We start from the raw sequence: 72089 nt of genomic DNA, 5'->3' as shown, positions 1-72089 counted from the left end.
CATTTTTTGATATCTGAGGACATGGAATTCCAAGCCGCGTTTTGATAACAATTTGATTCCTTTGGGTGTCTGTGCTGTGATGCACAGGCCACTAAACATACAGTGATAGCTCATCCTCTTCCTAAATTTCAAGGCTTTTATTCCTGCCATCCCTCTGAAGGTTAATACGTATTTTTCCTTTTGTTGGAGTAATCAACCTCCTAAGTTACTCAGGTTTTTTTTTTTTATTATTATTATACACTTTCTTGATTTCTCATGGGAAACATTTTCTTTGTAAAACTCTCAGGAGTGCATTTTTCACATCTTTGTTCCTCAGACTGTAGATCAGTGGATTTAGCATCGGAATGACAATGGTATAGAATACAGATGCCACCTGTGCCTCGGTCAGGGATGATGTGTTATCTGGCTGCAGGTACGTGTAGATCAGAGACCCGTAGAATATAGTCACACCTATGAGGTGGGATGCACAGGTGGAGAAGGCTTTCTGCCTGCCTGCTGCCGAATGCATCTTCAGGATGGCTGAGATGATGGCCACATATGTGACTGTGATAATGAGGAGAGAGCTAAGAAGTGTGAAACCTGCTAAAACAAAGATCACCAATTCAGTGTTGAATGCATCTACACAGGACAGGGCCAAAAGAGCTGTGGTGTCACAGAAAAAATGATTGATGTGAGAGTCACAGAATCTCAAATGGCTGATCACACAGATAGACACCAGAGAGTTTGTAAAGCCTATCAGATAGGGCATTGCTCCCAGCCAGCTGCACACTTTTGGTGACATAACTACTGAATATAATAAGGGATTGCAAATTGCAACATATCGATCATAAGCCATTGATCCCAAAAGAAAGCACTCACTACACACCAGACCAACAAAGAAGTACATTTGAACAAAGCAGTATATAAAGGAGATGGAATTCTGATTGGGCTGGAAATTGACCAGTGCCTTGGGTGTTACAGTAGAGGAATAACATATGTCAATGAAGGCCAAGTTGCTAAGGAAAAAGTACATAGGTGTGTGAAGCTGCACGTCAATTCTGATTAACAGGATTAGTCCCAGATTTCCCAATATTGTGAATAGATAAATGAAGAGAAACATCAGGAAAAGACTGACTTGTAATTCAGGGTGATTTGTAAATGCAGAGAGGATGAAGTGGGTCACCTCAGTCAGATTATTCACAGCCATGGACACCAACAGAGGCCTTGGAACAGCTGAACAAACAACACAAATGTAAGGAAGGGACTCAAGTCCAAAGGGCTGATAAACCAATCAACTAGACACAAATAATGCGACAACACCAGATGGAGAGCAGATTTATATTGACTTCAAGTTAGTTGGCAATCTATGCATGGTATTTCTGAAGACCTGAGATGTACTAATAAGATACCAGGTTCGTGTTTGTAGAGTTAGTAGCACTATAAAGAATATTCTTCAGTGATTTGAAGAAATTACTCCCAAGATCATTAACTATTACAGTCTATCACTGGACTCAAATTCAAGAAACTATCCATTTATGTTACAGAATGGATTACATCATCATTTGAAAAAATAGCATTTGTTTTGAAGAGCTATTTAGTTTCTCAAAGCCTATTTTCATAGAGCAAAGACATAGGGTTTAGTCTTCCATTTGCTGGTTCACAAATGGGTACAGTGATCACAGCTGACTCAATCTGAAGCCAGAAGACAAGATTTTCTGCATCTCCCACGTGGGTTCAGGGAGCCAAGGCCACTTCTGCTTTTCCAGTCCGTTAGCAGATAGCTGGATCAGAAATAGAGAACAAGGAGATGAACAGGTGCCCATACATGATGCAGACACTGTGGGCAAAGGATTCACTTGCTAGGCTACTGCTTTATCATTGACCCAGTCCCAGAAAAAGAAACTTTAATGATACTTTTGTGTAACAGTCCAGTTTTTGTAATATGTAATAGCCAGTTCCAGGGTTGTTTTAGGATTCTAGTAAAACTCAGAAGAATATAGTATTTCCTTGCACTTAATAAAACTTTGCTAGATTCTAATATGAAATTTTAAAATTAAAAGCTTATATTACATATTAATTATAGAATTTCACATACTTTTTTTTCCTGTCACTAACTCTGTACTGCTGGGCTTGAGTAACTTAATCAACAAGTTATTTTAATTTTTTTCATGCTTATTATTAGAAAATGGGATTGTTGCCAATGAAAAGTAAGTATGACGTTAGAAATTACAGGTTCATTTGTGAACTGATTTTGCTTAAATCAAAGAAACGAAGCTAAATAAACATTTAAAAAAAGAATAAAATTATAAAATGACCTCAGAGAAATGATAAGATTTGTTCTTTAATTGACATGAAGGAAAAGGAGACTGATTTGCACAGTTAAATCAAGCTTGTTTCAGACATTTCATATGGTAACTAAAGAGAAATTTCATATTACATTGTGGATACTTATTAATTTAATTTGGTACATGTTCACAAATATGTCTGTTAATGCATTTAACAAACATTGGTTCAATGAAATGATTATGTCTCACTTATCACCAAAGAATACTTTTCTCAAAGTCAATGCAACACATAAAAAGTTATTCAGTGCAAGATGCATAGAAATCCACAAGAGTGATAGACAAGGATGAAGAACGAGGCTTACCTTGGATTCAGAAATCTGCATGCGTTTTCACTACAGACCATTAGCTTTTGTTACTAACAACAAAAAATTAGACTGGTTATTATGGCCTCCTCTGAACCCCACGAATCATGGCAATGATGGCTTGCCTCTTTTAGTATTATTGTCACCGCTGCCACTGCCACTACTATTTTTTGTACATAGCATTAAAGCTAAATTTCCTATATAAGGTGGCCTTTCAAACCTTGTGATGTTGATGAAGAAAATCTGATTTTGTTCAGAGAGTTGATCTTACATTTACAGGATTGAAATAAGAGTCAAAATTGTTAAGATGTATTTCATGTGACTTAGTGATAATCAAAAATCTTTATATTCTTAGTGAATTTCTAATGCAGCCCTATTAGAAAAGGGTTTTCTTTTGAAAATGAGTACATGAAAAATTCTGCTTATTAAAGCATCATGTCCTTAAACCTTTGCGTTTGTCTCATTTAGGAATTGACCAATTAGCGTATTTGATCTCCTGAGTTGTGATTAATTGTTCCCAAAAGTCTATTTCTGATTTTCCTGGGGTTGATTTGTAACAAAGAGTTGGAAATGTATATTCTTCATTAATGCTTATTGTAATAGCTACAGATGGATGAAAAATTCAACTACCGTATTTTGTGAGACATTTCTGTATTACTAGTAGACTTGTATATGATACTCTGAAACTTGACAATATTATGAAAATATGGGATTTGTGACCTACACGATCTAAGAAACCTCTGTTTTCAGATTTAGCACCCATTAAGAAGATTAGAACCTTCCTCATTGATTTCTTGCTGTCATTTTGTGTGAAATTATTTTACTAAATTTTGCATAATATTTGATACATGGAATCCATGATTTCTTTGATTGTGCTGAATGGTATGTGCACAAAATCATTAGCTAAGAATAAGACAGCCTTCTGAGAAAAGAACAACACACTTGAAGTGAACATTGAACTGCAGAGTTCAGCACCTTGGCTGCCTGGGCTAATCCTCTGACCTGTGGTGCCAGCATCCTATATGGATTCTGGTTCATGTCCCAGCGGCTTCACTTCCAATCCAGCTCCCTGTTGATGGCCTGGGAAAGCAACAGAGGCTGGCCCAAGTGCTTGAGACCCTGTATCCCCACGGGAGACCTGGAACCCAATTTCAGATCAGGTCAGCTCTGGCTGTTGCGGCCATTTGGGGAGTGAACCACTGGATGGAAGACATTCTCTGTTCATTTCTGCTCTCTGTTAATATGCCTCTTAAACAAAAATACATATTTTTTTTTTAAAATCAAATCACTTTAATAATTTTTATTGTAATTATTTAAAATGTGTTTAATTATTAAAAACAGCTTCCTGGTATATACTGCTATAAATACTCTCATTTAATAGTTCTGAAATTGGTTCATGAAAATGAAATTTCCTAAATGTCCCAGACCTATGGACTATCCTTTGACAAACACCTGCTTACAGATCTGCACAATTTTTAATTCTATTGTGTTGCATTCTTTTTCTTTATTTTATCTAAGGACGTGTTTTATTTTACTCCAATATTTGCAAAGTGGTATCATTTCTTTTTTATTATTTTTATTATTATTAATTACATTGTATTATTTGACGCCGTTTTATAGGTACTGGGATTCCCCTCACCCCTCCCCTAACGCCCCCCCCCCCATGGTGGATTCCTCCACCTTATTGTATAACCACAGTTCAAGATCAGTTGAGATTTTTCATTGCCAGCCTATACCAAGCATAGAGTCCAGCATCTTATAGTCCAGATAAGTTTAATGGCTTCTTGGGGAGACCTTCTCTGGTCCTCATTCAGCTGATGCTTGCAATTGCTGGTTTGGTTCAAGCTCCAACACTTGAGGTAATTTAGGAAGTGAGACAGAAGTTAGATTTTCCTCTTTCTTTGTCTTGCTCCATTCTCTGTATGCACGTCTCTGTTTCATAAGTTGAATGTATAATTTTAAAATGCAAAAATAAAGGAGAAAGAAACACCTGTCTTTATAGGGCTACCCTAGTAGCACAGTAAGGGACCAGCATGGTGGTGTAGCATGATAATCCTGCAATGTGACATCCCATAGAGAACCATTCCAATCCCAACTGTTACACTTCCAGCTCCCTGCCTATGATGTAGGAAAGCAACAGAAGATCAATCCTTGGGATCCTGTACCCACATGAGAGAAATGGAAGAATTTCTAAGTTCATGACTTTGGATCAGCTCAATTCTAGCCACTGCAGCCATTTGGGGAGTTAGCCAGCAGATGAAATCAATCTCTCTCTCTGTCTCTCTCTCTCTCTCTCTCTGTCTCCCTCTCTCTCTCTGGCTGTGTTTCTATGTGTGTCTGCCTGTCTGTCTTTCCTTCTCTGTGTAAATCAACCTCTCAAACAGAAATCAATAAATCTTTAAAAAATGAAATTTTAAAAAAATTGAATTATATAGTTGTTCCTGCATTCTTTTTTTTTTTTTAAGATTTATTTTATTTGTATTGGAAAGGCAGATATACAGAGAGCAGAGACAGAGAGGAAGATCTTCCCTCTGATAATTCACTCCCCAGGTGGCCACAACAGCTGGAGCTAAGCCAATTCGAAGCCAGGAGCCTCTTCTGGGTCTCCCATTGGGTGCAGGGTTCCAAAGCTTTGGGCCTTCCTGGATTACTTTCCCAGGCCACAGATAGGGAGCTGGATGGGAAACAGGGCTGCCGGGATTAGAACCGGTGCCCATATGGGATCCTGGGCGTGCAAGGGGAGGACTTTAACCACTGCGCCATCGTGCCAGGCCCTGTTCCTGCATTCTTTCAGTCATCATTGCATATTTGTCAAATAATAATTAGGCAACAGGCACTAAATTTCATACGGGACCACAATGATAAAAATAAAACTAAATTTTAATCTTCAAAATGCTTAGAATTGACTATTTTTTTAAATTTAGAATTCATTTCAGTTATTTTATATTCTGATATTTGTTAAAAATGTATACAATGATTATGAATATGTAAATATTATAAGCATGAAGACCCACCATAAACATTCAATAACTGTTTTCACAAATAAATTTATGATTTTTTAAATGCCCATTTTAAATTTGCTAATCGGCTATTTTAAGTTTTCACTTAGATATTTTCAGAATTTTTCAATGAAATTTATACAAAAACAAGAGTATCAAGGTGACACCATCAATAGGGCAGCCAGATTTATTCATGTGCAAAGTGATATCACACTTAGGACACAGCAGGGAGCCACTGTGGAGAGAATTCTTTCTACAAGGTTTGGTTACATTTTTTATAAAAACTGGAGGCATGGGTGATTTCTGAGGCCTTTTCATTGACTATTTAAAGAAGGCAGAGCATGAGGTGGAGTTGTAACCTACAGTCATGTCATCATATTCATGAAGGGAGAAGATGTGTCTCTAGAAATTTTATTATTATTATTTTTAATGCGCTCACGGTCATTGCAGAGAAATAGTTGGCTGCTGGTTTTGTACTACATGGAGGAGGTAGCGGGGGAAAGGGGAGCCTATGACACTCAAGAAGCTTCATGGAAGAGCCGGTGACCCCAGTTCCCCCTTGCTATCCACCTACCTGCTTAGATCAATCAGGTCCTCAAATCGCCCTCACTAACAAGTATTTGTTGTTGAAAATCCACTTGCAACCATAACAGGGATCACTTGTGTTTTGGAAAACTGATGTGTTGTTATTTGACCATCAGATCATCCTAAAGGAAACTCTGAACTGTCAAGAAAAAAATGAAATCCATTTTGTTTTAACAGTTTTGTGAATGTATGTTTAAATCCAGCTGCCAAGCAGAAAGGAAAAAGACAAGACTCTAGACTTCCATAGGTCTTCAATTATGATTATTATGATTTATTGCTATAAAATAACAACTATATTTGATAAACATAATCCTTTTCTTCACAATCTCAAAACAATACTTTCTGTACACTGTAATCATGCCAGGTGGCAAAGGTTGTGCTTACTAATTCTGGGGCTGCTACTGTGCTGAATCCTTTTTAATATCTGTCTCCATGAGTTGCCAAGTAATGAAACACTTTTGTACTTATGGGATTCTTTTTCAATCACATCTTGAAATTCCTAATTCTAGGCAGTGATGTACATCCTAGGCCTACAGGAAATTGTATTTATTCTTGTAAAATGACAAGTATAAATATATGAGTAGATATGATTTTTAATTCCAGCTCTTCAAAATTAATGCCTCATTTTGGGTGAGAATTTAGTTTCATATTTTAAATCATTAATTTACAGAGAGGGAGGGAAGAAGAGAAATGGAGGGAGAAAAAAGAGAAGAGAGAGAAAGACATCAATACTCTAGTTGACTCTCCAAATCTGCTACTGGGCAAGGTCAAACTCCTGTGCCAGGGACAACATGGAAGGTTCTCTTAGGTAGGAGGTCCCCAAATATGTGTAACTTCACTGAATGCCTCTCAGATGTTTACATTTGAAGCTGGGCCATAACCTCACAGTGGCCAGAAGTTCCAAAAGGCTCTTCAGTATGGGATCCAGCTAAGTGATGGTTTAACCTGCTATGTCATGACACCTGCCCATGAACTCTACTGAATTTTTTTTCAACATCATAATCGTGATAACTGAAGAGAACAAAATCACCCCATGACATCATAAAAACTGGATTTCATTGAAAACCTTTGATATTCAACCAAGAAAGATGCTTTCCCCCCCCCCTCGCATCTGTCTGAAGAAATGAACTTTTGAGAGAAAGCTACTGTGAATAACCTCTTGGGGCAGGTTTCCTATCAGAAAGAAGAAAGAGAAAGCCACCAGAACTTCACAAAACAAACAGGACCAGAAACTCCTTCCCCACAACATTTTCCCTTATGAGTTTGTGTTTTATATATTTGTATGAGCTTTTATAGCCCTCTTCCCCACTCCTTCTTCAGTTTCACTCTGGGCAGATAGGCCTAAATCCCTCACTGTCCGACTATTCCATCCTAAATATCAGAGTAAATGTAAGTCTTTAGCCCTCGTGCTCTGTCTTTGGTAATTTGCAGCTTTCTCTCTGCAGCTACTCAACCTGCTTTGAAGGATATGCTTTCTCTGTATGAATCTGAGCAGATGTTTCTGTAACTGCATGTGCCTGGACACTCACACCTGTGTGTTCACAACAGTCAGTGATGGATACACACATAAACTGCTTTCAAAACACCCCGCACACATATCCATCCTCCCCAGCGATATAGTGTATTGAAGAATGAAGTACTCTCAGCATCAGTATATATCCCCTAACTGTTTCTACCCTTAAATCCATGAACCCTGAGCAAGTACTTTCCTCTTAATAATTCTTCTCATGGCTCCTTTGATTTCTCTGTTTCTCATGCTGTCTATCAGAAGATTTTGCATTGGAAGGAAAAGAGTATAAAACATGGTTGGGATTCTGGCTCTATCCTGTGGGTAACCAGAGTTGGTTCCCAGATAAATAAATGTCATGGTTCCATAGAAGAGGGCCACTACTGTGAGGTGCAAGGCACATGCGGATAAGGCCCCTAGTGGAATGCATCTTCAGAATAGTGAGAGGGATTCCCAGGTAAGAAGTGACCACTATGGAGAAGGCAGACACTGATGCTGCTCCCAAGAGGACAATGGATAAAAGATGAGCATGCTGAGTGTCTGAACAAGAGAGTGGAAAAAGCAATGAAATGTCACAGAAATGGTGATTAATGACATTGGACCTACAAAAGACAGGCTGAGCAAGCTGCTCAGGTGGATGAGTGCACTGACACAGCCAAGCAGAGAGGGGGCAGTCACCAAGTAAATGCTGAGCATGGCAGTTATAAAATCATGGCAGAGAAGGGGATGGCATATGGCAAGGTACCAATCCTATGCCATGGCAGCCAGAAGAAAACACTCAGTGGTCAGGAACAGGCTGACAAATGAATACTGAAGCAGACCACCGTAATAGGAGATGGCATTCCCTCCTGTGATGCAGTTCACCAGCATTTTAGGAATAAAAACCAATGAGCAACAGAAATCTAAGAAAGCCAACTGGGGAAGAAAAAAGTCCTGAGGAGAACAGAGCTTGTCACTCACCAGAATTACTAAGATAGGCCAAACATTACCTCTCACAGTAATGAGATAAAGTAGAAAATATAACAAGTACCACTCAGGGTTTTCAGTCAACCCCAGGAAAATAAAGTCAGTCACAAATGCTGTCATTTCTGTCAGTCACATATGTAGTTTTCTTTTGAGGAATAGGCAAGCTACAAGTGAAAAATTAATACAGAGCAAAACTTTGAATGTATACATTTGGTATGTTGGCAACTTTAGAAAACTTGTGTGTTTTTGAATGATCAGAAGCAACAATGTAAACCCAAGTCATGCACACATGTAGTTAACTAAATGCATGAGTTCAGTGCTGTCTCTGTCCCACACACATCAATTGGCATTACCACGTAGAGATTGGTAGAGGAGGGAGAATCCCCTTTCTGAGTTCTAAAAGCAGTGACCCTTTGTACAACAGAGTACTGGTGAGATAGAAATCTGGGAAGTTTATACCCAGATACCGAACATATGGTAAAGACCTCATCTGTGCGAGAACATTCTTTAACAAATAACTAAATGAACCAAACAAGTTCTCATTATGAAACAGTAATGTTTGAGACATTGGAAAAATCATTCTTAAGGATAATCAGAAAATTGGTCAGATGACACCCATCTTAAACTGTAAAGAAACATAAGATGCATATATGTTCCATATATAGTCATAAATGTGTATCCCTATTGATATGTTGTCAACTAATAAAGTTGATAAAACATATCTAAAAATGGGAATGAGGTGCTGAGATGTTAAATGAAAATAAGTCAAACACAACAAAATTATTCTTCAGAACTTACATATTATTGAAAGTTCTTTTGAACTTCAGTTGATATTTGTAATTTTATCTCCAATTTTTGTACTTTTTACAGAATGGCTTGGACTCGATTAAATTAGATGTTTCCACAGTGTTTGACATTGTCATTATACTTGATACAGCAGGGCTTTTCAGTAGCTTTAACAACCGCAGTTGAAGTTCCAAATCCAATTGGAGAGAAAATGGGTGTTCTCACTGCATACTAGGTTACCTTCTCATGTTTTTTTTTTTTTTTTTGATCCAGCAAAATTTAGATTATTCAACTTTGCTTTAGCATAGATGCTGAAATGAAAAGGGTAAGATATAGTATTTTTGGAAGCTTCTCATTAAATATATTTAAAAGAGTTCATTCATGACTTTCAATGACATATATTTTCACTGAGTTTATGAAGATTGCATTTCACAATCAACTATCCCAAACTGTTTAGGAATGATGACTCCCTGATATTAAAGTGTGGTAATAGGAATGGTAGAGAAACTGAGGTTAGCTAACCCCTCGCTGTTAATATGATGTAAAGTCAGTTTGACAATTCAAAGGCTGCAAAACAATGCTACAAGAGAGTTTCAATTGTTCAAGTTCCTGGATCTACAAGGGGCTTAGAAATTATAACTGGGTGTTTGTTTGTTTTTTTTTTAATTGGAAAGGCAATGACTTATTAGATTCATCTGTGAACTTCCTCCAACAGGGAGTTTTGAGAACTTTTGCTTTTTTTAAAATCTTGGAAGCTAAACTGCCTGGTAAGCCACAGGGTTCTCTAACATAGACTGAGAGTTTGTTCACAGAGTTTACATTCTTCAGTTTTTGAACAAATTAGTAGACTTTCTTTTATGTCCATTCTTTTATTTTGGTGTTTCCATAGGATTAGAAGGTTGATTAATATTTCTTAAACAAACCAAATCTGTTACTTTGACTCAAGACATTTTTGCTTGTTTGTCTTATCTCATAGTTATCCCTTCAATTTTATCTAATATGATAAAGAATAATTTTCATCTGGACTATCTCACATGTCATGCTTCTCTACCACTGTTAGGTTAGTTATAATAACTGAATGTTTGAGTTTGTGACTTATGCCTGCTGAGGCAGTTCGAAGAAATTGCTGCTTTTTCTTGAGACTTGATGGAATTCTGTATTTTACAATAATTAACCTTAGATTCCAAAAATTTAAGAAAAGATTTTCTTTTACAATTAATCAAAATCAAAGAGGTGATTTCAAACAGAACAATGGCATTTGGCCCTGGTCTCATTCTATTTAAGTTCTGTCACTAATTGCAATGAACCTGAGGAAGACAGTTTTTCTTCATGTTCTGTTCACATGAAACATTTAGAGTTTCTCTTTTGGGAGTCACGAGAGGCATTTATAATCTTGAGTCAGAACATAGAAGCATGGTGCCTACCTGGTGACGAGAGAAAGCTTGAGTCTTTTTACTTAATTTCCTGACTGCTGGGTTTATATTTGACCTAGGGTCTTTGGAGGATGGAATCCCACAGCCTTCATTCAAACAGCTGAAAATGGACCTGAAAAACTTAAAGCTGCAGCCTGCTTGCCAATGCACAACATTCCTTTGTTTGTCCTCTTGTAGTTATGGAGAGACGCTGTCATAGATGCTTTTGTTACAGTTACATAAGGGTATGAAAGGAAGAAGTAACTGATAAAATGTAACTGCACTGATGTTTATGCCATTCATTATTCACTGGCAGGCATGTCTTAGAGACTTTTTCTTATAGTTCTAAATTTACTTTGCCGGGTCATTTTATTGTTATATGTTATATTTGAAAATAATACGTAAGTATGAGAGGCAGGCATCGTGGCACAGCAAGGCTAATCCCCTGCCTGAAGTACCGGCACCCCACATGACCACTGGTTCATGTCCGCAGCTCCACTTCTGATCCAGCTATCTGTGTATAGCTTGGAGAGCAGGAGAAGATGGCTCAACTCCTTGGGGATCCTGCATCCACCTGGGAACTAAGAGGAAGCTCCTGGCTGTTAGCTACAGATGAGCTCAGCTCCGGCCATTATGGCTACTTGGAGAGTCAAGCAGAGACGAAAGACCTCTGTGTTTCTCGCTTTCTTGCTCTATAAAATCAGCCTCTGAAACAAAAATGAGTAAAAATTTTTAAAAATGAGTTCAGAACATTTTTCAAAAGTTAGTATTTTATTTAAAAACTCCATGGATTTTAGAAAAATGTGTATATATATTTTTAAAAATTGCTACAACATAAACTTAGGCTTCTATATTTTTTGTTTTGGAGTCAAAACCAGAGAAAAAGAAAAAAAAGAAAAGAGAGAGGGAGAGAAAGAAAGAAAGCTGACAGAAAGAAAAGAGAGAGAGAGAGAGAGAGAGCAGACAGATAAAGCACTGACTAGGCCACTCCCCAAATGTCCACATCAGCACATGTTTGAGAGATTGTCAGCTTGCTGGATGTGGTATCCCAGTGGCTAAAGTCCTCATCTTGAAAGAAGTTGGATCCTATGTGGGTACCAGGTCATGTCCCAGCTGCCCCACATCCCACCCAGCTCCCTGCTTGTGGCCTGGGAAAGCAGTTGAGGACGGCCCAAAGCCTTGGGGTTCTGCACCTGTGTCAAAGACCCTGAAGTTCTTGGATCTTAGCTTCAGATCAGCGCTGCTCTGATCATTGCAGCCACTTGGGGAGTGAATTAGTGGATGGCAGATATGCTACTCTGTCTCTCCTTTCCTCTGACTTTAAACAAACAAACAAAAAATAAATAAATAAACCTTTACAAAGAGTAAAGATAGGACATACATAAAATGTCTGTGTCCCTACTCCTCCCTCTTGGGTTACCACTCCCACAGAAGGGCACAAAAACTGAAATAGGGGCTGGAGTGGCTAGACAGAGAGGTGGTCAATAGCATCCGTGAGGGCTGGATAGTTGAGCTGGTTATATGGAACTAAGCTTCAATACCCATTGACATATACGAGAGCCAAATGGGATGTGGGACAGACTGGACTAGTCTGCTACACATACTGGCAAACCAGGGTAGGAGGTGGGCCTGGTGGGTGTTATTGTGGGTCTCTCCAACTAGGCTGCAGCTCCCGCTGGTTTATGCGAGGGCTGAGTATGTGCTGGGCAGAATCAGGCTGGAGTGCAATACCCATTGGTTCCAGTGGAAGTCGGGTCTGAAAACAGAATCAACCCAGCAATTGCAACCACCACCTGATTGGGGCCATGGACTGTACTGGGCTCTGTTCTTGCTAGTACATACAAGAATGTGGTCTGGGAACACCTCAAACAAACTTTCTTTGGAGATCTCCCCAATCAAACTGCTGGACTCAGAACCCTAACCAAGAAAAGACAGAAGACAGAACAAGTCAATCAACCACCTTGGCTATATGTTGGCAGCGAAATACTGGGCAAATGGAGACTCTATGATGGATTAGGTCAATCAGTGGTTTTTTCAATGACCTCACCATGCTCAACGTGGCGAGATTGGCAGTGATTCATAACTGTTAACTATCAACACTACTTGAGCTAGTATCTTAGAGCATACCCCACATCTGGGAGCTGGAGTGGGTGGGAAACTAGGTGGGGCTTCTCCCTTAATATCCCCCTTTACCTCAGATACATGAAGGAAACAATATGGGAATCCTTTTTACCCTAATTAACTATGTAAAGATTGTCAAAAATATAATAAAAAAATGAAAAAAGTCTGTGTCCATAGGACAAAGTTATGTAATATAAACATCTGCTGATAGTTTATGATTATTTATGCTGTTTTTGAACAGGTAACAGTTTCAAAGAAGGCCATTGTGTCACAGTGCCAATGATTGCGATGTTGACATACCACATGTGAGAGCCAACTGAAGTCCTGCCTCTCTGATTCCCATCTCACTCTCGCCTAATGCATCTGGGAAAGTAGTAGAAGCCTGCCCATAACTTTGGTCCTGGTTAGTCATGTGTTACTAGGATGACATTCTAGAATCTTGGCTTCAGATTTGCAAAGGCCCTGCTATTGTGGCTATTGTGACAATTGTGGGGGTAAGCCAGTTGAAAGAAAATACACTTTTCCCAACCCTCTCTCCCCAGTTCTTCTGTCATGATCAAAAGATTGGGCCTAGAAGAGTCCATTCTCACATCTTATATCCTTCCTGCTATTTTATGTATCAACGGAGAAGGAGCAACTCTTTCATTGATGGAGTCATATTTTTTTTACAGACTCAATATATCAGCCATTTATGAAATTTGAAATATGTTTAATTGAGTTTTATCTTGTTTCCGAACAAACTATAGGCTTTTAATTTCATTTTTACTAGCTTTAATTATCTTACTGCTCTCTTGCGTTGTGTACTGTAGGTTGTAATTCACTTAATTCTGTTAAATATTGTGATAGATTATAAAAACTTTTCATTTAATGCCATTATATTGGTGTTTTCATTCTAAAAGGCAAAACCTTCACTGCTTTTATTCACACAGATGTCATATATATGTGGCATTAGGGACTCGATTTTAACAGAGTTGAATGGATGAAAAATCATGAATGGTTATAAAAGTGTTTAGGAAGAAGCTTCAAGGGCTAGACATGGTAGCCTAGTGAAAAAGTCCTTGCCTTGTATGCACCATGACCCCATATCAATGCCAGTTCTAATCCCAGTGGCACCACTTCCCATCCAGTCCTGTGCTTGTGGCCTGGGAAATCAGTTGAGGATACCCCATAGCCTCGGACTCTGCAGCCATGTCGGAGACCCAGAAGAAGCTCCTGGCTTCCAATCAGCTCAGTTCCAGTCATTGTGTCCACTTAGCAAGTGAGAGTGAATCAACTTATGGAAGATATTTCTGTTTCTCTTCCTCTCTGTGTATCTGGCTTTCCTATAGAAATAAATTTTAAGGTCAGGCACGATAACATAGTGGTTAAAGTCCTTGCCTTCAACACACCTGGATCCCATATGGACACCGATTCTAATCCTGGTGGCTTCACTTCCCATCTAGCTCCTTGCTTGTGGACAGAGAAGGCAGTTGAGGACAGCCCAAAATTTTGGGACCCTGCACCTGCGTCGGGGGCTGGGAAGAAGCTCCTGGCTCCTGGTTTTGGATTGGCTCATCTCCAGCTGTTGCAGCTGCTTGGGAAGTGAACTCTGAGATGGAAGATCTTCCTGTCTGTATATCTGACTTTCCAATAAAAATAAGTAAATCTGTAAAAAATAAACATATAGGTAAATCTTTTTAAAAGAAGAAAAAGCTTCAAAAAGTTCTTGTTAAATTTCTTGTCTCTCAAATAAATAATAAATAGCATTTTGAAATGTTCATGGAAATGCATATTTTAAAAAAGATTGAACAGGGCCCGGCGCGGTGGCGCAAGAGGTTAAGGTCCTCGCCTTGCACGCCCGGGATCCCATATGGGCACCGGTTCTAATCCCGGCAGCCCTGTTTCCCTTCCAGCTCGCTGCCTGTGGCCTGGGAAAGCAGTCGAGGACGGCCCAAAGCTTTGGAACCCTGCACCCGTGCGGGAGACCCGGAAGAGGCTCCTGGCTTCGGATTGGCATAGTATCGGCCCGTTGCGCTCACTTGGGGAGTGAATCATCGGACGGAAGATCTTCCTCTCTGTCTCTCCTCTCTGTATATCCGCCTTTCCAATAAAAAAAAAAAAAAAGATTGAACATATTTTCCAAATATTTTTTTAATCAAAATAGCCATTTTATTTTGTTTTGTGTACCTTTTAATTACACTAATATGTTGCTGTTTGTTTTATTATTTCATTTTGAAAATGAAGCTTTTATGCTTTTTTTTTTTTACACAGTAACTAGTGGTACATTAACCATTTATTTACTTATCTGGGGATGCAACAGGAAAAAATGTGGAAGCAAATTTAGGTTGACATGATCAATTTTAAGTCTAAAAATGATGTCGTTGTATGTTATGTTGTGCTATTTGACCTGATTGCCTTTAGTTACATAAATATTGAAAATAAATTCCAAAAATCTGATAGTATTTAATTTTAAGTGAAGATACTTTTTAGAATATTATTTCCCCCTCCTGAATCGGAGTAGTTGGCATGCATGGACATGATTTTATGACCATATGCAATAGGTATGACATTAACTGAGCCGAGAACATTCCCCTCGTACATTTTGCCTCCTAGAATGTCTCCCTGTGTATCTATTAAAAAACAAAAATGCCACAGCATCCTCAAGGAAACTGGAGAAGAAATCTGATTATCAGGGACTTCCTAGGAAACTTAGAGTCACTCTAAGCACACCGGCGTGTTCTTCCGAACAGGCTCTCACTGATGTTTGTGATCAATCCCCAGTGGTCAGAAAGCTATGGCATTTGTCCTGTTTGATCTTACACGCAGTAAAGTGAAGTGAAAGCACTGTGAGAGTTAGACTAGTCACCAGTGTAGGGGAGTCTAGGAAAAAGGGAAGGAGGTTGGGGATGAAGGGGAGAAAAGTAAGGAGAATGGCAGGGAGAAGACGAGTGAGAGGAAAGGAGACCAAGAGAGACCTCTTATCCACTGCCACCTTCTCCAATGCCTGAAAAACCTACGATTCGATCTCGACAGAAGCCGGGGTCGCAGACATCATTCAGATCTGCTGACTGGGGAGCAGGAACCCAAAGGTCTGAGCTATCACTTCAGTGTTTCAGGATGTACACTGGCAGGAAGCTGGAATGTGCAATCTCATTCTGCCCACCACCTTGGGACACAGAGATGACATCTATAATAAACACTGGCTACCATTTATTCTCTGAGCATTATTTTTAAGGATATATGTTTATGTTAGGGAAAATCAGGCTGAAAATAATCTAATTTCTAGGAGATGCATGTATTTACTTTATAACTACTACAAGTGAACTTTGTTTTAAAGGTTGCTTATTTCTGTGCTCCATAGAGAAAATAAGCTATTAGAAATATGACATTTGGTTACTTACAAATTGTGTGTTTATATGTGTTCATTCCTACCCATATATAATTGAGAATAAAGTAATCCATTTTCCATATGTAGCTACTGCATTCCTTGGCCTGCTTACCATCTAAATAATAAAAATAGTCAACCACATGTCTGATGGTGTCTTAGTCTTCTGGGGTCTCTTTGTCTTGCTGAGAAACACAAGAGTCTAATTAAACAAAGATTAAGGTTCCAACGGGATCACAACTTCACCAAACATTCACAGCGGTTATTGCACACAGCACTGGTTTGAATTCAGTGAATTTCGCACATGTGACATGAAATCAGCAAGGGCAATGTTTCATTTCTACAATCCTTTTCATAGCATCCTTCACTTCCTTGTTTCGCAGGCTGTAAATCAACGGGTTTAGCATAGGAATCACCAGCGTGTAAAATACAGACACCACCTTCTCTTGTTCTAAGGAATATTGGGAGCTTGGCTGAATATAGCTAAAGCTTATGGAGCCGTAGAACAAGGTCACCGCAGTCAGATGTGAGGCGCACGTAGAGAAGGCTTTGTGTCTCCCTGCTGCTGAGCGCATCTTCAGGACAGCAGCAACAATGAAGACGTAGGAGATCATTACAGTCAGAAAAGTGATCAAAGCAATTACCCCAGAGAAGATTAGTAGCAACAATTCATTCAGGGATGTGTCAGAACATGACAGCTTCAGCAAAGGGGGGAGGTCACAGAAAAAGTGACTGATAACATTTGGCCCACAGAAGGACAGTTTCATTAAGCCGATTGTATGTGTCAGTGAGTTAATTAAACCTCCCATGCATGATCCCAATACAAGTGCAACACAGACCATCTTAGTCATAGCCACTGTATAAAGCAAGGGGTTTACAATAGCCACATAGCGGTCATAAGCCATGGCTGCCAGCAAGAAACCCTCAGTGGTAAGTAGCGCCACAAATAGAAAATATTGTGCGATGCAAGCAGAAAATGAGATGGTTTCCCGTTGAACAAAGAAATTCATGAGCATTTTGGGTGCAAAGACTGTTGAATAGCAAGCATCTAAAACTGACAGACAACTAAGAAACTGATACATGGGTGTGTGGAGTTTGGGAGTTACTTGTATCAGGAAAAGCATCCCAAGATTTCCCACCAAGGAAATGGTGTAAATCAGCAGGAACAGCACAAAGAGAAAGACCTTCAGTTCAGCACGATCAGTCAGTCCTAGAAGGATGAATTCAGTTACCAGTGTAAGGTTCACTTCTGCCATGTACTTCTGTTTCTTAGTACCTGGCAATGAAAAGAAGATAGCAATAGATTGGAACATTACTGTATTGTTAATGCAACACCTCTTTGGAACTCTCGAATAGTTGTATGACTTGAGTTAGTGACCTCTCTAAAAAAGAGAACTGTAACTGGGAAGCTTCTACTCTTTTCAATAGCATCATTTTCCCACTCCGTCAAAGCCCCAAAAGTGAAGAAAGAAAATTTTGGAATCTTGGCATCAGAATGCATTCACAATGCTGATCTTATTTTGAGCATCAGACTAACGTACATTTCTCTTAAAAGCATGTAAAAAAGTCAAGTTTACAAAAGCAGAAGAAGCTATAGAAGTTTGATCTCTGCTTCTGGTAAAACTTTTTGGACTGAGTACTACTAGCATTGAATATAATATTAGCTGTAAGACTAAACTACAGTAAAATATTTAAATTTGAGATCTTTTATTTCCATCTTCACTTCTAGTAATTATGTTATGCTTCTTAAAGCAGAATGTGACAAAATATCAAAATCTAAGGTCTGAAATATCAGAAGTCATCCTAACAAACTAACTAGCGACATCTATGAAGAACAACCATCCAGTGTGAAGAGAGCTTTCGCAACTAAGCTCTGGTCATCCTGGTTCAGTTCCAGTTGCTTTGATGTCTAATAACAGTACTTGAGAGACACTGGGGAAGGTGAAATATTCCCTTGTAGCATGAAAAAAAAAAGAAAAAGAAAATTTAAAAAATTAAATAAGCCTACAAAGCACAAAATTACTTTGTACCGCTCCGTCGTTCGTTACCAGTGCACAGCAACCTGTTGCTTAATGTGATATTAATGGCGCAGATGGTGCATATGACACTAGGTACACGGGGACTTGGTGAAAACACATTTGAAGACTTCAGACAAATCAGGGGATTGGTCTCTTCATCTTCAGAAAACAGGGTATCAGTAGTGGTGGCATCATACTTTCACTGGATTGTCTTTATAATGGTTAGAATTCAGAAACTCCTTGGGGGCCTCCTGAGGCTGCAGCACATAAAGGCATTTCTGTGCTGAGTCAAGACTCTCTTAATGCCCATGAAATACATACTTTAGCTCTAGATTATAATGCTACTTTTACCAGATTTGTGGAGTGTATCTATATAAAATATACAAAGGAGTGAATTTAACATGCCGATGGAAGGTACCACGTTCAACATCGCAGCTCATTTGGTGACCTCAGAGTGCTTGTTTGCACCTTTTACTTCTCTGTGTTCTACCAAAACGACCTCAGGCAAAGCAAAATTCTTTGTGGACTGGTTGAATACATCTTACTTTTAAAATAATCCACGAATGGAGTGAAAGATACTACTAAAGAAGATGAAGGCTAAAATGTAAGCTTCCTTAACACGTGAGAATCAAAGGTACAACATTGTTGATCTGAACGAAATTGAGGTGCTCAAAAATAACTAGTCCTAAAGAAAAGTTTGTATGAAAAGTTCAGTCATGTATTTACCTTAGTTCAGCAGGAATAGAGTCCCTGGAATTAATCTTCTGATTAAAAGATACAATGCTTCCATTATTTAAAGTCCCTTCCTGCTTCCTGAGGGATTTGGGGAATTCTAAAGAACGTAATGGTTCCCCAGGGCATTTCATTTTGTGAATACTATAAAGAATAGATACAGATGTGGAAACAGAGCAGGGGAAAAGGAGTATGATGTGAACTCTTAATAAACAAATGCATATAGAACAGTAACTTATTGTCCAGATAGGTTCAATGTCTTCTTGGGGAGACCATCTCTGGTCTGAAGGTAAAGCCAGTCTATATGCTTGGTAAAGCTAGTCTATATGCTTGGTATATGCTCGCAATGAAAGAATCTCAACTGAACTTGAACGGTGGCAATGCAGCAAGGTGGAGGAACCCTCCAGGGGGTAGGGCTTGGGGAGGGGTCGGGGGAATCCCAATACCTATGGAACTGTGTCACATAGTGCAATGTAATTAATAAAACAAAACGAAACAAAACAAAAACAAATGCAACAGCACTGATGGTGATGCATCAATGGAAATTAGCAAAGATATTTTGAAAGAACACATTAATTGGGTCATTGCACACACAAAAAAATAAACATTAAAAAATAAGATGGTAGACAAAGACCTAATCAAAGCCAGTTTTACTTCTTAACTCACATGGATCACAGGATTGTTATCATAGCAAATATAATCCACCATTTCTTTTAAAATGAATCCAAAGATGTATCTTCTGAACGTTTGTTCACTGTCTAGCTAGCGCCTCCTGGTGGCCACTTCTGTAGTTTTTGTCATCAGATTAAACTGCATCACAAAAGTGTTTAACAGCAATGTTTTAAATCATACTTATGTTCTATATATAGGTAAATAAGAGTTAGATTTAATGTGTTCTAAAAATCAAATTCTTACATACAAATTTGTAAACTTCCAAGCTGATTGAATTAGAAGACAATCCATTATTTTTAAAGTTCTAGAAGAATATTAGTGCCTCATCCAGTATTGTAAAATATGATTTACTCTTTAGCAATATGTGATGAATAAATAAAGAAAAGTGGTTACTCAGATCAATAATTTTTGCTCTTTTAGGAAACTGTACATTAGGGACCAAAATTTCCAGGTGCAAAGCATAAAATCTTTATGCTTGCAAGTATTCAGCAGACAAGAACTGAAAGACTGAAATCAAAATAAATTCATGCAGAGTCCAAGCTGAGGTGGTCTTGCTGTGCATGGCTAAGCAACCCCTCATGACTTCTGCATTTGATATAAAAATGCCAGGGGTGAAGTTTTACTTCCACTTCTGATCCAGATTCTTGCAAATACACAGAAGCAACAGATGGAGTCTCTGTATTTGGATTCCTGCCACATGGAAAGCCTGAACCAACTTCCTCGTTCACAGATTCACAGCTTCAGCCTGGTGCAGCTACAGCCACAGCTGCTGGGGGCACTGAGAAAGTCAGTCTGTCTCTCCTTCTCCCTCCCTCAGACACACACACACACACACACACACACACACACACACACACACACAGACACACCCCTATCTACAACCTAGTCTACCTACCCCCTGATATTATAGGTAACACCATCATGAAAAGCACACATTTCTGGAAAAGCGATCTTATACACCAGACCTTCAGATGAATTTCCTCAAAAATGCTTAATGGCTTCATTAACAATGAAAAGTGATATCCAAGTTAAGTATGGTAATTTTTCATCATTTTTTGGTTTATAAACATATTACACTTAAAGCATATTCAGATTACTTTCCTATTTTGTCATGAGAGAAATATTTGTGCAGAAATGTTATTAATGAGTATATGTGTATGTAAGTGTATGTAGGTCCCATGTTCTCTTGTGGTGTATGCTCTGTTCTGTTCTCTGATCATTGAGATCACCATTTTAAAGTGTTACAATTCAAATAATTCTTTTTGTGATTTATTTATTTTTATTTGGACTACAGCTTTTAAAGAGAGAGAAGAGCAAAAGAGAAAGAGAGAGACTTTTTCCATTGTTGGTTCACTCCCCAAATGGCCACAGCAGCAGCGGCTGAGTCAATCCAAAGCTGGGAGCCAGGAATCTCCTATGGGTGTCCACTGTAGATGCAGGGGTCCAAGGTTTTGAGTCATCTGCTGCTTTCTCAGGCTACAAGCAGGTAGCTGGATCAACTCAAAGTGGGTAGGGATAGAACTGAAACTCATCTGGTATGCAGGATTTTTGGGGGACTCATTTTTGCTAGGTTTTCTAAGATTTATTTATCTTTATTTGAAGGGCAGAGAGAGAGAGAGAGAATCTTTTATCCATTCATTCACTAACCAAATGATTGCAATAGTTTGAGTTGGGTCAATTCAAAGCTAGCAGCCTGGAGTTTTCTCTGGGTCCTCTTTGTGGGTGGGGTTCTCAAGGACCTGGGCCATCTTGGCCTACTCTCCCAGGCACATTAGCAGGGAGTTGCATTGGAAGTACAGCAGCTGGGACTCCAACTTGTTCCCAGATGTGATGCGAGCACCAAAGGTGGAGTTTTACATTACTGTGCTATGGAAATGGTCCCAGATTTTGAATTTTTAAATGCATCTCATCAAAATAATATCTTGAGGGTTACCTATGTGCTCATGAATCACTGTTTGTGTTTTTCTTAATGCTCAGTAATATTCTAATGAATGTATTCTGCAGCTAATATCCGATAGTCTTTACATTTGGGTTGTTGGTAAAAAAATATTAGAGAGAAAGCTTTGTCTGAATGTAAGTGCTCATTGGTTTTGGTTTTTTGGTTGAGATGTAGTATTAATAGACCTTGCTTAGTTCTGCCCAATAGACACCTGGCCATTGAGTCTTCCAGGCTCTGGAGTTGATGCTTCTCTAATTTCCACAAGCAGTGATTTAAAGTTTGTGGATCTGAGTTATTTTTTCACTTCATTTATTCAACTGAACATATTTTATTACTATATAGCATTTTGAATATTATTCAGTGTGGTTCCATAGGCTTTGGAGTTCCCTCTCCTCCTTTCCTGAAGCCCCTCCCTTCATTAATTTCCCTCATATTATTACAGTAGTATAATCATTTAAAAAGTCACAGGTTCATCATTCAGAGTCCAGCATCCTATTGTCAATACATATACAACAGTTTCTTGAGAGTTCCTCTTTGGTTTGGAAGTAGAGATACATACTGCATTGCATCTTCACAACTGATTGTGATAGTTTGTTTTACACAGTTGCTATACTTCCCCTTACATGAAAAGTCACAGCCAAAATCACCAGCAGGAAGAGTAATAAAAACCAGAACACAAGCTGGCACCTATATGGGATGTTTGCGCATGCAAGGCATGGACTTAGCCACCAGATTATCATGCTGGGCTCAGAAACAGTCTTAATGTTACTTTGTGATGTAATGGTTTATTGGCCATAAGAGGAAATGCAGTTCATTTTTGTATATATTGAATTTTCATTTTTTACATTTATTTATTTTATAATTGGAAAGGTATATATATGTGTGTGTATATATATATATATATGTATGTATATACATGTGTATATATACACATACACACATATACACATATGTATATATATGTGTGTATATATATGTATATATATATATGTATATATATATATATACAGAGAGAGAGAGAGAGAGAGAGAAGAGACAAAGAGAAAGATCTTCTGTCTGTTGATTCACTTCCCATGCAGCCTCAACACTTAGAGCTGAGCCAATCCGAAGCCAGGAGCCAGGATCCCTCCTCCAAGTCTCCAACGGGGATGTAGGGTCCCAAGGCTTCATGAGATTTGTTTTACTTGACGATTTCATTTGTTTGGATTTTATTTTTTTAAATATTTTAAAATTTCTAACATATTAATATTTTTGATATCCTCTTCTAATTCTAACATGAAAATCTGGTACAAGTCAACTTTCGCTTGGCCTGTCTTATGGTTGAAGTATATGTTTTGGTTATATGTATATAAATAAATGAATCACAAAAAAATGAAGATGACATTAGTTTCAACAGAATATCTTTCATATAAGCACTTTTCTGTAAGCAGAAAAGGTGAACCGCTGACTATGTTAATTTAGTTATCTGGTGAATTGATGCTCCACTGGTTTGGAATTTCACCCTATTCTCTTCTGCCTGTAAGTGTTTCTGGGTGTGGTTATTCCTGAGTTTACGTAAAGGGCTGGCCTGTCTCTGCCTCTGCCTCACACTGTATCCCCTAAATACTGCCCCCACAACAAATCCCTAAGAAAAAGAAGCAACGATATGATTAAGGTCCTAGAGAAGCAAACTGATATTTCAAGCCACTTACATACTGTACACTCCACTGTTTCCCCTCTTCCATCTCCGGGCACTGTCTCAGATTTGGTAGTTATGCTGTGGTAGCAGTTCCTTGTGTAAATTCAGAAACAGACACCCCATTTGAGTTTCATCCTGATTTTCTTGTTAGTTTTTTTTTTTTTTTTAAGATTTATTTCTTTTTATCAGAAAGGCAGATATGCAGAGAGGAGAAGAGACAGAGAGGAATGTCTTCCATCCGGTGGCTCACTCCCAAGCGGCTGCAAAAGCAGGAACCAGGAGCTCTTCTGGGTATCCCATGCGGGTGCAGGGTCCCAAGGCTTTGGGCCATCCTTGATTGCTTTCCCAGGTCACAAGCAGGGAGCTAGATGGGAAGCAGAGCTGCTGGGATTAGAACCACTGACCATATGGGATCCTGGCACATGCAGGATGAGGACTTTAACCACTAGGCTGTCACACCTGGCCCTTTCTTGTTAGTTTTATGAAGTGCTGTTTCTTTACAGGAAAGTCTATTTCCAGTGATGTAAAAAGTAAGTGTTCCAATTTGCATCTGAAAAATTGTCATCCACATAAGGCTGGGATTGAATTCTTTATTTTTATTGCAAAGGCAGATATACAGATGGGGGAGATATAGAGATGAAGATCTTCCATCCATTGATGCACTCCCCAAGCATCTGCAGCAGCCAGAGCTTAGGCTATCCAAAGCCAGAAGCCTAGAGATTCATCCGGGTCTCCCATGCAGGTGCTGGAACCCAAGACTTTGGCCTGTCTTCAACTGCTTCCCCAGGCCACAAGCAGGGAGCTGGATAGGACGTTTGGCTGCCAGCATTAGAACTGGCCCCCATATGGGATCCCTTTGCACATGAGGCAAGGACTTTAGCCACTAGTCTATTGTGCCAGCCCTGAGACTGAATTCTTGGCTTCTAAGAAGTTTTATATTTTTATCTGAAGGGCAGAGTTACAAAGTGAGGACAGAGAGAACTTGTGGAGAACTTCCATCCACTGGTTCACTCCCCCAATTCCTGCAGTGGCCAAAGTTGAGCTGAGCTGAGGTCAGGAGCCAGCAGCTTCTTCCATGTGTCCCTTGTAGGTGCAGGAGCCTGGTGACTTGATACATTCTTGGCTGCTTTCCCAAGGCTATAGGCAGGAAGCTAAATAGGAACTGAAGTAGACATGACTCAAACTGGCATCCACACTGGAGGCATTGCAGACAGAGGATTAGCTTGTTAAGTCCTGGTTCCAGTCCCAAATGTTATAATACTTTTAAGACACAGTATATTTGCATGCATCCCCTGAGATCTAATTGAGATCTAATATTGAGATCTAATATGAAATTATTTAGCCTTGGTCTCCTTACAGTAGTTGGCAAGGTCTGTTCAGCATGAAGTATTTTTTTTTAATTTTATTTATTTTTTATTACAAAGTCCGATACACAGAGAGCAGGAGTGACAGAGAGGAAGATCTTCCATTCGATTATTCACTCCTCAAGTGAGCACAACGGCCGGTGCTGCGACGGGAACCTGGAACCTCCTCCAGGCTTCCCACACGGATGCAGGGTCCCAAAGCTTTGGGCCATTCTCAACTGCTTTCCCGGGCCACAAGCAGGGAGCTGGATGGGAAGTGGAGCTGCTGGGATTAGAACCAGTGCCCATATGGGATCCCTGTGAGTTCAAGGTGAGGACTTTAGCCGCTAGGCCACGCAGCCAGGCCCTATATGCATTTCTTAATTGTATTTAAACTTTTAAAATTATTTTTGTGATATTTAAATAGATGTTACTTGAACCTTGCTCTAATTGTGCATCTGCTCATATTTCTCTACCTTGTCATCCTTAAACATTGTTTAAAAATTTGAGGTAATAAAATCTTCCTTCTTTTCAAATGAAAAAAAAAATTGATTTTCAAGTTTGTTGTCTGTGATTTTAAACCTTGTGCATATCATCCATTGAAGTATATTGAGGCTTTTCTCATTTCTCATTCGATCAACATTTGAAATCTCTATTTAGGTTCTGGTTTTCTATTCAAAATTTTAGAGAATGGATGGGCAAATGGGTTCTCTGGTTTCAAGGTGGCATTGGAAGCACCTATGGGAGAAAAAAAGAGGACTGGAGACACCCCCATAAGAAGCTGCAGATGGGTTGGGGCCTGTGCTTTGCTTCCACATACTCTGGTAGTCACTGTTGAAAGATTTTGAGGTAGGCACAGCTGTCTGTCAGCTTGAGCACAGGCTCTGGCTCTAGACGCTGCGTACTTTGGAAGTGTTTTTGGTCTCTGGTAAGAAGTCTGCTTCCTTTTTTTCTTGCTTGACTGCTCCTTGGCCTCACCAGTAACTGCTGCTTAAAACAACACCCCAGAGTTGCTACATTGTAGACTTAGCATTCACTTCCCCCAGCCCATGCTCATGGACTGTCTTCATTTAAGCTCACCTGGAAACAGCATTGATTGAGAAGGCACCAGATCCACCTTCACCACACACAGCTGGTGGGGCTGCCTGGGAAGAGTCCATCCCTCGGGAAACCAGGGGCAATGCTGGGTAAGTGGGCAGCAGGAAGGTGGCTGGCCACCTCACCTGGTACCCAGGTTGCAAAGTCCTTTAGTGTGTAAGGACAGGGCCTGCACCTCCTCTGGGCACTCATTATGAGCTTCCTGGTATTCTTCGTGGAGGTTGATCATGTTCACACAGGTGGGTGTTTGGAAACTGCAGCTGTGTCCAGGCCAGCCTTAGAGGGGATATACACATATAAGGTAGATTGCAGTCCTCACACGTAACTAGGAGGTGGCAGTATAGCTCACTGGGCAGCGTGTCTCCTGTCAAAACTGTGATCCTTTTCTTGTTTTTGTTGACAAACTTCTGCACCTTGTTCACCCCATGCTTCTATTTCTGATTCACAGCTTCATTGCACTTGTAGATCGTCAACGTGAGGCTGTGGGAAGCTAGGAGCTGTGCTATAGGGTTCAGGTTAACCAGCAAGGTGACCCCTGCAGCATGTCTCCCAATGGACCAGCCTTTATTTTGGTCATAGCAGCTGCTGCACCCGAGTCCAATGTAAGCCTCACAAAATTTTAGATAGTGTCTGTTTCTAAGATAGTGTTAGATTTGGAAAGCATAGATAGGAGTGAGTTACATGAGAGTTCTCCATGAAAAACATCGTTTTGCAGCTTCTTTCACATCCTTATTTCGCAGGCTATAAATCAATGGGTTTAGCATAGGAATCACCAATGTATAAAACACAGCAGAGATCTTTTCCTGTTCCAGGGAATATTGAGAGCTTGGCTGGATGTAGCTAAATGTCACCGAGCCATAGAACAAAGTGACAGCAGTCAGGTGGGAGATGCAAGTAGAAAAGGCTTTACGCTTCCCTTCGGCTGAGTGGATTCTCTGGATGGCAATGATGATGCAGATATAAGAGACAATGATGATGATCAAAGTGAACATTGCAATGACTCCAGAGAAAATCAAAAGCAGCATCTCATTGTTACGAGTATCAGAGCAAGAAAGTTTCAAAAGCGGGGGTATGTCACAGAAAAAATGGTTCACAATGTTAGGACCACAGAAGTCTAGCTTGAGCAAACCGATTGTGTGTGTCAGAGAGTTAATGAGCCCACCCGTATAAGATGCCAGGACCATGCAACTGCAAACACGCTGGGTCATAATGACTGTGTATGACAAGGGATTAGCAATGGCTACGTAACGGTCATAAGCCATCACAGACAGAAGGATTCCTTCTGTGGTTATATACACTGCAAAAAGGAAACTCTGCAGAACACAGCCAGAAAACGTACTGGACTTACGATTTAAGAGGGAATTGGCCAGCATTTTAGGAGCAAAGATAGTAGAATAACATATGTCACAAAAGGAGAGATTGCTAAGGAAGAAGTACATCGGTGTGTGAAGTTGGGCATTCAACCGGATCAAGACAATCATTCCCCAATTACCTACCAGAGTGATGCCATAGATTAGAGAGAAAACCAAAAATAAAGGTATTTGTAAATCGGGATTTTCAGTTAATCCCACCAGGAGAAATTCCTTCACACGTGTGTGATTCCAACCTGCCATGCACTCAAGATTCTATATCTCCTTAGCTGCAGAGCAAGATGATATCATGAAAATGAAGAATAATGATTTTCTCCTCATTTCATTATCCACAACCACATGAGTCTTGTAATATTACCCTATAGTTAGATGAAAAAAGAACACTAAGTTTAGCAGTTAGGCTAAAAAAGTAATTTTTTTTTTTTTGGAATTAGAGATTTTATTTCCTGGTTCACAGAGCTTATCTTATAGTTAAATTTCATCACTTAGATCACATATGTAATAATTAGTACAATTTGTAATCAAATTCAGAAAAACCCAACACCAAATCTCTTACTTACTCTATAGAAAGCAGGTGCAATATTGTTATGAAAATAATTTTATTACATTTCCCCATGAACTTTTGTGAAGCACCCTTGTATGAGTCCCTCACTTTGGAGCTAATAAATCTTCCATTGTCCTGCGACTATCATGATCCTGTAACTTCTGCTCATGGTACTGTCTTCCATGATATATTGACTCCCTTTCAGATTCTTTTCCTTTATGAACTTTGTCTTCTGTGCCAGTTCTTCAATTAGGATATCGGTATCTGTGTCTTTGGGTAGAAGTGGAACTGGAGGAAAAAAGCACATCCACCTTTCACTTGATATTTACTCTGCCTGTGATTCTAGCTTTCGGTGGATGTACAACCTGGGAAACAGCAGGAGATGGCGCAAGGAGTTTCATTTTTGCCAGTCAAGCGGGTGACTCACCATGAGGTCTGGTTCCTGGCTGCCAGTTTCAGCCTAATCTAGTCTCAGGTGTTGGAGGTATTTAGGTAGTAGAGCAGTACATGAGAAGTCTAGCACAATATAATATAATTTTATGTATTTAGTTATTTGATTGCAAAAGCTAAGATATAGAAGAGAGACACATGCAGAGAAAGAAGGGGTGAGAGAGAGACAGAGAATGGGAGAGAGTGATTCTATCTTCTGTTCACTCCCCAACTGCCCACAGAGCCGGAAATGGAGTCTGCCTCTGCCACATGACTGTCAGGAACTCTACTGCTTGAGCCATTGTCTGCTGCTTAACAGGAAGCTGGAATCAGGGTAAAGCTGGGATAGGGACCTAGGCAATTCAGTGTGGAATGGAGGAACCCTAAATGATGTGTAAATGTTATATCTAGCAGTGTCATTTAACTTGACAATTCTACCCCTTGCATTTTTGTACTACTTGAATTTTGAGCCTTTGCTTTTCATAACCATCAAAGCAACAAACTTGAAATCTCATTTCAGAAAGACAAAAGGCACCAAAACTAGTGGATATGTTCTGGTTTCAAAAGTATAGAGTATTTTATTATGCCATAATAAATTAATAACTTATTATTAAAACTCAACCAATTATTTTAACACATGTGCTGTAATGTACTCAACCTATTTGTAGCATTCACTAATTTATCTTTCTTACTTCAAGAAACATATTCTCTAAAGATTCAACATGCAGGATCCAGCATGATGGCTTAGTGGCTTATTCCTTGCCTTGCACACACTGTATCCGCTGTATCCCATATGGGCACTGTTTTGTGTCCCAGATGTTTCACTTCTCATACAACTCCTTGCTTGGGGCCTGGGAAAGCAGTGGAGGGTGGCCCAAAGCCTGCACCCACATGGGAGACCTGGAGGAAGTTCCTGGCTTCTGGCTTTGGATCAGCTCAGTTCTGGCCTTTGTGGCCACTTGGGATTCAGCTGGCAGTCAAAGGATCTTTCTCTCTGTATCTCTCTATAAATCTGTCTTTCCAATAAAAATAATAAGTATTTCCATAAAGAAAAATGATTAAGCATATATATGCTTAAATATACTATGCGTAATAACTACTATGAGGGAAAGTAATCAATGTGATTTTAAATACAAAGCCGAAACAAATGCTCAGTTATATATCCATTTCCAGATATCGCTATAACAAATTACAAATACCCAGTGCAGTAAAATAACAAACATTTTACTTGAAGTCAGCAAGCCTAATATTAATTTTGTTGTTTGAAGTCATGTTGTCACTAGGGCCACACTTCCTTCAATAACTCTAGGAAGGATTCTATTTTGTGGTGTTTATTGAGTTTCTGTAGCTATGTGACTTGATTCATGGCTCCTTCCTTTCTCTTTAAAGAATGGAGCATAAAAATATCATCAGATAAAACACTGCCTATATTTCTGTGGCACAATCCCCCTTGATTATGTTGAGTGTTAGCCTGAGTAACCTACTATAATATCTTTAACTCAATATTCATGACAATTAATTAGAAAGCAAAAATGGCACTGATATTATGGCACAGCTTGTTAAGCATGTGCTTACAACTAGTATCCAATATTAGAATGCTACTTTGAGTCTTGCCTGTCTGCTTCCAGGCCAGCTCCCTGCTGATGTGCCGTGATACACATCAAAAGGTGATACAAGCACTCAGAACCCTGCCACCCATGTGGGAGACTCAGATGAGTTTCCTGACTTCTGGCTTTGGCACTTTTTTGCCCAAGACATTGCCACCATCCGGAATGTGAATCAGCAGACTGGAGATTTCTCTCACCTCTTCTTTTCCTCTGTCACTCTGCCTTTTAAGTATAACAAGTCAGTAAGAGAGAAAGACTTACACATGACAAATGCCATTTGCAACATAACATAACACTCCATGTTATCAGGTACGTATATATAGAACTTGAATATCACTGCAATCTATCATTTCATCAACCACATATTTATTATAGGACAAATTGTATGTAAGATGATACCCGAACAGGAAACCGACAGATGTAATTTAATTGCCAGTGGAAAATGACTAGTCAGAGCATGTCCCAGGCAGAGATCACAGTAAGTTCAAAGTCCTCATGTGGAACTATTCTTGTTTAATACAATTTCCAAGTAAATAAACAGATTGAAGGGAACAAGAAGAGTGATTAATGAGCCATAAAAGATCCTAGGTTGGCCATAGCATACATTATCTTCTAAGGTGTATGAATGTGTTTCCATAGGATGGGAACAGCTTTGTGAAGGACTTTAACAGGTGTTCTCTAGCACTTACTTTGAAAATAAAATTCAGTAAGTCAATGACAAAAGTATGGGGACTCTGTTAGTGAGACACCTGTGCCTTTACATAATGATGGCAAGAAAGGAAATAATCAAAAAATACCTCATTCTGTATAAAATTGAAGGTAAAGAGAGACCCAAGTCTGAAATAAAGGATTACTTTAAGGGATATGTGCACACATAGGCATACACACATGTCTAGTGTGTTTTTATGTGTGAGCTTGCTTCATGAATGCGATTGTTATTTTCTGAGCATGCCAAACATGATCAAATACAATAAAAAAAATGATAGGACTTATACACATTGCGTTGACATTTTTATTTCACAGTAGGATGTAAAATCTTAAGCATAAAGATATACAAATTCTAAGATTACCTAATAAGACAATTTTAAATTATAAAATTAAATTTTATGAAACCATCTCCTCCCTTTCTCTAAACTTGTTATGCTTTTTTCAGCGAATTCTCTCTATTTTACAGAAACTGTTAAAAGTACAACAGTCTACACTCCTCTAACCTGGGAATAGAGCACATTTGCTTCATACTTTTCCCACTTCTGTGAATATTTACAAAAAGTACCTATGGGTTTAGCTTGCCACGTAATCTCATGCCACTTTATAATTTAAAGTCTACAAAGGCTAGTTTGTAATAAGTAAACTTTTTTTCTGCTCTATTTGAGCGTCTTGCAAACCTGCAGGATTTTCAGTATGAGTTAATCATACATGGAAAATATGTGTACTTCACATGAAAATGCTGTATCGGTCATGCAAAACAATGTGTTTGGCATAGAAACATTACACAGGACAAGAGTCAAATGTTTGTAGAATCTGGTGTCTATAAAGTCCAGATGCACCTCTCTGGATATAGCTGAATTAAAATATTCATCCAGTGTACTCTAAGTATTTCAGGAAAAATAAAGTACTCTCTGAGAAGTCAGAAAGATTCATGAGTCACATTATTACAAAACCCATTTTGTTCATTCACACTGGAATTGTGGTGGAAAGAAGCAACTATTTCTGGGAATACTCATGTGACTTCTGAGAATCAACTTGCCTGCACATGCCCCATTTTTATTTAGACAGGATGGAGAGTCAAAATCAAAAAGAATAAAAATGTCTTAAAATATTATCTTTGAATTATAATATAAAATTCACTTTAAGCAATCTCTAATACTATTATGTTAAACTGGAGTGGCATGCTTTTCACTGCAGTAAACTAAAACTTGACAAGTCTCAGACGTTCTGCTTTAAAGAAGTTACCTTGAACTTGCAAGTAATTTGTAAGGTATTATCTAAACCAAGCAGTACATGCGTACTCACTAACATGGAAGAAAATATTTGATGCAGACACTGTTCCAAAATGAAGCCTCTGAATGATAAATAAACTGCAGGCTAGAGCTCAGTTTTTGGGCTTTTTGTGAACAATCCTAATATCTGATAATGATTTCTTTAGGATAAAAAGAGAGCAGGGAATATCAGAAATTTAAAATAGAACTTCATCGGCTCACAAACATACTCACGATTGAGTTATGTCCAAAGTGAGTGGAGTATTTAGTGAAGACAAGGTTTTGAAATCATTATGTGACTTCTTGGGAGCAGAGAGGGTTTTTGTGCAGTCTTCTTCTGAGGACACCAACTACAGCTTGTTGCCTAAATGAGCTCTTGGATGTCCACAAGCTGGATCATTAACATAGTCACTGGTCTCTTGAGGTTGGAGCTAATGATGGAACTGCAGGTCCTCTCAATTACTGCTCAGCAGATACTTCTGCTTTCACATTAGTAAAGTGTGGGCTTTGTAATTAACACAATTTTGAAATCTTCATGATGTTTAAACATGAAGCATCTGGGTAAAGAAACAATACAGACAATAAATGCAATTTAGGAAATGAATGTACTTTAATTACAAATTTTCTTTTTCCCCAAGGTTAAATATTCACTAATTTATTAGAAAGTAAAGTGTTGCAGAAGAAAAAAGACGTAGAAGATGTAATCTTTTTGGGTCCCCTGTGCAGGTGCAGGGGCCCAAGGATTTGATCCACCTTCTGCCACTCTCCCAGGTGTATCAGCAGAAAGGCTGAGTTGGAAATAGAACAGCAATGCTATGCTTGTGGTGCAGGCAGTGGATTGACCCACCTCAGCACAATTCTAGCCCCTCTAGTTATAACATTTCTAATGATAAACAGTCAAGTTTACTGTTCATAAAAAAGGAGCATTCATGCACCTTCTATCTAAATGGTTCATTATGACACAGATATAAATTAGTATACAACCAATTTATTCATTTACTTAGCCAATTGTTTATCTAGTTGAAAATCAGAATAAGAAACAGGCAGAAACAAAGAGAATAAATGGATATTTCTCTTGGTTCGTTCACCCCCAAAAGATTGCTAATGTATATCATTTTCTTCTCTCATGATTCAAAAAGATACCATATTTTGGGGGGCTGTCTTATTGATTCTTTGAAATATCAATGTTTCTGAATCTATAGTAGACACATGATGGGGTGTATAGATTCTGTACATGATTTCAAGGTTCTATTGGCTTTTTACATCATTTAAATTTGGGTCTCTGCAACGGTTCAAATAATATGTCAAGCAACTTTTGTGTTGGGAACATGGTGGAAGATGATTTTGTCCATTCATAATCACAGGTCAGTAACATAATATTAAACTGTTACATGGAGAGAAATAAGAGATAATGTCTTACATCGAGTCACATATTGTGCAAAATCTTAAAACATGACCAAATTAAATGTAGTTGTGAATGTCCCAAGAGGACAACAGATGGACTTTGTGTATAAGATGCAAGCTACTCATATGTCAAAATGAACAAAGAAATTCAGTGTGCAATGGTGAACAGAGAATAGAGGTGTGTACTGATTGAGAAGAGGTTTGTAGATTAAAAGCAGAGAAAAATAATGTTATCACATGCAAGCAGCTCAGTGCAGACAGGAACTAATACCTTGAAAATCTAGAAAGTGGCATGATTTATTATCATTTTTATCATTTATTATCATTTTATCATTTATTATCTACATATTAAGAGGAATGTGTTCTATAATTTGGTAAAAATTAATGAGAACATGCTGATTGTTTTATCTGTTACTTTAAGAATTATATGTAAAATAAAATACAATAGAATTTGCAATCATGCTCATTTCTATAAAGAAAAGTGATTTTTGTGACTGACAAATAACTTGCTGAAATGCCACTGGAAGGACTTTCTACTCCATACTTCAGAATAGAATAAATTTCTGTACTTATTTTTAACTTTCATGGGTAATGTTTGACATTTCCAACATCATTCACTATTGTTTGTTACGTTTGAAATTTCTCTTTTAATTAGTTCCTTAAGAACTAGTCACTAATTTCTAATAAAAATTGATTTTATGGCCTACATTTATGTCCATTTGAACCCAAAATTCAATACCAAACAATAATAGAAATAAACTAAATAAGAGAAGCAGAAGAAACAAAGGAAAGAAGGAAGGAAAACAGCCACAAGCCCAATTTCTGGCATCATAAACTATTTAATGATTATTGGTGGAAACACTGACTATGACACTTCATGTCACTCTATTTGCTGTCTTTACAAAATTAGGGTGTATCTCAAGTTTGTTTGTAATTGCTAAGCAAAGTAACAAAATGAATATTTTATAAAACAGAAATGGGGATTCAGCTGATAAATGTGTAGCGCTAAGAATGTGAGATGCACACTAGGTTTGAGTGAAGGCCTCATGCAGATAGTTTCTTTTTTTCTTTCTTTAAAAAAAATATATATATATATTTCATCACATTATGTGACACAGTTTCATAGGCTCTGGGATTCCCCCAACCCCTACCCATGCCCTCCTCCTCATGGTGGATTCCTCCAACTTGTTGCAGCATTACAGTCCAAATTAAGTCAAGATTCTTTCATTGCAAGCATACCAAGCATAGAGTCCAGCATCTTATTGTCCAGATAAGTCGACAGTTTCTTGGGGAGACCATCTCTGGTCTGAAGGTGGAGCTGGCAAAATACCATCCTGATCAATTAAAAGCCCCAACACAACATCAACAGCAATTTATAACATTATGGATTTAATTGACATGGTGTTGAGTAACCAATATGCTAAAACCTGCAAGTTCTTAACCACATCCTGCAACTAAATTTATATACAGAACCGGCTACAATACACCTTAAAATGGCCATAGGGTACTATTCAGCTGTCTCATGTCTATTTTCATTTTAGTATTTAGCGGTTTATAGTGTTGAAGCATAATTTTGCTGAACTTGGCAGATTTTAGGATAGTTTAAACTGGCTTATAACTCTAACAAGGCATATGTCAACAGTTGAGGTCCAGAACAGTTTTACGAGGGGAGTGCAGGGAAATCTTCAATACCTTAGTGAGGAGTAACTTATCTTTGTGTCCTACCTAGTAAGGTATATGTGTGAGTCCACATTGACTGTTTCCTGTCTGGTTCTAAGCTTTCCTTGTTGTTTTCTATCTATTCTAATTGTGTGTGTGTCGGGAGGGGGGGAGTTCCAGAGCGACTTTCCATCCAGCTCCCTGCCTGTGGCCTGGAAAAACAGTCTAGAACAGCCCAAAGCCTTGGGACCCTGCACCCAGTTGGGAGATCTGGAAGAAGCTCCAGGCTCCTGGTTTCAGATCAGCTCAGCTCTGACTGTTGTGGCTGCTTGCGGAGTGAATCAAGGAGTAGAAGGTCTTCCTCTCTGTATCTCCATCTGACTTTCCAATAAAAAAACAAATCTTAAAAAAAAAAAAGAGTGAAAGTTTAGGTCATGAGAAGCAAGGCGACAGGACAGGCCCAGGCTGACTATTATAGCAACTCACTCTGGCAGGAACTAGTCAACTCCTGCAAGAATCAGCTCACTTCATAAGATCAGCAAGAATGGTCATGCCCTGCCAGGTGTCCTTCCTCGGTGTTGTGTCAGTTTTCAATAATACCACATGGGAGACCAAGCCTCTTGCATACAAACCTTTGGGGTGCACATCAATATAAGCTGTAGAAGCTAGGGGCAGGCAGAAATAATAATAGCTATATGATAAAATATAAATGAATAAACATACATTTATAAATATATGAAAAACCGTGAGGGCTTGATAATCATGAAAAACTGATTTTAATTCCAAAAGAATTAAGATGCATTTATGTCAAGCAGAATAGTCACCAGTTTCCTATATCGGTATACATGAGTGCCAGGTCATGCCAACATTATCTAATGTGGACTAACATGTAGCTAACAGATTCACTGACAATATATTCACCAGGATGTTGTGATTACACTTGATATTTTGCTTTTCCTCAGATGATAGCCAGGTGATTTCTGTAAGACGAATTAGTTACAGTCTACCATCAGGCACTGTCATACATAGTCTAGTTAAAACACCAATGTGAAAATAGCCAAAACTCAGAAAATGTTAGGGGAATGAAACGCATGCCTGGTCCAGCTCATAAGTGACAAACGTTTAAGCTCTTCGGTTGCAATGATCTCAATGAAGCTATGGAAGAATGTCCTGTTTCTTTCACTATGGGGGCTTGGTTGGCCAATCAGACTCATCTCTAGTCACGTATTTGCAACTTGAAAATTGAATCAGCAGGCCCTGTTTGACTCCCTTGCATAAAATCTGATATATGTTGCAAGTTATAGAGCATCAAACTTACACAATTTTGTTCTGTAACTATTTGCCTGCCTGAAGTGCTCTTTGCAAACATATATGATATGCTAGTAAAATAAGTCAGATATGGGTCTTCTGAGTGTGCGCTTGCCCCCTCCTATGAGTAAATGCAGAACCCCTTGGAATTCTTCCCTTCTGTCACAAGAAGAAAGAACTATGAAAGTGCAGTCCGCGTTGCAGTTATTCATTGGTCTGTGTGAATCCTAACCTGAAGCTATGCTCCTGCAGTGTGGTTAACAGGATTCATCTCAAACATGGAGTATTCTGTCCAGTGGAGGCGGAGATGCAGTGGTGGCCAGGCAGGTGTATGTGGTACTTGGGGGCTTTAGCCTCCCAGCCTCATCTGTACTCCCTACGGAGGGACTTTGCTATGGTCTTTGGCAGCTGCATGAAATATAAAGACAGCCCTTCAGGTCTCGGTCCCTATGGTAAAGATCAACCTGGGGAAACCTGTACTCTGTGGTCCCTGGAGCATCCCCATCTAGTGCCAATAGCCACTAGAACTATGGTACAGGAGTGAAGACTCCTTGACAGGGGCAAATAGACTTTGTATGGCTTTTATCCCAATCTAATGGGAGCAAGGATGCAGTTATTTGTGTAGACATTGTTTCATGATTACTGTTAAGTAGTAACCTAACCATGGTCAGTCCTGCATACCTTGAAAATTCTGTGCCCCATAGATAGACAACTGTAGGACTCATTTTAAGGGATTAAGAGTGCGAAGCTTGACTAAATCTCTTGGCATAGACTAGAAATTGCATGTGCCATAAGAACCAGAATGATTGAGTTTTATAAAGGCCCATGTGGCAAGGAATGGGGTTCACAAAGGAACCCCACTGAGGACCAAGTGATTGTGCACTGTGTTACACTGGTTGAATGATCAATCCAAGAATGGAGCACTGACCCCTCAGGAATTTTTGCTACATTTGTTCTACAACACCCATTCAACTGAATGTGCATGCCACATTTTTTCTGTTGAAACTAATTTTTACAAGAAGCCCTCATTTGTTTTCCCGTGACTGTGAGAAGCAGGAATCCAAGGTAACCTGGAGATGACACTAGAGTGGGAGCCATTTGACTCCTTGTGGTCACAGTACCTAAGCCGGGGAAGCAAGGGGCCACTACCTTGCTCAGTCTTATTTGCCTTAGCTTTATGGGTAATGCTAGTCTCTCCACTTTTCCCTACATATAGTCGAGTACCTAGTTAAAGCTTTGATTACTGAGCTTTGTGGCAGCTGTCATTTTTTCTGAAGCTCAATGCCTTACCTGTATTCTACTTGATGTTCAGGATTTGGCAATTTGGTGCTACTTACTTCTTTTTATTATCAACCATTGCTTGGGATCTTAATTACCCTTGTGAACTTGGCATGCACCTTTGCAACAACATTTTTAAAAAAAATTTATCAATACATACTAAACTGACTATTAATTATGTGAATAGATTGATTCCAAAAGTAACTGTAAATAGCCAATGATAAAAATGAACTTAGCTTGAAGAATGAAATTCTCTGATTCATTGTAGAACCGTATCTAGATCTATGTACAGAGCCTAGTTCAGGACCAGTGTATTGAACCCCAGCCATGGGAAGGATATTGTGCACTGACAGCTTTGATCATTATATTTAGCATTGCACACTCACTTGCAGTTTGTTGCTGAAGCTTATAATTGCTGCTGTGAAATGCACTTGGAATGTTCCACTTTATTTGTACAGTCCTCACACACAGACTCGCATGGAAGATAATGGATACAAAGCTTAACTGTTGACAAAGTGAAGTCAGGCTTATTCCCCTAAAAGCTGATGTATTCTATGAGTAAGCAGGCCCAGAGGTTGGTGCACTTCTGCTGTGTAACTATTTGGTTGCCTGCCACAGTTGTCCTTAAGCGCGTATATCTCTCTATATATCTGTATCTATATATTTGTATATATTCATATAGATACAGATATATTTAGATATCAATATATAGATTTACCTATAGATATAGGTATTTTCACATGTAGTCAAATGTGATTATTTAGGTTACTTTTTTATTATTTTTTTTTGGAAAGACAGTTCACAGAGAGCAGAGATAAAAAGAAAGATCTGTTTGCTTGTTCACTCCCAATTGGGCCTAATGACTGGAGCTAAGACAATCCTAAGCCGGGAATGAGGAGGTTCTCCCACATAAGTGCTGGGTCCCAAAGCCTTGGGCTGTCTTCTACTGCTTTACCAGCCCACAAGCAGGGAGCTGGATGGAAAGTGGAGGAGCCCAGATGTGAATAATTGCCCACATAGGGTCCTGGCACCCTATGTGGGTGCAAAGTGAGGATTTAGCTACTGTGCCATCATGCCAGGCCTGTTATTAAGGGTTCTGCCCGTGTACACTGGTCACCCTGGCAATAAAGAGTCAGGAAACTGCAGCTGTTTTGAAAGTTGTCCTTTTTTCTTTGTTCTGTCTAAATTAGAACTTGACCTTCCCAAAGCTGAGATCCTGCATTACATCCAGAATCTTGCTCAAGCCATGTTATTGGCTAGAGCATCTCAAGATACAAATACTGAACCAGACACTGGAGATGCTGTTAACTTACCGACTACAATAAAAGATAGATCCTCTTGTTACTAAAAGAAGTTTTAAAGCAATGCTTCAAGTCTTACACTGTTGCCGTGTAATCCTTGTTTATATAGCATTTATTTTTTTTACTATAAAGGGAATGACTGCCAATTGGTGGCTTACATGATACTTAACGTGCTCAAAAATGTGATACTGCAATTTTTTTTTCTTGTTGGCCATAAATGAATATGGTCTTAACCCTGGACTTGAGCACTCAAAGACTCCTAATTTTCCAGGAAGTTTTTACCAATTATGTTCAATCGTAGTTTATCCTATATGCTAAGGAACATCACTTTTTATCGCTGGTGGTTTTACTGAGCACATGTAACCAAGCTGCTAAAAACAATTTGGATTCTGTCAACAGTGATATGTCAAACTGCCCATAAGACTCGGTCTCTAAAAATGAGTGGACTACCCTGGAAAGTTTGGATTAGGCCTGGGAAGATTTCCATCTGCAAATGATTCTACAAAGCAGCCAGAGCATTTCAATGCATTGTAGCCAAAACAACATGCTTAGGTCAATGTGAGTAATCTCCTACATTTAGATAAGGTATAGATAACTGTCTTAAGTGTCCATCAGCATCCCTCAACCTCTCCTCTTGGACCTTAAGATTTGTGTTGAGTAGAGGCTTTGGTTGTTACGTGTTTTTTATGTTCACTATACTAAATGTGAGGACATGTCTACTATAGCATTGTTATGAGTTGTGCTTACAGCTGATAAAATACTATGGCTCATTGACATTGTTAGGTATAAATATTCAGGAAACTTGTCATTCTTGAAAACAGAAGAATTGTTTTTTTTTTTCCCAAATGAATTCTTTTTTTTTTTAATTTTTATGATTTATTTTTTATTGTTAAGTCAGAAAAAAAAGAGAGTGGGAGAGACAGAAAGGAACCTCCTCCAGGCCTACCACATGGGTGCAGGGTCCAAGCAGGCCATCCCTCAACTGCTTTCCCAGGCCACAAGCAGGGAGTTGGATGGGAAGTGGAGCTCCCAGAATTAGAACCGGCGCCCATATGGGTGAGGACTTTAGCCACTAGGCCACCACAACAGGCCCCTGAATTCTTTACAATCCAAAATCTTGTAAACTTGTGTGAAAAATGTATACAGTGTAAAAATATCAATTGTGATTTAAAAAATATACCTGCATCACAGGACACCGTGTTAGAATGAAGATGACTATAAATACGTAAGCAACGCTTCCCAGAAAATATGAAATCTGATACTCTTCCTTTTGAATATGGGGTAGCAGAAAACTCTCTTTTTAAATTAAACAAGTGGAATTATGTTCCAGGTCTTGAAACACTAAGTAATGGATAGCTAGAAACATCTGTCTTGATCTCTTTTTAAAGGATCTGTTGAGTTTCATTTATTTGAATGGCAAATGAACATATATATATGTATATATATATACAGACACACACACACACACACACACACACATATTGGGGACTCGTGAAAGAATAAGACAGACAAAAGTGTGAATAAAAGCAAGAGCAAGAACCAGAACAAAAGTGAGAGAGAGAAAAGGAGAGTGAGATTCAGAGAGGGAGAGAGAGTTCTCATTTACTGGATCATTCCCAAAATGCCTGCAATATTACAGCTGTGTCAGGCTAAAACCATTTCAATTTGCCTAGATTTTTGCCTGCATGAAAAGAACCCAAAGAATCACACCATTGCTTTTTATCTGCCAAGACTCACATTAAGACAGCTAAATCAGAAACGGAGCTGAGACTTGAACCCGTCCACCCTATTATGGAACATGTGTGGATGACGTTGGTTGCTCTCTCTTGTTCCTTAAGAACACTTCTTGGTTTACAAGAGGCAAGTTTTCCTTCCTTTTTGTTATAATAAAAGGAACAGATTTCATGAATACAGTTTTATGTACATATAATGCTTCCTCCCTTCCCTTCTTCCTCTCCTTCCTTTCTTGTTTTTCTTTTCATTTTTGCAATGATATAAACTTCAATTTCCTTTATAATCACAAGGCTAATCCTTCCCCAATAAAAGAACCTAGTAGTAACTAAAAGACCATTTTATTTTAAAAAAAAGCACTTAGGGAGTACAAAGACAGGGATCTTAGCATGGAATGAAAAGGACACCAGGCCATCCCAAAGTTATTCCGCCCCTAATCTCCATCCTGCTGTTCAAGTGATCCCACCACATTACATGGGGGCACAATGACTTTATCATTGCCAAACCCTCCTAAAATAACAGATTCCTTTAAGAGTTATCTATTTATTTGAAAGTCAGAGGAGTTACTTAGCAAGAATGAATGATCTTACTTGTTTACTTTCTTAATGGTTACAACAGCTGGATCTGAGCTCATCTGAAACCAGAAGCTTCTTCTAAGAAGGTAACAAGAGCCCAATATTTGGGCCATCTTCCACGATTTTCCTAGTCGATTTTAAGGGAGCTAAATTGGAGGTAGGGCCAGGGCACACATCGACACCCACATGGAATGCTCACAAAGCAGGCGGCAACTTCGCCTACTGTACCTCAATGCCCAGTTCAATCACAGACCCCTGTGCCAGATACTGGTTGTGATTACACTTTATCACTATGCTTTGTTACACAGCAATATGTAACCAGGGCAAATGCTGAGTGGCAGCTCAGGATACATATTGCAGCATGGGTGCAGCTGCATCTACAAGGCTTGAAACCCATTTTGTTCACACCAGAAATGTGGTGTTGATATTGGATGATAATATCAAAATTCCATTCCATTGAAGTCTATTACTTATAAATCTCAACTCATTTATCTTCCAAACAAAAACAAGAGATTAGAGCTGTGCAAATTAGTCAGCTCAGTCTAAAAGAGTTAGAACTCAAGATTTAGCAATAGATATGGCTATATGACACTATTCTATAAACAGAAGAAGGGCTGCTGTCCCCTTAATATTGAAAGACAAGTTTCCTCTGCTCATCAGTGAAGACTGACACAATGACATGAATGTATTCATTCAAAATGAGATCAACTATGAGACCAAAGTAGCTAACACTGCTTCCATTTTGTAAATCTCCCTTGTCTGACTCCAACCATTCTATCAACAGGTTGTGCATAGTGAGAACTGCAAAGCGGTAAGGTCCTTGTGTCATGTAGTTTTCCTGTGGTTTTCTTAAAAAAAAAAAAAAAGAAACAAAAATGATTCTCTGTGAATATAAAGTTTTTTTTTTTAATTTTTCTCATGTAGGAATACCCAGTTTACATTATGACACCATCCTAGATTTTGAAAACAATGATGCTGCAATTTACATAGTTAAGTGATGGAATATATAAACATTGAATTAAAATTGAATGCAATGTATCAGAAGGCATGTGGAATCTCGCCCATAATTTGTGTTAAATATGTGGACTCTATGTCAGTATTCCTTTTGAATTCATGCATTGCATGACTTTCTTACAAATGAAATGTAATTCAGCATCGTAGGCATTATTTTATCTTTCACCCTACACCAAAGGAAATAAACAAATCTCATACAGGTTGACTGCAATGCATAATATTAGACTTTATTGCTTTGCAATTTTTATTATTTCCTGGGAGGCAATGGAGTTACTGTTACTACCTATCATTGTTAATATAAAATTTCTTTAACACTTTTGTAAGTGTGGAATCTAGACTCAATTTTCAAATAAAGAAGGCTTATTCTGCACACTAACTCATCTAGTCATTCAACTACCTATCCTCCATCCAGTGCGTCAATCTTGAACAGGTGTCATATATATTTATTCCCTGATTTCAATAAAATTCTAATGCAGAAATTTTGACTCACAAATCACATATGCTTTAAAACATTATAAATAACATCATGAATCAGTGTACAAAGGATTTATGGCATACTAAGTGGAAATACATTATTTTTCTAATATTCAGCAATGTTTTTACAAAGTAGATTAAAGTTGGAAATGACATTCCAGAAAAAGACAGGGAAGAATTTTAAGGCCGTGAGGAAAAAAATATTGTCTTTATTTATATAAAATGACGATATGTTCAACATAATTGACACAGCATGTTCTTGTTGATGAAGAGATTGGAAGAGTCACTGAGATATTGAATATTATTAACTCATTTAAATTATTGTTCATTTGAAAACCATCACTCTAATAGTTTTCTGAGGGCATTTTTCACATCTTTATTTCTAAAGCTGTAGATTATTGGATTGAACATGGGAAAGACGACAGTATAGAACACTGCGACCACCTTGTCAGTGTCTAGGGAATAGCTGGTGGCCGGACGTAAGTACATAAACAGAAGGGTTCCATAGAATAATGTCACCGCTATGAGGTGGGAGGCACAGGTGGAAAATGTTTTGCTTCTGCTGCCTGAAGACTTGATGCCCAAAACTGTGATGAGAATGCAGTAGTAAGAGATAAATATTATCACAAATGTGCTGGTCTGGATGAAGCCACACAAGGCAAAGAGTAGAAGTTCATTGATGCGGGTATCTGAACATGATAAAGCCAGGAGGGGTGGGATATCACAGAAAAAGTGATTGATGACATTAGACCCACAAAACGGCAGCCTGAATGTGAGTGAGACATGTACCAGGGATGTCAAACTGCCACTGAAATAGGCCAATAGAACCAAGCCAGTACAGACTCTCCTGGACATTAGGTTGGAGTACAGCAGTGGGTTGCAGATGGCTGCATAGCGATCGTACGCCATGGCTGCCAGGATGAGGCACTCAGCATCGGCAAAGCAAGCAAAGAAAAACATTTGCAGTGCACAGCCATAGGAAGAGATGCTTTTCCTAGAAGCTAAAAAGTTCACCATTGTTTTAGGAGCTATTGCTGTAGAGTAACTAACATCTAAGAAAGACAAGTTACCAAGAAAATAATACATGGGGGTGTGGAGGCTTGGGTTTATATTAACTAGGATTATTAAGCCCAAATTCCCCACCACTGTTAACGTATAGACTACAAGAAACACAAAGAATAGGGTGACTCTGACAGGTAGACAGTCTGTGAATCCAGCTAATACGAACTCAGTTGGCAGGGTGTAATTGCTCCTCAGCATCTTTGTTTTCTGATTTTTCTCATTGGGTACATGTGGTATCAAGTTTGGTTACAGATGAAGCAAGAAATCTTTATTCTCTCTGCTGAGGAAGCAAACAAAAGGTAAATGGAATCACATAGATGACATTTTTAGTGGCACTTTGATTTTATAATTTCCTTTTAAGGGAAATGTTAGATATTATAATTTGGGTAGTAAATGTAATTCAGAAGGTGGTGCTTCATGAGGCCCAAGAGCTATAAATTTATGAATTTTACCTGAGGTTGGCTCCTTTCATCCTGGAAGAGAATAGATGGTTCTTGGATGAGAACTGGTGGAATGATGAGTTAGCAAAATCTTTAGTGAAAATACACTGTTTTTATAATACTAAAATGACGTTCTCACGCATAATGTAGATTTGAGAACATAGATTGTAGGCTCCATTCACAATTGAAATATGTAATTCCACAGAAGAATATCCATGATCTAATTATTCATTTTAAATAATATTTTAACAAATATTACATAATATTCAGCAGTGTTGGCTATGACAGGTATGATGTCATATGGAACTTGAGCTTCCACTACTTACTATTTTCTGATGCTCGTGAGGTTGTTCATCCACTTTTGATATTCACATAAAAAAATGAGTAGAGATTTATAAATAACACATAACTAAACAAAAATCTTTAAAAATAGGCATTCAATATTCTTAAATTTATTCTTGTTTCCACTTTTGTCATTTCAATACTTTGAAATATTCAAATATCTCTTAAAGTTTGCCTTGTCTTTGGTTTTACTGATTACATGATAGCATTCAGTTATAAATATAAATCATTTGTGCATGTAAATATTGTGTGTTTCTGTCAATGCTTTGATTGGGAGAACGGAAAGTTTTCCTTATGTGTTGCAATTGTTGCTTTCACATCTCCACACTTTATTTCTCCTTCTTACCCCTGGGATATAACAACCAGAATCTGGAAACATTGGGGAGTTTCACAGCACCTGCAAGCAGCACCCCTGAAAACATTTCTGACCTGGGTCAATGTGAGCACATTGTAAAATGAAAAGCAAAAGACTTCAAGAAAAACAGCACAACTAGGACATACGTAAATTGAAAACTGTGAAACTAGAATATTCATTAGAAAGAGAGTTGAATTGTTGGAAATCTCTATAAGTAAAGTTGTGCTAAATAACTAGGGCAAATAAATAATGAAAACCTATTTTTTTCATTATCGTATTTTGCTAAAAGCAGAATCTTCCCTGTCCAAACCAATGACTTGTAATCTTTTAAGCATTGAAAAGTCAGTCTTCCTTTCTAACTCAGAATAAAAAATAAATAAATAATAAGAAGAATATGGCAGGAAGAGCATGTAAGGTGAGCACCTAAAACTGTGGTGAAGGAGTGACAATCCTAGAAGTACCGCTGAAGCATTTCTAAGGTTTATAAAGCATTCAAATTTTTAATCTTCAATCTATTTTTTCTTTGCTACTTTTATAATATTGCTATATTGTGTCTACAACTAAAGTATGAAATAAATAAATGACAGAAAATAGATAGTAGAAAATAACTAGTAATTAACTGATAGGCATTAATATAACTATAACATAAACATAAGATATGTTTATATTAGACATATTTTTATAATTAAAATCACTGATTTAAAAATACCAGCAGGACTTATAGTTTCATGTAAAAAATTACAAACTTACGAAAGTAGTGTCATGGAGTGAAAATGTTTATGACCATGATTTGACCACCGTGCAGTATTTACACATATTAAAAAGACGTGTTTAACCATAATATGCATAAATATTAAAAAAACACAAATAGTAAAAGCAATGTAAAAAAATCAGAAAAAACAACTGAAAAGCTAAACACAATAAATAAATAATATCTTAAAATTTGGTAGCAAAGATATATTCAATATGTAATCCAATGTCTTCATTTCTGAAATTTATAAAATATGCAATATACCTGGTGCAATAAGAGGACCTATAAATACGTTTCATTTTATAATTTTGGTCATTGTTGGCATTTGAGGAATGCTCTAACAGAAGGAATAACACACTCTCTCTCTTCCTCTCTTTCTTTCTACTTTTCAAATAAATAATAATTTATGATAAAATGACATCTTCAAAAATAGTTTATTGAAGAACATCAAACACTCGGCCATACTCAAACTGAGAACTTTTGTTAAGAATGCTTTATCCATTTGTACAAATCATAACGGGGGTCACTGCGTGGGTTCAACAGGCTATTCCTCTACCTCCAAGATCAAACATCCTGTATGAATGCTGGTTCATGTCCTGGCTGTTCCAGTTCCAATCCAACACCTGCTTTTGTCTTGGAAAAGCAATAAAGGATGATCCAATGCCTTACAGCCCTGCACCTACTTGGGAGACCCGAAGCAGCTCCTGGTTCCTGGCCTCAGATGGGCTCAGCTACAGCCATTGTGGCCCCTGGGGAGTGAACCAGAAAATGGAAGATCTTTTTGTCTCTCCTTCTCCCTGTAAATCTGCCTTTTCAGTAAAAATAAGTATTTTTTAAAAGTCATAAGAACGAAAGTTTATTTTCCATTCCACACACCATATGTACCTGGTGCATAACAAACTGATTCCAATAGCTGTGTTCATTCTATACTAATCCATAACTGTAACATATGTGCATGCATGTGTGTGCATGTGTGTGTGTGTGTGTGTGTGTGTGTGTGTGTGAGAGAGAGAGAGAGAAAGAGAGATTTGGGGGCTTTAAATTTGTAAGTTTTTGACTGCTGAAGGCAAACTGATGAGATGTGGACTTAACTTTTGTTATATAGGGGATGCAATATAAGTGCCTCCATTGAGCCTTATCGCTGGTCTTTCTGCAACTTCTGCACTTTCTATCCTGAATGAATACACTTGAGGATTATTACTCCCTGTTGAACACTTACTGTGCACTTCCATTTGGGGGAAGTTTATTTGCATATAACCTTCTATTTGTCAGAAAAATGTCAAAACTCCTGTACAACCTTTTCTAAACGACCAAAGGTGTTCATAGCTAGCCATTCACTGATGTAACTAGGTTCTTTAGAGAAGATGCTTTATAAAATAAAATTCTGTCACATGACAGAAGCATCAACAAAAACACTGGGGCTGTTTCAGACACATCTTTTTTTCCTGAACTGGGGTTCACATTACAGATTATATTGCATTGACATCTGTGTTTGAACACCTCTATGTCTCCAGAGGTCACAGTGTCATAGAGTCAACATAAAAAGAAACTGACTTAGAATTAATATGCTTCTGGCCAATTTGTTTGAAAATACTGAATACTGAAACCTAGAAATTCTTGCAGTAATCAAACTGACACAACATGCCTATTACCAGAGGTAGAGTTAAGGAAATTCCTACAGAGGAAATCAAGATATAGAAGGCAACTTAAAGGACAGTAATCTTGTTAAAGCTCTAAAGATTCCACATGAACTCATAAAACAAATAAAATAGAGCAAATTTAGATTTCCCTCTCTCATTGGATCCCAGAGATTATATTTGGACACACTATCACTGTCACCATTGATCTAGTATAATAATAGTATTAAGTGAAAGTTGAACAATTTGCCAGCACATGCAGCTTGGATTCAATACCACTGATATAAGAGAACCCAGGATGGAAGGAGAGGGACAAATAATGAAACACCTCAAAAATCCAGACTATTCTGAGTTTATTATGAATATTGTTCTTATGACTTTTCTGCTGTTTTTATTTGTGTTATTATTTTTTTTCACTTCCAAAAGCATGGAAATCTGTTAAAACACACCCATACTACTTCCTATGTAGTATTGCTGTGTATGGTGAATGAGATAGCACATTGGGCAGTTCCATAATTGCATCCTCACATCTGATATTTGCTTAGAGATGAATAAAAAGTCCTGCAGCCACGCATGCTTACTATTGCATGTTTTATTTTCATTCCTAGCATGAGTTAAGTCTTGTCTGTTATCAGAAAATGCTCATCTTAAAACACGGTTCTGAAAGCTGTCCATGAATACATTTTTAATTGCCAATCTGTTTAGAGGAGATCTGCATGGATAGAAATTTTGGAGAAACCATCACTCAGTCATTTTCCTTTCTTTTTCAAGGGTAGTGTTCATTGATTTTTTTAGCTCACAGGATTCGGAGTTAACCAAATGAGTTTATGCTTGAAGGTGGACAGTAAATGAACTGGAAGTCACTGGACTTAATTATAAATAGCTCTGTTTAATTAACAATGAGAGGTCATATGGTTACAATTTAAATTACACTAGACAATGTATTATATATTAGAGGAGTGGTATGTTATTGATAAAAATAGTTCTGTTATGAATTAAATAATTACTATTAATAATAATTTCATTGTGATTACTGAATAGTTATCTCTTTGACATTATAGAGTATCCTATTTGGTAGTTATAGAAACAAAATATCATTTTTCTGTGAATAAGTCTGTGTTGTGTGCTTACAATATCTGAGGTTTAGCTATTCAATGAGGAAGCTAAGTAAACTGTTGGATTTTTTCAAATAAAAAAAACCATTAATTCATTCTAAAAGCTGTATTGGGAATAACACTTCAGATGGCATTTTTTTTTTGTTTGTTTCTGTGTTTTAGATGGTGATATTATTTGCTTTTACAATTGCATGGTTAAACCTTTTGACGATTTGGCCGACCCTCTGGACAACTTCCCAGCCCAGTTGCACGCATATGCAAACCCACATGCATCCAGTAAAGATGCATTTTGTGCATGGGAAATCCTACATTACAATAATACAGTATTCACAACATGCATGGTGTTGCTCTCTTAGGATATAAGTCACTTACCTTAGCAGCATAAAGAATTTTTCATTGTTAAGTTGATTTTGCACAAATGGCAGATTACTGTTATGTTCATGTTTTAGAAAACAGCCTTATAAGGGATGAATATTTATTTTTAGAGTATGACAATTGGGACATTATCCCAAGATAATCGTCATACCCAGCAGGACATTGAAGGGCAATTAATCTCATTCCAGTGAGTTGACTTAATTTATTTTAAATCCAAACATTAAAATATCAACAAAATTGTATCTAATGCAGGTAGCTGTGATATAGTGTAGTCATTTATCACAAAGAATTTTTTTTTATTAAACAACAAAATTCAAAAGCAACCTGGATTCCAATGTTAGTTTTCTCTTTCACATGTAGCTTATTTTTAATTTTTTAAGTTGTAATAACGTTCTGCCATCATATTGTTATGGGGATTGAGATCTGAGAGGTAGTAGCCATCCCCATGTTCAGCATATGGTACTCCTTTAATGATCATTAATTCATTAGCAATTATTACAGTACTGACAGCAGTATCTACTTATGTATAAAGCTCAGGTTTGGACTTGAAGTTCTATATTTCTGACCCTTCTAGTTCTTTCACTTACTTCCTTCTCTTGAAATTGTCGTCCTTCGGGTTCGTGGATGACTGACTAACTACAATAGACTCTCCTGAAAATCAAGGTAAACGAAAACAATCTGTCACAAGCTCAGTTTTGATATTCTGTAATGTTCTTTAGGAATTCTTAAGCCAGTTGGTCAGATACTGCAGCAATCCACTCTCAGCAGGAAGCCTTTAAGAGTGCTCAGCATCATCACTAGCTGAGGTGACTCACTGGATGTAACTCAGAAAAGTTATGTTTATAGACATGGTCTATCAGCACTGACAACTGAACACAATTCTTCAGGTGCCTATAGGCAAATCCAGTACCCCTTGTCCACTCCTTCCTTACAGATCTCTACGACATTTGAAATGAATAACTGTGAAAGCTATTTCCTAAGATAACAGAAGTAGTGACAGGGACATACTGTACTCAGTTAAGCACCCTTTGAGAAGCAGATTTTCAACACTTTGGTGCAGTGCATCACAGCCCTTCAGTGTTTAGAGCCCAGTGCAGGTGTTCTCTGATCCCTCATCCTTAGGGAATGTGAACTTGTGACTCCATAGGTCCCGAGAAGATAGGTACAATATGAACACTTGGCCTTTGTTAATCTTTAATGCTGATGTGTAATAATAAACGTATTTAATAGTATTGGTGTATGCCCTGATTTCTGTTTCATTAGACTCAGACAAATAGTCGCCACAGAGTAGACCAGATTCAAGAAGCTACAGATCAAAAGGGATGAAGAATAGAGATATATGGGATGGCACTCAGGCAGTCAGCACGAGTGTCCTAGAGTTGTCTCCTACTGCAATTGTACTTGTACATATCGAACTCGCATTATTTCAGCAGTATTATATGATGACACCAGTGAAGCAGAGCTGTGTCCAACCCTCCTTGTCCAGGCACTTAATGTGAGTCAGCACTACAGGCATGGAATGGCCATGCATTGTTCTGTCCTGTTGATTCTGCAGCTGAACAACCACAGTATAAGCAGCACAACAGACCCCCTATATCCCAGGTATACTGTTTGGCATGGGCCCACATGTACATGGTGTGTTTTGTATCCTCAGGTTGCAGAAGTTCTCTCTCAAGACCCTGTCAGAAACAAGTCCTGAAGGCTTAGTAATACGCAGAGCTCATTCAGCCTAGATGGGTGGAATTAACTCTTTTTTAAAATTTTTTAAAAATTATTTTCTATGATATATTTTCAAACGTATGGAAATTCCTTCCTTTCTTTCCTCTTTCTTCCTACCCATTTTGTCCTTCCATGACCCTAAGCCTCCCCCCAACATATGCCCATACTATTACAGAACTATATTCCTTTGGTAATCGTTACAAATTTAACATTCTGCTATTAAACATAATGCAAGTTCCATTCTTCGAAACATCTGGGTTGAGACAGTATCAATGACAGGTTCAAAAAATAACCAACAACCAAACAAAAATTACAACATTTTGTTTACCCAATACTATGTCAATTAATTCCATAATGTTGTATATTGATACTGAGGTTTTGTTGGGGCTTTTAACTGACCGGATCTTTACTCTGTTAGCCCTATCTTCAGACTAGAGAAGGTCTCCCCAAGAGGCCACTGAACTTATCTGGACAATAAGACACTGGACTTTATGCTAGGTATGTGTTTGCAAGGAAGGAATCTCAACTGAACTTGAACTGTGGTTATGCAACAAGGTGGAGGAATCCACCATTGGGGGAGGGGTATGGGAGGGGTGGGGGGAATCCCCAGTGCCTATAAAACTATCACATAATACAATGTTAACAACAATAAAAATAAAAATAATAATAATAAAAACATTCTGCTGTTTAATTGCATCCCAGAATTGCAGGTATAAATAAAAATAGAAAATCTAGTATTATATTCAGCCGTCTCACTGGGAATCTCACTTTAATTCAGGAGTAGAGATGATTAGTGCATCATATGTACATATGGAGATGTTACATACCTATAGTAGTGATAGTCTTTGCTGAGTCTAAGTAGATCAAAATCTTTGCAAACTAGCTTCCGTATTTTGAAAAGAAGCATCATCTAGTTAATGAATATGTTTGAGACAAACTACTCATCCCATGACATCTGGCTTACATCTGCTTGTAAATATTAGACTGTCAGCATGGAAATCTTAGCTCACTGGTGGTTCTCCATAGAGAATGGTTTTCTGTCCATTGGTTCACTTCCTGAATGGCTTCAATGGCCCAAGTTGAGCTGATCTAAAACTAGGAGCTTTTTCTGGGTCTCCCACGTGGGGCAGTGTCCCAAGGCTTTGGGCCATCCCCTACTGCTTTCCCAGGACACAAGCAGGGAGCTGGATGGGAAGTGAAACAACCCTTCCATATGGGATCCCAGTGCTTGGAAGGCAAGGATTTAGCCACTGAGCCATTGCTCTGGGTTCTAGAAATACATTTTTTTAAAAAAAATTACACTGGAATTTTTATAATTCATAATTCTACACAATTATTGTTAATAATATTCTAATATTTAAATAGAAAAAGTAACACAAATCATTTTAATAAATCTTTTTTTAACTACTTTTGAGCATTGTAAATCTGATGCTGTGAAATTTGTCCTCTATGTCACTTTGTGTCCATGCAAAGGGAGATGAAACTGCCTTCAGGTGATTGCAGAGACATCCACTGAGCCATGCCATGCAGCAGGAAATTCCCTACCACCCAGCCTGCAATGGAACAGTTCTCCTCACACCTCCGTGTCCTCCACATCTACTGCATGGACCCCAGCAAGCCAGTTGCTCCATCTTGGAGTCTAATGTGAGTACCGTTGGTCCAAGCACTTGGATCATGTTACACTCTTCCTAGGTTCATTTACATGGAGCTGTACTAAAAGCAGAGGAACTAGGACTTGAACAAGTACTCACATGGCGTGATGGCATCACAAAGGATGACAACTACAGAGATTTTTTTTTTCAGTGCATTATGATCAAATTCTTCATTATGTTCTGCCTTCCTCAAAGCTGCCATAGCTGTTGCTTTACATGACCAAGCACTCATGAAAAGCCTTGCCTTAGTGAATCCAGAGGTCATACTGATTTATTACAGGGTTGACTTTCCTTCCCTTTAAAATAAAAGGATATTTTATAGTGGCCGGTGCGGTATACTGGTGGCTAAAGTTCTTGCCTTTCATGCACCAGGATCCCATCTGGGCACTGGTTGGTGTTCCTGGCTGCTCCAGTTCCCTTATAGCTCCCTCTTTGTGACCTGTGAAAGCAGTCAAGGATGGCCCAAAGCCTTGACACCCTGAACCCACGTGGGAGATCTGGAAGAAGCTCCTGGCATCTGGCTTCAGATCGCCTCAGCTTTAGCCATTGCAGCACCTTGGAGAGTAAACCAGTGGATGCGAAATCTTTCTGTCTCTCCTCTGTACAAATCTGACTCCCCCCCCCCAAAAAAAAATATATATATATATATATATAAATTAAACATACGATATGTTACACTAATTTAATTACCTCTGGTTCCATGTTCTTGTTAACATTTTCTATGGTGAGAAAAACTTCATTTTAACATATCTGAAATATTTTTGACATATGGGTTAATGATATTTTCATTTTCATGTTTTTATCATATATTCTCCTTTTATTTTCATTAATGTTTTTCATGTAGTATGGTGTGTTGAAGGTTTCCCAAATTATTTAATATTATTTACTTTGAAATCATATGAGACATTATCTAGTATCACCAGTTTTAGAAAACAGTATAAGACGTCTCACGGCCACTAGGCGACAGCCGGGGTCCCCAGGCCCGGCCGCTTCTAACCCGGTAAGCAACCAAGCAGTCTCCAAGTCCACTTGGGGGACTGCTACAGATTGGCCGGACCCCCACGGACAGCCCGCCTCGGGAAGAGCGTCAGGGGATTCTGTGAGCTAGCCTGACTGGGCTGAGGGTCACTAGGGGAGTGGCTTGACCCAAAGCCTTGGCTGGGGGAGGGGGATGGAGCCTAGGCCCGGGGAATTTGTCCCATGGCCACCATGCAGCGGCCCGGGTCCCCAGGCCTGGCTGCTTCTAACCCTGTAAGCAACCAAGCAGTCTCCAAGTCCACTTGGGGGACTGCTACAGGTGGCCAGTGCGCCAGTTGGCGCCAGGCTTCGCCTGCTGGCCGCCCAGTCAGGGAGCCCTGGGAATTTGGTTCTCTGAATGCTGCTCAGACAGCGCCATGCCGAAATTGCAGTGTTTTGGGGACACCAAGCAATCCTAAGGATTTCCAATGACGGTAAATCTTCCTCAGTTGAACCTGCAGCTAATGTGGTCTCACCCCACATGTTTTGAATGATTGTAATTCCCAATATACTGCCAATTGCTTGTGATACACAGTAACTGGGTGGGAGCACAGAGAAATCTCTCATCTCCTTTGAAAAAGTTAGGAAATCGCGTAGTGTAACCTACAGGAACTGGACAGGTATCTTAAAGTCGATAGATTCAGATCAGCTTTAGACAACAGCAAAAACTACAATGACATACAGGGGGAATCAGGAACAACCCAAACAATCTATTAACAGGTGGTTGTATGCACAGAATAGGGGAGAACCCCAGAGCCGAACAGCTGGACAGGAGGAGGCTTGTATCCCACCCACAAGGACTCCTGGACTCCCATCAAGGTCTATCAGAACGGGCACCAAGAACATCATCACAACTGCCAAAGAGACCACGGGGAAATGGAATGTGTCCGGATGCCGAGAACCCAGAGGATAGACATCCCCTCTCTTTGGACAAACTACATGAGATGGAAGAAGCCCGAGTCCTTCCACATAGGAACCAACGTCACCAGAACATCAACCAGGAACCATGATCGGTCATCAGAACCAGAAGATCAATAAACCTCCTGCGGGACAATGGGAGAGGAGCCTTCTCCAGTCCTTACCTAGTTCCAGCTCTGGGCCTCCACCCTCTATAATGACCAACAAGGTTCCTCCTGAACACCCTCCCCCCCAATACACACACACACACACACACACACACACACACACACACACACACATTCACACACACACACACACACATTCACACACACTCACATACACACACAAATAGGAATAAATAAGCAGAGAACAACAAAGAAAGATAGGTCATCAAGGACTCACACATGCCCTGCTAGATGAAACACAAAGAACAAGTACTCATCACCAAGGTATGAGAGATTTCTCTGCAACCCCCCCCCTCAAACCCGTCATGCACCTCAATTGTTAAAATGTCATCGAAATAGTCACAGGAGGATGTCAAGAACTTACATGTAATTTTAACTTATTGTTCACTCAATACTATGTCAATTAACTCCATAACGAAATATATTGTTGCTGCTGCTGGAGCTCTTAATTGATCGGGATCTTGCTCTCTGGGCCATAACCACAGACCAGGGAAAGTCTCCCTAAGAAGCGGATGAACTTATCTGGATAATAAGATGCTGGACTCTATGCTAGGAATATGCTTGCAGTGAAGGTGTCTCAACTGATCTTGAACTGAGGTCTCACAACAGGGTAGAGGAATCCACCATGGGGGGAGGGTTGGGAGGGAATCCCAGTACCTATGCAACTGTACCCCATAAGACAATGTAACCACTAAGTTAAAAATAAAAATTAAAAAAAAAAAAGAAAACAGCATAAGACATTGGTGTTAGCCAGAGAGTACATTGGTAAACAGTAAAGAAAATAAGGAATAGCCTCATCCAGAAGGTAAAATGCCAACTGTGAGATTATGATGATAAAGCTTCAATGTTCATTGATGGGTGGACTTTTTTAAGGCCAATGTTAAACTGTGGATGAAGATTCTTTTTGGGAATGCCATTGACAAATATATTTCCTTATTATATCCTCACAAATAAAATTTTTTCCCCTGTTATTACTCAGAAACTTTGTCACTTTAATTGGTCCCACTTTGTTAATTATAGATGGATTTGTCATTCATTTACATGACAATTATACAAAAATTACATATTCACATGATTAAAACTCATACTTCTATGGTGTCCATTGACATATTTTAATGATATTTTATATTTTTCTCCATAAAAACCCTGTTCTGAAGCTTCATATTATACATGTTTCTTTAAACTTTTGGAAAATCCTGGAATTCAATCTCATTGGAAAAAAAAATAAATATATCATACAAACACATTTATTGTGAGCTTTAAAAAAATTCACTGAGATATAAGCCTGCCACCAAGCTCCTCAGCTCCCAAACAACCACAATAGCCAGTACTTGACTGGGTGAAAGCCAGAACTCGAGAACCCAATTATTTGAGTTCTCACTGCTGCTGTTCTGGTTCTGCACAGCAGAAATCTTCACACCAAAGCCAATCCTGAGTATCAGCTCACATGCTTTATGACAGACCCAACCATCTCAACCGTGAGTAAGCCTTAAGCTAAATATCTGCTCCCCTGGACTTTATGTAATATAATCATATTTTTCTAAGGGCCATGCTTATTATTTGTTTTAAATTTTAATTTAAAATACTTGTTGAAACAGTGAAAAACAATTCATTCTAAACATTACACCCATATTCATCAATTTCAAATCTTTCCAATCCTATGATCTGCATTATATATGTTGGCATGAGTATATTCTTTGAAATTAAAAATATTTATATATATTTATGTTTTATTTTCCCTCTGCTAGCAGAGCATGCAACAGATTTTAACCTGAGTACCTTGAATTGGTGCCATTTAGCCACATTATCTTTCATATAATTATGAAGTGTTACTAAACTGCTCTTCAACCTTGACCTTAGAATGCAAATTATTAATTTTGAGTCCTAATTGGACTGGGGTCTGTTTATTCACTTTGTGTTATTTGTCTTGCACCACTGTTGACATTAATGAATACATAAAAAAATACTAAGTGCATTCTTCCGGCAAAAATGTAAGCAAGAGAATAATAAATTTTAAACCATTAAACTGCACAAGAAGACAGGCACTAAAAGTGATTGCCAACTATTGCTGAACATTTTTGCATTTATGCCTTTTTCACTTGCAAGTCTGTAGTGATAATGCTGTCATCTTTTGAAACATAATTATAACCATTGGTGGAGAGTGCCTCAAGAGATTCATCAATAATCATTGATACATTTTTTCTATGAGTTAAGAGCACGCAGAGCAATCCTCACTGAAGAAGGAAGTGCCATGAGAGATGATATTCCTGGAGGAAAATGATGAACACATGGTAACAAAATTGGGACTGTTCCAAATCTTCCTTTTACTTGCATGTAATAAATCCCTTTGAAAAATGATTAATTAATCTCTTGTGCATTGGGAAACACAAATTTCAACATCAAAACACCTTCTGATTATGTTCCTTACAATTTTATCTCAAGAGAAATCAACATATTTTTAGTTTTCACACACACACACACACACACACTCAAGCAGCAATTCAGCAATAAAACCACTACAAAAAGCCTTTAAAAAATTATTTATTTTTATTGAAAACACAGAGTAAAGACAGAGAGGAAGATCTTCTGTCCAATGATTCACTCCCCAAGTGACCACAACAGCTGGAGCTGTGCCAATCCAAAGAGAGGCACCAGAAGCTTCCTACGGGTCTCCCAAGTGGGTCCAAGGTCCCAAGGCTTTGGGCTGTCCTAGACTGCTTTCCCAGGCCACAGGCAGGGAGCTAGATGGGAAATGGAGCAGTGGGGATTAGAACCTGTGCCCATGTGGGATCCCAGGGCATGTAAGGTAAGGACTTTAGCCACTAGGTTACCACTCAAGGTCCAAAAAAGCCCGTTTCAAATACCTTCTTATTTAATAATTTTCATTAGCATGTCCCTCTCTAAACATAAGATTTTTTATTATTAATATTTTAGAGGGAAATATCAGCATCCTGAAAGTATTCTTTCTATAAATTACTACACAATTTTCTTTCTAATCTAAGGAATGAGGCAGAAATCTATTTACAAAGCTGAGTTAAAGAATTTTAAGCATTTTAAGGTATGGCCAAATATATTTAATTTATTCATCCTCTTCAAAGAAAGAAAAAAAATGATTGATTTCATTTATTTGAAAGACACAGCAGCAAGAGAGAGAGACAAAGAGAAGAAAGAAGTTCCAGCTCTGGATGCTCTTCTATTACTGATTCACTTCCCAGTGCTCACCATAACCTGGGCTAGGGACAGGCCACAGTAGGATGGTCAGGGGCCTCAGTATGAAGAAGGATAAGTGGCACACACCACATGGTAGCTCACCCCACTGTTTCCTAATTCTGACTCCACTTCATTAATTATTTTATCCACAAATAATTCTTGTGTGCCCATGATGTCCTGCCAGGGGCCTGCTCTGGCTGAGTCGAGAGCTTGCAAAGGATGCGTGGATTGGTGGTAAGAAGAAGAGATAAGGAGAGGCAAAGGAGGCATGGGCCACTATGGCATGATGCTCATAAAGGACAACTCAGAAAAATCGCCTTCTTTATTTATACACAGATCATCACAAGGTTTTGCACAACATCCAATCATTGCATTTTTACTTCATTACAAAAGAATGATTACAAAATAAATCTTAAAAAAAATTATTATTTTACTTTAGAGAAAATATTTTCAGCAAGCTATTACTCACTCAAACTTACAGTGACCTGGCAGAAGCCAGGAACTCCACGGTTGGCAGTACATGTGGTTACAGAGTGACAAGTGGTTTACTTATATTTAAAATCGATTTTTGCTAAACACAGACTAATATTGCTTAAAATATTGAGTACAGAGTTAAAAGAAAAGATCATAAATGAATTTATAAGAGTATATAACATATTCTTTGCTAAATCTTATAATCAAACCATTCATTAATTACCATCACCTTCACCTAGTGCTGATTCAATTGTTTTTTGTTCTTAATGTTAATTTAATTGTTTTTTGATCTTTTGTTAAAGGGCAGTGAAAGGGATCAGGGCAACTCAGCCAATCTACAAACAGAAGGCCTTTACAAGAAACTTCATTTTATCTATATAAACTGTTTTATTTTCCTAAATATGAGTGCCAATATAAGATAGAAGTTTTTATAAACTGTTTTCTTTCCCTAAATATAAATGCCAGTATAAGGTTGAGATTTAAGCCATTTGGGGAGGGGGTGGTTCACATTTGCTTCCCTTGGAAAGATGCTTTCCGTGGTGAGGAACCAAAACACATCATATCAGGTGTTGTAACAGTTCGAGGCACATGATAAACAAACTCTTTGTACCTCCATGATTGCCATTTGTTCCAAGATATTATCAAGCCATTTCTTAAGGAAAACATTACTTATACTAACTTCAGGAAAACTTCAGGACAAAGGTGGGCACATAACAGGATGTTTGGAGACATTGTGGGTTTAATTGTATTATTGTATACTTTTAGCTGTGTGTCATTGCCTTATGTCGCTAAAGATGTTTTATCATAACATGACTGATCAGGTGGGGGTGTCAGAAAACATAATCACCATCATTAGGTCATAGGTGCCTGCTGACAATCCTCTGTGCCCCCTTCTGAAACCCAGAGTTTCCATTAAATTCATTCTTGCTGTGGCATACATTATGGTCAAACACATTTGGCAAACTATATTTTATTAGCTATGCCTTTGGAAACATTTTCTCCCAGTCCTTGGATTTTTTTTTTTCTCTCCTAGCATCTTTGGTTGAAAATATGTTTAAAATTTCTGCAGCTCCTGTGCTTTTGTGCTTATTAACACATTTGTGAACTATGTAATTTTTCTCCTGTTAATTTAGTTTCATCCACTTTTTAAAAAGATTTATTTCTTTGAAAGGCAGAGTTACAGCAGAAGAAAGTAAGAGATAGGAGAGAAGTTTCTCTCACTGGTTCACTCCCGCAAATGGCAACAATGGTCAGAGCTGGGCCAAGCTGAAACTAGGACCTCAGATCCTCGTTCAGCTCTCCCACGTGGGGTACAGGGACCTAACCACTGAGGACATCTCCCTTTGTTTTTCCACAGGAAAGAAAACAAAGAAATGATCTAGCCATGCATATATATCAAGCACCTGAAAACAAGAACAAAGGAACCCCAAATTAGTAAGAGGAAAAAGAATTTAAATTGGAAAGAAATACAAACTTGAAGCAAAAATCCAATATATCAATGCAACAAAGCTCTGTTAGACCTATCTTCAGACCATAGAAGGTCTCCCCAAGAGGCCACTGAACTTATCTGGACAATAGGACACGGAACTTTATGCTAGGCATGTGTTTGCAAGCAATGAATCTCAACTGAACTTGATCTATGGTTATGCAACAAGGTGGAGGAATCCACCATGGGGGGAGGGGTGTGGGAGGGGTGGGGGGAATCCCCAGCGCCTATGGAGCTGTACTACATAATACAATGTAAGCAACAATAATAAAAAAAAAAAAAAAAAAAGAAAATGTGAATTAAATCAATGTCACATTGGCCCAACTAACTCAAAAAGAAGCAAATTGATAAAATTGTAATCATGACATATTACAAAGGATAACACAGAATAATAACCAAGGTAGAGACTGTATCAGTAAATAGGACTCTCACATTCCAATCCAACTAAAAAGCAAAGGACCCTGTGACTTCATTGATGTAACATACTGCACATTTAAATAACTAATCACATGTCTACTTAAACTATTCATAAAAATTGAGAAGGAGGGTTTCCTCTCAAATTCAATCATTAAGGTCAAAGTTGAAGAGAAAAAACCCATATGATTATTTCAATAAATGCAGACAAACCATTTTGGCTTTTTAAAAAGATTTATATTTATTTTTATTGGAAAAGCAGATATACAGAGAGGAGAGACAGAGAGGAAGATCCTCCATCCGATGATTCACTCCCCAAGCGAGCACAATGGCTGATGCTATGCCGGTTCGAAGCCAGGAGCCTCTTCCGGGTCTAGACAAACCATTTTGTAAAAGACACCATCCTTTCACTAGAAAAACCTTAAGCAAATTGGGTGTAGAAGTAACATTTCTCAACACAATGAAGACAATGTATGAAAAACTACATTGGTAGTTTTTATGCCATAATTTGTATCACACTCATTGGGGAAAAAGTTGGAAGTATTTCCAGTGGCATTTGGAACCAGACAACAACATTCACTTTCACCTTTGCTAATCTGTGTAGTTCTGGAAGTTATAGAGCCATTAAGCAGACAGTGAGTTAATCTGTTGAACCACCATGATATCCCCACGAACATGCAATTTTTAAAAGGCTAGCATACAAACGGTCAAAGGACACATGAGAAAATGCTTAGAAACTCTAGCCCTTAAGGAAATGCAAATAAAAAGCACAGTAAGTATTCATATTAACAGAATTAGAATGGCTATGAGACCAAAATCAAAAAATAATACACACTGGTAAGGATTTGGTCCCCTATAACATTATTGCTGGAAATGTACATCAATATAATCATTATGAAAGATAGTATGAAGGTGCTTCAGAAATTTGAAAATAGACCTACCATTCCATCACATCATCATACTCCTGGAAATTTACTCAGATAAGTAATGTTAAAATATGAATTATTTGTAATACCATGTTTTACATTGTAACTTAATTCACAATAGTTGAGATATGTACCAGCCCAAGTGTACTTCAACTTACATGTATATGTATACATAAATATGCATATATGTGTGTATGTGTACTTGTTATACACACCACTGAGCACTACTCAGCCTTTTAAACAATCAAATTATTATTATTTTTATATATTTATTTATTTTTATTGCAAAATCAGATATACAGAGAGGAGGAGAGATGAAGCCAGGATCCAAGAACTTCTTCCGGGTCTTCCACGCGGGTGCAGGGTCCCAAAGGCTTGGGCCGTCCTTGACTGCTTTCCCAGGCCACAAGTAGGGAGCTGGATGGGAGGTGGAGCTGCCAGGATTAGAACCGGTGCCCATGTGGGATCCTGGTGCATTCAAAGCCAGGACTTTAGCCTTTAGGCAACCACGCCGGGCCCTAATCAAGAAAATGGATTCAATTGACAATCACTATTCTTAGAGAAATAACCCATTCCATAAATAAAAGTTTCCTATGTTTTTCTGATATAAAATAGTAGTAGAATAGTAGTAGTTGGTATAGGATAAAAAAAAATGTATAGAAGTCTCCATTACAGTTACTGTACATCCCCTTAAATGAAAAGCTACAAAACAAAATCAACAGCAGGAAAAATCTGATTTTACATTGTCATGGAGTTAAATAATATCTTGCCAAATGACTAATGTGTCACTAAATAAATTAAAAAGAAAATTAAAAACCTTCTTGAAGAAAATGCTGCTACTGTATTGTATGACCCATGAGTCAGTGAAGAATTTAACATGAGAAAAAAATGTTTTGAAGAAATGAAAGCAAACACAAAAATCATCAAATCCATCATATCCAGATGTGAGGACATGATGCAGTACGTATCTCTACTTCTAGATCAAAAATAGACAGCCAATGAAACAGTTAAATATATCTTGACATTAGGATGCTAGACTCCGCCATTGCCCATGCCTGCCCATTGCCCATGGACTCATGTCTGTTCATGCAGAAGTATACCATTGTAATAATAAATGGAATATCAGAGTGTGGTGGGGAGGAGAATTTGGGAAGGGGGTAGAGGAAAACTCCAAAGCTTATGGAACTGTATTATAGAATAATAATAAGAAGAAGAAATATTAAATTTAAAATGTATAGAAGCAAAATGAGCATTTTGATATTTGACTAATATTTTTAGCCCTTGTTTAGGCTTTTGTGAAACTGTTGAATTTCTATTTTGTTATTCTATTTTATAATAAATACAAGTAAATACCTGTGAACAGCATACAGAATGAGTTGCTGGAAAAGGAAATTATGAAAGTGCTATACTTAACTAGTATAAGACATGAAACATGGGAAAAAATAATGCAAGTAAGCTTCAAATATATATGATGAAGTTTAAAGAGATTTAAATTTAAATCTAGGCAAACTCTTATAAGTATAAAACACCATGGCATAATCATTGCAATGTTAATAAAAAAATTATGTAAAACAGGAGAGAGGAAGAAGCAAATGGAAGACATAGAATAATATAATCAATCAGCGTGTGACAGAACACAAAGAAGAAAAGTAAAAGAAAAGCTAAAATGGAGGCCAAAGAAATGGATAATATATCATGGTGACACCAAAAAAGTATGTAACTCAACAATATACTGCCCATCTGAGTATCACTTTAAATAGACATAAATGGGACTGACACAGTAGTGTAGAAATCTAATCCTCTGCTTCCTAATGCTAGCATCCCACATGGGCACTGTTTTGTGTCCCAGAAGCTCCACTTTTGATTTAGATTCTGCTTGTAGCCTGGGAAAAAGCAGAGAATAGCCTATGTTCTTGGCCTCTGTACACATCTGGGAAACCCAAAAGATGCTCCTGGCTCCGAGGTTCAGGTCAGCTCAGCACTGTGGGGAATGAGCCAGTGGATGGAAATTCTCTGTGTCTCTCTCTGTATTTCCTTCACTCTGTGTAAAATCTGTTTTTCAAGTAAAAATAAATCTTTATAAATAAGTAAATATGCATAAATGATGAAATATTAGCTGCAAACAACAGAACAAAAAGAAACCTACATACTTATACTTGCTAAATGGTTAATTTTTTTATTTGAGGGAGAAACAGAAATGCACACATGCACACACATTGAGAGAGAGAGAGGAGATGGGGAGAAACAGTAGATGGGTCATCTCCCCATTTTTCATCCTCTCTGCTGTTGATGAAGCTCAGCTAAATCAAACCACAATGAACATTGTCCTGGTCTCCCATGAGGGAGATGACAATCTGTACAATAACACCAGGTACCTTGAGGGGTGCCCCGAGAGCAAGTTAGAGTCAGGAGCAGAGGTGAGACTTGAATGGCAATACTGTGACATGGGATGACGGTATGACAACTGTCATCTTAATTTCCAGGTCAAATGAATCAATGTATCAGTAGTGCATTGTGAAAAGCATGTACACTGGGTGGTAGTATGAGGAACTCATGATAGATCTTGTTTCCCTGTATTATATCTAAATAAATATGGTGTGAGTTGGTCATGAAACTCCTTTACAGCTTCAAAACGGCCATTTTTGTGGGATTCTCATCCACTGAACAAATGCTGTTAGATGTTGGGGTAAGAAGCTATGAATTCTCTTTCTAGCTAGAAGGGGCTTGACAAAAGCTGCCCATTGCTCTCAAATTCTCACTGCAGGTGAGTTGTGATTTTAGATATGTATTTGCTACAAAACATGTGTGATTAAGGCACAATCACACTGGCCAAATCTCAGGCTTTCACACCATTGATTAAGCCAAAAATTTCCATTACCACATGTGTCTTATAAAAATTATCCCTGAGACCAGTGATGGAAGAGTGCACTATTTAAAAACATAAAACTTAGGGACTGTGCTGCTTGATTGTTGACTCAGCTCCCAGCAATGTGCTTATGAACACAGTGGAGGATGGTTCAACTTCAGTCCAAGTACACCCACATGGAATACCTGCAGGAAGCTCCAAGGCACTTGCTTTGTATAAAGAGGAATCCTTAAGGCTGGTACATACAAAAGGAATTTTACTCCAAAGGTGAGGAAATGAATAGGTAGATAGATAGATAGATAGATAGATAGATAGATAGATAGATAGAAAGATAGAAGCATTGTTGGAAAGTGGACTAGAAGAATGAAAGGATTAGGGAAGAAGCAGAAAGAGGGTTCCTCAGCACATCTTCCAGTCCTATAAACCACTAAATACTAAAATGAAAATAGACATGAGACAGCTGAATAGTACCCTATAGCCATTTTAAGGTGTATTGCATTGTATATAAATTGAAATCGAAATGTCAATGAAGTAGTCACAGGATGTGGTTAAGAACTTGCATGTTGTAACATATTGGTTACTCAATACCATGTCAATTAATTCCATAATGTTATAAATTGCTGTTGATGTTGTGCTGGGGCTTTTAATTGATCAGGATGATATTTTTCCAGCTCTACCTTCAGACCAGAGATGGTCTCCCCAAGAAACTGTTGAACTTATCTGGACAACAAGATGCTGGACTCTATGCTTGATATAGGTATGCAAAGAAAGAATCTTGACTTAATTTGAAGCGTAATACTGCAACAAGTTGGAGTACTGCAACAATGGGGAGGCACGGGGAGGGGTTGGGAGAATCTCAGAGCCTATGAAACTGTGTCACATAATGCAACGTAATTTTTAAAAAAAAGAACATTGTTCCTTAACTAAAATGTTTTAATTATCACAAAGAATTACCTTTATTATTCTAATAGTTATACCGATGCCACAAATGCCTGCAGCTACACAGCAGACTAATATTTCTTAAAGATTAAATAACTATTTTGTGGCTTTTCATTTAAGGGGTTGTATAATAACTGTGTAATGGAGACTCTCATATCTAATAGCATGCTATTTAACTTCATGGTGTTATAAATTTATGTTTTTTTTCCTGTTGTTTATGTTGTATTGTGGTTTTTCTTTTAAGGGGATGTATAATAACTGTGTAATGGAGACTATCCAGATGTGAGGATACAATACATTATGCATCTCTACTTCTAGACCAAAGATGAACTCTCAATGAAACTATTTACTCTATCCTGACAATATGATGCTGTACTCTCTGCCATTGTTCATGCCTGGAATGATGGACATATGACTGTGTATGAAGAACTATACTATAGTCATAATATCAGGGAACTGAGAAAGAGGGGAGGAGATTGGGGATGGGGAAAGAGAAATCCCAGGGTCCATGGAACTGTATCATAAAATGATGATGATGATGATGATGATGATAAGAAGAAGAAAAAGAAGAAGGAGAAATAATTTTAAAAAATAAATAGCAAGCCCACCATGTTCAGATGATGTTAATTAGAGACACTCCTTTCCACAAATGGCATTCAGAAGAAGTATAGGAGACAATGAGAAACCACCAGATACTATTGCTAATCCTTCTTTGGATAGTCATATTCTGTATCAGAGTATTAAGTATTGAATTTTGCCTCTACATCCAATTTCATTCTCTGTCAATACCACACTAGGTGACAACAGTCATGACCTAAGTATGTGGGTTCCATGCTAAGTATGTGGGTTCCATGCTGTTCGGGGTGCCTAACGTGAATTCTAGGTTCCTGGCTCACCAAACCACTGTTATTGCAGGTTTGGAGATCTTGTCTGTCTCAGCCTCTCTCTCTCTCAATCAGACAAAAATAAAGGAATATGCAAAATAAAGGAATAATTAGACAGAGAATTTGAACATTTTACTCTAGTTAATATAGCACAATTAAGAATATATCTTCTTCCATGACCTGCAAGTTCTATATGTTTAAGGAAAGGACAGTTCATGGAGTTATATCCCATAAAGAAACTAGAGGAAAGACAGCTTGGAAAAACATGCCAAATTAATTCCAAAATGAAACAGTCATCTAACAACTTACGTGTGACAAGGGAAAAGACATATCCCCACAGGAAAAAGTAGCTATATGTTCAATAAAGAGCAATTGCTGTTTGGGAAGCAAATTGAGTCCTTGTTTACAGTGTTATAGGTACTAGTCTATTTAAGTATTTTGAAAACATAAAAACTTCAATGAGAAAGAAATAATATTAGCAAAACTCAAAAGGTAAACTCTTGTTATATAGGCATTTCATCTGATTTAGAGTTATGCTAATTCTGTTAGTAATGCTTATTCATTCATGGGTAATATTTAGATAATTTCAAACTCTGAAATTTTAAATATTTTAGTCTGAAAATGCAGTCATAATTTAAGGCACTTCCTGACTTAAGAAGTTAAATTAACGAATATAGTTTTAAAGATATATCATATATATGGATATGTAAATGTATGTTTATTTTTAAAGGAAAAACAGCAAGAAAGCTTAAGAGAGTATGTATGTGTGTGGTAGAGAGAGATGCAGAGAGAGAGAGAAACAGAGAGAGAGAAATTTCCACCTACAGGTTTACTGTCTAAATAATTACAATATACTTGCTTGCTCCGTAGATCTCTGCAAAAGCTGTGAGTTAAGTTGGGGGGAAGCAGAAAGCCAAACTTTCCATCATGGTTTCCCAGATGGATGACAGGGTCCCATGTACCTTGACTGTTCCCTCTCTGGTGTATTAGCTGGATCACAAGCAGAGAGACTAGGACAGGGACCAGCACTTTGGTATGGCATGTTAGCCTTGTAAGTTGATGCTGAACCTGTTATGCAAAAATGCCAGCCTCTGACATATTTTTAAATCATTGATCTCAAGTATATATTCTGTGATTTCTCTTTTAGTTAACAATAATACTGTTTACAATTATTCTTTTTGAGATAGTCTCTGAACAAGAGTGTTACCAAACAATGCATCTCAGAACAGATGAGTTAATGTGATGTGATCTTTTTGTTATAAACCACGTGATTCTTATGAGAAACAAGGTCCTTAAACCAGTAAGTTGCAAATTTTCTTCTAGGAGGGAAAATAAGAAGCAGTCCTTTCTTCCTGGTTTATGAATTGCTGGTGAAATTTATTTGGATCAAAATTTTCACTTCATGTTTTATAATCTCCATGTGACTCAAATAAAATAAGACTATAATAATACCAGGACATGAAGATATTCTTTTATTATACTTGCTAAACTATTTTTGATTATTTTTATCTTTCCCATGGTTTATAAAAGAGTAAAAGATCCAAATGTTTTTTTTTTTATTATTATTATTGTTGCTTACATTGTATTATGTAGTACAGCTCCATAAGATCCAAATGTTATTGAGAATGGCAACAGTAAAATGTAGAAAGAAGGGGATTAAAATTCATCAAGGATTTAATATAATATTCTGATTTTAAAGGCAATAATTTTGCTTCTACATTATCATTATACCTATAATTATCCTGTTTCCTAGAAAACAACCAATCTTCATTGTAATTTATACCTTACAGTCAATTCTTGGTTATATATGGAATAAGGTTAGAGTAGATTTTTTTAAAGATTTATTTTTATTATTATTTTTTTATTGGAAAGGCGGATATACAGAGAGGAGAGACAGAGAGGAAGATCTTCCGTCCGATGATTCATTCCCTAAGTTAGCACAACGTCCAATGCTATGCCGGTCTGAAGCCAGGAGCCTCTTCCGGGTCTCCCACGCGGGTGCTGGGTCCCAAAGCTTTGGGCTGTCCTCGACTGCTTTCCCGGGCCACAGGCAGGGAGCTGGATGGGAAGCGAGGCTGCTGGGATAGAACCGGTGCCCATATGGGATCCTGGGCGTGCAAGGCGAGGACCTTAACCACTTGTGCCACTGCGCCGGGCCCTAGAGTAGATTTTTGTGTAAATGATTCATAACTTGAAATATTAAACGTATGATTGATAAGTGAATAGTCAGCAGCCCTGAGGGCTCTTTCTGGAATGGGACCTGGTATTAAATTTCAAAGTCCACATTAACCTACAAGCTGCATTTAGTGGAAGAGGGCTAACAGAAGGTGATTAATCTGATATTTAATTGAGTTGCAATTTTCATTTTTTGTGTGTGTGTTTTTGATGTTCTTTAATCTTACAACAAGTTGTAACCCTTTTGTGGTTCATGTACATTTATAAACAGCTAGAGGGCATTGCTTAGGTGTGTAAAGTAGCATATACCTGCTTATATGTGACATGCCTGATTTTTTAGCCTTCTATTACTTTCTGGCATGATTCTGTAGGAGTCCTTTGCTTACCAAACAGAAGCAGAGTTCAGTGAAAAGATATTTAGAACGGAGCTATTGGTATCAATAGGAAACAGAAGGAAGACAAGACACAATTGTAAAATGTAGAAGAACACAAAAATTTAAAAGCATCACATTAATTTAAAATAACAAGCTATTTCAGAAGATAATGATATGTTTTCAACATCTTAAGTACATAATTTTAATGCAAGATACAATAAAATCACAGAGTAGGGTACAAAATCAGCTTAATAAATATTAGTTTTGATCTATTTCTTCCAAAGAAGTAGTAAGCAGATACATTCAATAACCTTCCTGAATAACAAGAAGGAGGGAAATTAAGTAATTTTTTCCATTTCAGAATAAAAATACTGAAAGAAAAAATAATATAGAGCAGGAACTCTGAATCTGGAGAAATCTGATCGTATTGGATCTCATCTTCCTTACACTTAATGGAAAATAGGAATATGGTGGATTTATTCCATATAAAACAATGAAAAAGCTTTTAATAAACTCTCCATACACTGGCATTAACACTATCCAGTTACTAATGCAATGCACATGTGATGGCTTCTCTGATGAATGTTGTTAGAGAGGGTACACACACAGAAAACATTTCAGCTAGAAGAAAGATCATAAGATTGTGCAAGTTGGGAGTGGCAGTGTAGAGGTTAGAACCATGTCCAATTGTCAAATACTCAGCAGTTTACAATCCATGAGAAAGAATTTGAAATTTATCAAATACAGGAAAAGACATGGAAATTGTTTTACATGAGCATTAAAGGTAGGAGGTTTTCAGTTTTTAAATATTCACTTCAGTTTTTCTGTAAAGAATGAATGTTATGAAACAAGGTTATCTGATTCATGTCAGTAAGGAGAGTAGGTGAAACTAAGAATTTGAGAATAAACAAAAGGAGAAAGAATGTACTTTACTATTATGGTGAACAGTGACTCGTGTGGTTCAGAAAGTTGATATTTATTGGCCCTCAAAGTGAACAAATGATAAAATAATCAATTCCCTCTGTGACTTTAATGCTAACTCAGAACTATTTGCATCAACATTGGAGAACTGGAGAGAGCTTGATAGAATTAAAGCGAGAATCAGAAAAATCAGGCTGTATGAATGGTTGGCTGAGAGCAGAAGGAACATTGTAGAATAAAGAATATGTATTCTAATTAATCAAGCATGTAAGGAAAACAATGAAGTTGAGAAAGAAGCATGTCCTTAATGGTAAACTGGAAGATTAGTTCATATGAAGCATCATTTGCTTAGTTAGTTAGCTAGTAAATCAGTTAGTTTTTACAATGGCATGCTTTCTGTTCACTTTTCAATCACAAACTTAACACTGAAATGGGTTAAAAAAAATTCAACACCTAGGATATAGAAAAAAAAAGCCACTGTGCCTCAAGAGTCCACACAAAGACTTTAACCACAAATGGTTCTCCATACGACAACCTCATTTCCCCAGACAGTCCAGTTTATTATCATTATCATTATCATTATCATTATCATTATTATTATTATTATTATTCTGAGTATGAAGGAAGGAGGAGGGAGTGGGTGGAGTAGAAAGTTGCACTACACTCCTAAAATGTCATAGTGAAATATGGGAAATCTGTTCACTTTACATGAATAAGGTACTTAAAAAAAAAAAAGGCACCATCTATGAACCAGGTCTCCCAGGCACCAAATCTGGGGTATCTTCATCTTGCACATTCAGCTTTCAGAACGGCAATAAACAAAGATCTCTTATTCACAAGACAGAAGAAAATCTATGTTGGATTCTGCTCATTTTGTCATGAAAACTAAAATAGAATAATCTGTTAACAAGAGTGAGAGATGATGTGGAATGAAAAATACCGGATCTTAGGAGAGATGATATTTTTCAAACAAATTTTTTTAAAAAGTATTTGATGGCTTATTTTACATGTATGATTATATAAATTGAAATATACAATGTGACTGAAGAGATGTACATTTTGCATTTCATGATGATTTAATTCAGGATTTTCTTTATTACGGAGGAAATATAGAAAAGAAATTGAGAGGTGGCTTTTGAAATTTGCATAAATGTTACAACTCAATTTCTAACAAGGACAAGATAAATATGAATGTTTATATATAATAGGATATAAACCATGTCATATTCAACAGATTATGCATCTTCAAGTTTCAGGAGAATAATTTTTAAACATGAGTATATGTATTAGTAATGTAATTATTAGAGATGATTAAATACTTGTTTAAAGAGATGATAAAATAATGTAAGAATATATCATATGTGTGGACCCTTACTTCCTCAGTAAAACTAAATCATACACAATACAACTGTTTGATAAATACATGCATATCTATACATTTTTAAAAAATACTTTAAACATTTGAGACTTAAGGTTCAAATTATATTTGACAAGAGAGATAATATTTTCCAAAGCGGGAGTTTTTTGAGTTAAAAAAAAACGTCCTAAATGTAAAAAATGTAAAGATAAATCCTAAATGTAAAAAAAAAAAATGAGATAGAGAAAAGTGATTGACATTTGATTTGCATGGATTGCTCATCTACATTAGCCATAAGGTATCATAAATTAAATAAATGTGAACCACTATACGTAACTTATTGATATAACTGAAACCCGAATCTGACATGATCAATTAATTAAGCATTTTACTAATTCATGTTTCTCCTGCAGGTAAATTCAGTGTTCTCATTTTCACATCAAGTCTCTAAGAACCAGACGACAAAATTGTGAGAAAGTAACAGAAAGGAAAGACAAACTAATAAAGAAAAGCCTGAGTCCCACTTTAGTTATAAGAGCTAAAAGCACAATCCAGTTTAAATCTAGAGCAAGAAAGCAACATGAAAATCACAGAAAGAAATCTCACTACAATGATGGAATTTGTTCTCTTGGGCTTTTCTGATGCCCCCAAATTTCACTGGCTTCTCTTTGGAATATTCTTAGTCATATTTGTGATTATCCTAATGGGGAATGGCATCATAATTCTAGTAACCAGAGTAGACCCAACACTCCATACCCCCATGTATTTTTTTATCAGCAATTTTTCTTTCCTAGAAATTTGTTACGTATCTGTCACCCTTCCTAGAATGCTTGTGGATCTCTGGACTCAGAAAGGAACTATTTCTTTTTTTTCTTGTGCATTACAAATGTGCTTCTTCCTTATCCTGGGAGCCACTGAGTGTTTCCTGCTGGCTGTGATGGCCTATGACCGCTATGTGGCCATTTGCAACCCTCTGCACTACCCCTTAGTCATGAACCACGAGTTCTGTATTCGACTGGTGGTGGGCTCCTGGATCAGTGGAGTCCCAGTGCAGGTGGGGCAGACGTTCCAAATTTTCTCTCTGCCCTTTTGCAAATCGAACCAAATCAACCACTTCTTCTGTGACATCCCTCCAATGCTGAAGCTGGCCTGTGGAGACACCTTTGTGAACGAGTTGGTCGTCTATGTATTTGCTGTGCTCTTTGTCACTGTCCCTTTCGTGCTGATCCTTGGGTCCTACAGCAGAATTATTTCCACTATCCTAAAATTGTCATCAAACACAGGAAGGAGCAAAGCTTTTTCAACATGTTCTTCCCACCTCATAGTTGTTTTTTTATTCTATGGATCAGCCACAATCAGCTATTTAAAAACCAAATCCAATGAGTATGAAGGAACAGACAAACTTCTCTCTCTTTTCTACACTATTTTGACTCCGATGTTTAATCCTGTGATATACAGCCTGCGGAATAAAGACGTTACTGAAGCCCTTAGGAAATTCCTTCCCAGATTGTTGGCATTGTAATACAATGAAAGCAAATGAAAGAATGTTAAATGTTTACTTTGTATGTATCTGTAACTGAAGTCTGCCTCAGTCATCTTCTAAACATGTCAAGAGTTTAATGATGCAGTTTTCATATAATTCTTTGTCTCCTCTCATTTATGACAATTGTGGGAGCTAAAAATGTTTATATCTAGCATACATCTCTTCATGTGAAATAGCATATTAAGGAGAATCCTCTAAGTTGATGATTTTCTGGAAGTTATGCTTTCCTTTTCCAATAACAAGTCAAAACACTTTAGATTATGTAGTCATTAATAAGTAAATATCACACAGAAATTAATGCTCCAGTGTATAAAGATTATACGTAAAATGATAAATTCATGTTAAGAATGATATATAAAAAGGTAAACGAAAATTAACTAAATTGAAATATATGTACACATATATATTTGAATATTTATTTATTTTATTGGAAAGGCAGATGTACAGAGAG

At 37.8% G+C, this 72089-nt stretch overlaps 5 protein-coding genes and 1 pseudogene across 5 annotated transcripts; 1 reads left to right on the top strand and 5 right to left on the bottom strand.

Moving 5' to 3' along the window:
• Positions 1–253: 253 nt before the first annotated feature.
• Positions 254–1186, bottom strand: LOC121172354 (olfactory receptor 8I2). Its single transcript, XM_041004215.1, has one exon. The coding sequence runs from the start codon at positions 1184–1186 to the stop codon at positions 254–256; it is 933 nt and encodes a 310-aa protein (XP_040860149.1).
• Positions 1187–7888: 6702 nt separating this feature from the next.
• On the bottom strand, positions 7889–8803 carry LOC121172251 (annotated as a pseudogene).
• A 7880-nt stretch (positions 8804–16683) lies between these two features.
• On the bottom strand, positions 16684–17622 carry LOC121172369 (olfactory receptor 1052-like). The gene has a single exon (XM_041004232.1). It carries the CDS (start codon positions 17620–17622, stop codon positions 16684–16686), a length of 939 nt encoding a protein of 312 aa, XP_040860166.1.
• An 8901-nt stretch (positions 17623–26523) lies between these two features.
• On the bottom strand, positions 26524–27459 carry LOC121172250 (olfactory receptor 1052-like). Its single transcript, XM_041004104.1, has one exon. It carries the CDS (start codon positions 27457–27459, stop codon positions 26524–26526), a length of 936 nt encoding a protein of 311 aa, XP_040860038.1.
• Positions 27460–42858: 15399 nt separating this feature from the next.
• LOC121172249 (olfactory receptor 5AS1-like) lies at positions 42859–43779 on the bottom strand. The gene has a single exon (XM_041004102.1). The coding sequence runs from the start codon at positions 43777–43779 to the stop codon at positions 42859–42861; it is 921 nt and encodes a 306-aa protein (XP_040860036.1).
• A 26878-nt stretch (positions 43780–70657) lies between these two features.
• On the top strand, positions 70658–71617 carry LOC121172325 (olfactory receptor 10AG1-like). The gene has a single exon (XM_041004180.1). The coding sequence runs from the start codon at positions 70676–70678 to the stop codon at positions 71615–71617; it is 942 nt and encodes a 313-aa protein (XP_040860114.1). The 5' UTR covers positions 70658–70675.
• Positions 71618–72089: the final 472 nt, after the last annotated feature.

Source organism: Ochotona curzoniae, unplaced genomic scaffold (genome assembly GCF_017591425.1).
Source record: "Ochotona curzoniae isolate NIBS_2020 unplaced genomic scaffold, NIBS_Ocur_1.0 scaffold_3171, whole genome shotgun sequence".
Taxonomy (NCBI): Eukaryota; Metazoa; Chordata; class Mammalia; order Lagomorpha; family Ochotonidae; genus Ochotona; species Ochotona curzoniae.
This window is presented reverse-complemented; position numbering and strand designations above follow the sequence as displayed.

Coding starts and splice junctions, on each gene's coding strand:
- LOC121172249 (XM_041004102.1), bottom strand. CDS start 43,779: ATGCTGAGGAGCAATTACACCCTGCCAACTGAGTTCGTATTAGCTGGA.
- LOC121172369 (XM_041004232.1), bottom strand. CDS start 17,622: ATGGCAGAAGTGAACCTTACACTGGTAACTGAATTCATCCTTCTAGGA.
- LOC121172354 (XM_041004215.1), bottom strand. CDS start 1,186: ATGGCTGTGAATAATCTGACTGAGGTGACCCACTTCATCCTCTCTGCA.
- LOC121172325 (XM_041004180.1), top strand. CDS start 70,676: ATGAAAATCACAGAAAGAAATCTCACTACAATGATGGAATTTGTTCTC.
- LOC121172250 (XM_041004104.1), bottom strand. CDS start 27,459: ATGGCAGGTTGGAATCACACACGTGTGAAGGAATTTCTCCTGGTGGGA.